This window comes from Enhydra lutris, unplaced genomic scaffold (genome assembly GCF_002288905.1).
Source record: "Enhydra lutris kenyoni isolate GAN:26980312 unplaced genomic scaffold, ASM228890v2 scaffoldscaffold6, whole genome shotgun sequence".
Taxonomy (NCBI): Eukaryota; Metazoa; Chordata; class Mammalia; order Carnivora; family Mustelidae; genus Enhydra; species Enhydra lutris.
In genome coordinates, this window is record NW_019154090.1 from 10,223,828 (window position 1) to 10,295,916 (window position 72,089).

Consider the following 72,089-nt stretch of genomic DNA (forward strand, 5'->3'; position numbering starts at 1 on the left):
AAGTGTTAGTCTCTTCTCACCCCCTTAGTGACTGTCACCAGGCTGAACACACAGCCTGCTTTCTGCTTGTGGCTGACACTCTGCTTCTGGACAGCCTCGAAACTTCTTTTTGGGTAAACAGTGGTGGCTTCCCCCATTCATGCCTAGATCAGTCCATGAGCTGCCACATTCAAAGAGGGGGCCTGGGTCCCTGGGCCCGTGGACTCAGAAATGCTCCAGGCTTGAATCATCCTCAACTTGTGAAGGAATGACTCAAGTATGAAGCCAAGAAACCATTTCTCAAGATGACTCAACACATTTTGAGGTCTTGAGGTCTTCCCTATGTCAAATGCATATTGGCCCATCCATCCCTTCCTTCATTCATTTGCTAAATATATATGTCCTTGATCGTTACACTACATCTGCCATGATCTTTGGGCTGGGGATACAGAAAACAGACCCTTCCCCTTCCCGGAGGAGGTTATAGTCTAGGAGAAACTGTAACGGACACGTCTTCTAGTTTTCTAGTTTTCCAACTCTTGTGGAACCTCTTTCTCAAGTTCAGGGGAATTTTGGCCTTTCCTTGGCTAAAGCCGGCCACTTATTCTCCCAGCATCCCTTGCACCCAGGGCATAGTCATGTGACACAGGCTCCACCAATCAGACAGCAATTCAGACAGGAGCACCAGAAGATACAGACAGACACCCAGAGAATCTCTTTCCAGGGAGGTTGTCTGCCTTTCAGGGCAGCAGGGGCTGTGGTATTCAGTGAAATTCTCACTTTATTCCTGGCTGCATAGCCTCCAAGCTGATTCTGGTCTTCCTGGAGATTCTGGGAACTATCTTATCTCCCTTAATAAATTTTCTTTCTATTTAAATGTCTAGAGTGGGTTCTGTCATTTGCAACAAAGAACTCGGGCTGATAAGGGGGGGAAGACGGTAAAACAATTAACTATGCAAAAACAGGGGCTGCATGGAGGAGATACCAGGATATCTGGGGTCTGTGCTCTCAGCCATGAAAAGAACTGTCCCCTAGGAAGGTGACGTGCAGGGTAAATAAGGTAAACCCTTAGGTCTAAGCATGCTTCAGAATAGACAGTATCCCCCTCTTATCCACGGGGGACACATTCCAGGACTCCTGGTAGATGCCTGAAACCGCAGATAATACCACACCCTCTATGCACTATGACATTCATATGATGATATGACCTATAATAAAGTTTAATTGATAAGTTAGCTACAGGAAAAGATTAACAACAACTGATAGTAAAATAGGACAATTATAACAATAGGCCGTAACGAAGTAATGTGAACATGGTCTCTCTCCCTCCAAACATCTCACTGTACTGTCCTCACGCTTCTTGTGATGAGCTGAGGCCATAAATGCCTCTGTGATGAGATGAACGAGCATGACCTAGGCACCGTGACATACTGTCAGGCGCTGTTTACCTCCTGACACTCCGTCACGAGGAGGACTATCTGCTTCCAGACCGAGGTTAACCCCAGATAACTGAGAGGAGGGGAAGTACTAGAGGAGAAGAAAACAATCCACCTATAAGGCTTGATAGGAGGGCGGTCATGAGCACAGTTCTTGGGGTTATGGTCATGGATCAGACTTGGGCTCTGCTACTATCGAGCTGTGTGATGTCAGCTCCATGACTCAGCCTCGCTGAGCCTTCGTTTTCTTTCTTTGAAATGGGGACAATACTACCCAACTCAGATGAGGTTTGTGATACTAGAATAATCTTTGTAAATACTCATTAAGCATGGTGAAGACTTATTAAATGGTAGTTGCGATCAGTATTGTCCTCAACCCGGCCAGCAGTGCTGGGGGAAAGTGAGGCCAGGAATCTCAGAGGAGAGAGCATTTAGGCTGCACATTAAAGAATCAGAACCATCCAACCACACACCATGCAAGAAAGCATGTGTTGCCCTGAATTATCTCAGAAAGGATTTGGGATATTGATGAAACAGGATTAAACCCGACATCAAAAATACAATATGAATCCTGAAAGCAAGATGCTGAATGAAAGAAGCCAGACAAAAGAATCTATTCTGTATGATTCCATTTGTGTAAAATTCTAAACAGACAACACCGAGCTATAGGGACAGAGAGAGGATTAGTTGCGGCCAGGGCAGGAAGTGAGGGGACTGACTACAAAGGGGCATGACTGACAGAGAAATTTCTGGAGCAAAAGAAAATTTCTCTATCTTTATTATGGTGGTGGTTACACAGATGTGTGCTTTTGTCAAAACCCAAAATGTGCAGGCAAAATCAGTGTATTGCGTTGTCCATAAATTATACCTCAGTGAAGTTTATCTTAAAGACAAGTAATCCAAGGTATTTGGATCACAGGAACTCTGATAAAATCCAGAATCTTCCTGCTTCTGTGTCTTGACAACCCCTCCCAACATCCCGTAGTTACTTCTCCACTCCTGCCCTTCTCTCTCTGCAAATTGATGGCTCCAAGCTACACGGTTCCCGGAGCATCATTACGGCTTGTTAACTTACAGTCACTCAGACAAATTTCTTTCCCTCCCATCCAATTTTGAATTAAGTCAGGAAAAGAAAGATTGGCCAAACATTACCAAACAGAGCTGGAATTTATGACAGCAGCTAATTTTTCCAGAAGCCTCTGCTAACTTCTCCCCTCTGAGATGACTCAACAGAAGCTCTCGCTCTCCATCTGGCCACCCCCACAGCTTTCCCTGGCTGCTCCAATCGTGGTTCTACTCTGTAAATGCTTTGTAGAGCACCTACTGTGTGCTAGATGCTGGAGTCTGGGGATACAGTGGTGAGTGCCTTCAAAGAGTTTAGGGTCTGGTGAGAACCCAAACAAGTTAAAACATTACAAGGCAGGATGGAGGTGCTGTGACAGAGGATAGCACAAAGCACTGGAGGAACAAGGAGATGGGGACAGGGAGAAGAGGAATCAAGAAAAGCCTCTGGAGGAAGTGACCCTGGGGATGAGTTTAGAAGGAAATATAGGAGTTCAATAGATCTTACTTTCTTAGTACATATTGATAACCATTCCTGTTGACCACAACCAGGCATATTTTATTTCATTTCAATGATCACAACCACTCTCCATCCTCCAGATAAACAAACTAGGACTCAGAGGCAAAATGACTTACTCAAGGTCACCCAGATAAAGAATAATAGTAATTATACCTCATAGTCCATACCACCTTCTCTTTGCCAGATCAGAGTTATTTCACTGATTGGTTACTTCACTGAATTCTTCGACGATCCTACATAGTAGATATTACTATTAGGAGTTGAAGGAACTGAGGCTCAGAGAGGTTAAGTGACTTACCCTAGATCACACAGCTAAGACACAATGGACCTGGGATACAAACCCTAATAGTCCAGCTCCAAATCACAAGTTCTCAAGCATGACACCATGCTGCCAGACTCACTCCAGGGTCTGTGCTCTCAGCCATGGAAAGCACAGTGTCTTAGGAGGGTGATGGGCACGGTAAACAAGGCAGACTCCATGAAACTCTCAGCACGTGTCTGGCTCGCTACAAGCATCCAATGTTGGCCACTCTTATTAAGGCATGACACTCAAGCATTAAAAGTGACCTGTCCTTCCCACATGCTTGCCAGGCACCAGATAGAGCACTGGGGCTGCAAGGGTCCCACAGCCCATGGAGCTTGCTTCTCATTGAGTGTCCACAGTCCTATTTAAAAATGCTTACATCCGGGGGCGCCTGGGTGGCTCAGTGGGTTAAGCCTCTGCCTTCGGCTCAGGTCATGATCCCAGGGTCCTGGGATCGAGCCCCACATCGGGCTCTCTGCTCAGCAGGGAACCTGCTTCCTCCTCTCTCTCTCTGCCTGTCTCGCTGCCTACCTGTGATCTCTATCTGTCAAATAAATAAATAAAAATCTTTAATAAAAAATAAATAAATAAATAAAAATGCTTACATCCGGGGGCACCTGGGTGGCTCAGTGGGTTAAGCCTCTGCCTTCGGCACAGGTCATGATCCCAGGGTCCTGGGATCGAGCCCCATGTCGGGCTCTCTGTTCAGCAGGGAGCTGCTTCCTCCTCTCTCTCTGCCTGTCTCTCTGCCTACTTGTGATCTCTCTCTGTCAAATAAATAAATAAAATCTTAAAAAAAAAATAAAAAATAAAAATGCTTACATCCTAATGGTGAGCCAATACACCTACCAGGAGATACATCATATTAATGGTATGGTCTCAGGTTATGTTTAAAAAAACAACAACGTAGCAGAGAGGGAAAAAAAAAAGGCAGGGGAAATGAAATGCTCCATGACAGTTACCTTTGTTTTTTTCCCCTTTAATTCTTTTCTATATTTTATGTTCTAAGGGGAAAATGATGGTGGTATGGAGCAAGGACAATAGTACATTTCCGTCTACCTGACCCTCTTGGTCCCACAGCCCTACTACCTTGGAGGGGCAGAGGGGTCCAGATTCCCCAGCAGAACTCCCTCTCCGGCATCATGCAGTGTGAGCCCACATATCCGCCTCGCTTTCCATCCCCGCATCCCCCTTCCCTCGAGTTTTCTCCCCATCCTGACATTCAATTTCATCCAGAAAAATAATGAGACAAGGGTTCTAAATTGGAACGAATAAATGACATTGCTATTCATTATTTAATCTGCTCTCAGTCTTGAATGAACACTTGCAGGGGTAATTACTGCACGACTCCCAAATCCATTTCTAGGAAGCAGTCGCTGGCGGCATATGCAGAAGGTAACGACACAATTCAAGATTTATGAAGCAACATTTCCTGAGGGTATCAGGCCAAGAAGTCACCTGAGAAAACCTCACTCAGTGACAATGAAACCTTTCACTTGTTTTTGGTGCACACATACACACACACACACACACACACACACACACACACACACACACACACACATACTTGGCCCTCCATTGGCCCAACCCTAGGGTAAGAGGAGGCCAGAGTGGGGAGCAGCCTTCCAACAAGGACCCCTAAAACTAGAGAGAGAGAGAGGGGAGAGCCCAAGGCAGACACATCTTTACAGACTTACAAGCTACCCCTGCTCTGAAGGAGTTCAACTACTCAAGCAAACATTTTCTGATTATCCACAGGGCAGGCGCAGAGCATGTTTTAAAAACATGACACAAAAGTGCTAAGCATAAAAGAAAAACTGCATAAATTGATCAAACTTAAGAGCTTCTGCTCATCAAAAGACTCCATTAAGAGAATAAAATGGCAAGCCACAAACTGAGAGATAATATGCAAAATACACGTATCTGACAAAGACTTGTATCCAGAATATATAATGAATGCTTGCAACTAAATAATAAGAAAGCCAGTAGTAAAATGAACAGAAGATTCGAACAGATAATTCAAAAAGGAGGCACAGATACAGCCAGTGAATACATGAAAAGAGGCTCAACACTGCTAGTCAGCAGGGAAACACAAAGTAAAACCACAATGAGATATAACTGTGTATCTACTGAAATAGTGCAAGTTAAAAAAAATAAAATAATCTGATGATACCAGGTGTTTGGTGAAGAAGTGAGCAACTGGGACTCCCACACACCGCTGGCAAAAATGTAAAGTGGAAAACAGCTTAGCAGTTTATTATAAAGGTAAATATATCCCTATTTATGTGACAAGGCAGTTCCACTCTTAAATACTAAGCAAGAGAATGAAAATTAAAAGACTTGTACATGAATGTCCATAGTAGCTTTACTCGTAATAGCCAGTAACTGGAAACAACCTTGTCAATCAACAAATAAATGGAGAAATAATTGGAGGTACAGTCATACAATGGAACACTATATGGCAAATAAATAAATAAAAGAATAAGGAAAAAAGTACTGATATGAGAAACAACACGGATTGCACTGCAAAACAAAATGCCGAGCTAAAGGAGCCAGATATACGGAATACTACTGGGTCATCAAAAATGAGATCTTGCCATTTGCCATGATGTGGATGGAACTAGAGTGTATTATGCTAAGCAAAATGAGCCAATCAGAGAAAGACAATGATCATATGCTCTCACTCCTATGTGGAATTTAAGAAACAAAACAGAGGATCATAGGCAAAAAGAGGAAAAAAATAAAACAAGATGAAATCAGAGAGGAAGACAAACCATAAGAGACTCTTAATCACAGGAAACAAACTGAGGGCTGCTGGAGGGGAGGTGGTTGGGGGGATGGGGTAACTGGGGGATGGACACTAAGGAGAGCACATGATGTAATGAGCACTCGGTTGTCACAGCCGGCACGACAAATCGACCAGGAACGTGAGGGTAAGAAGATGCTGAAAAGAAATTAAGAGACAAAGAGATGGGGACAGGAGGAGCACCAAGGAGGATGTCCAATAGTGCCAATTTTATTCAAGGCTGCGAGTACTTGGCCCTCCATTGGCCCAACCCTAGGGTAAGAGGAGGCCAGAGTGGGGAGCAGCCTTCCAACAAGGACCCCTAAAACTAGAGAGAGAGAGAGGGGAGAGCCCAAGGCAGACACATCTTTACAGACTTACAAGCTACCCCTGCTCTGAAGGAGTTCAACTACTCAAGCAAACATTTTCTGATTATCCACAGGGCAGGCGCAGAGCATGTTTTAAAAACATGACACAAAAGTGCTAAGCATAAAAGAAAAACTGCATAAATTGATCAAACTTAAGAGCTTCTGCTCATCAAAAGACTCCATTAAGAGAATAAAATGGCAAGCCACAAACTGAGAGATAATATGCAAAATACACGTATCTGACAAAGACTTGTATCCAGAATATATAATGAATGCTTGCAACTAAATAATAAGAAAGCCAGTAGTAAAATGAACAGAAGATTCGAACAGATAATTCAAAAAGGAGGCACAGATACAGCCAGTGAATACATGAAAAGAGGCTCAACACTGCTAGTCAGCAGGGAAACACAAAGTAAAACCACAATGAGATATAACTGTGTATCTACTGAAATAGTGCAAGTTAAAAAAAATAAAATAATCTGATGATACCAGGTGTTTGGTGAAGAAGTGAGCAACTGGGACTCCCACACACCGCTGGCAAAAATGTAAAGTGGAAAACAGCTTAGCAGTTTATTATAAAGGTAAATATATCCCTATTTATGTGACAAGGCAGTTCCACTCTTAAATACTAAGCAAGAGAATGAAAATTAAAAGACTTGTACATGAATGTCCATAGTAGCTTTACTCGTAATAGCCAGTAACTGGAAACAACCTTGTCAATCAACAAATAAATGGAGAAATAATTGGAGGTACAGTCATACAATGGAACACTATATGGCAAATAAATAAATAAAAGAATAAGGAAAAAAGTACTGATATGAGAAACAACACGGATTGCACTGCAAAACAAAATGCCGAGCTAAAGGAGCCAGATATACGGAATACTACTGGGTCATCAAAAATGAGATCTTGCCATTTGCCATGATGTGGATGGAACTAGAGTGTATTATGCTAAGCAAAATGAGCCAATCAGAGAAAGACAATGATCATATGCTCTCACTCCTATGTGGAATTTAAGAAACAAAACAGAGGATCATAGGCAAAAAGAGGAAAAAAATAAAACAAGATGAAATCAGAGAGGAAGACAAACCATAAGAGACTCTTAATCACAGGAAACAAACTGAGGGCTGCTGGAGGGGAGGTGGTTGGGGGGATGGGGTAACTGGGGGATGGACACTAAGGAGAGCACATGATGTAATGAGCACTCGGTTGTCACAGCCGGCACGACAAATCGACCAGGAACGTGAGGGTAAGAAGATGCTGAAAAGAAATTAAGAGACAAAGAGATGGGGACAGGAGGAGCACCAAGGAGGATGTCCAATAGTGCCAATTTTATTCAAGGCTGCGAGGCATTTTATAGCTAACAGAAACAATCATAAGAAAAGTGTCTATTTTTAGTTGATTACTAAAGAGTTTGCAACAAGCACAGAAAATCCTTCAAGCTTTCCTATTATCTATTTCCTAGACATCAATAGCAGACCTTCTAGCGCCAGATGTACTGACTTCAAGGCCACTCAAGACATAGTTTATGCAAGCACAGCTCAGTCTTACAGTGCTGTAGTCTATAGCCCGTGCAAGGACAGCAAGGACCAACCAAGAATTTCTGACCCCGGCCAAATCATCTCTGACTAGCCAACATGTGGGATGTCACATAGGCGAGCGCACAACACATAGCACAGACCCTTTCTCAGTGCTACTCGACTTTATCGACCTAAGCCTTTTGTTCGGCTATTCAGCCTTTAAAGGAGGCACAAGTCAGGGCCTGGTTTGGTTCTCATCTCAAGCCTTAACCATGGCCTCCCACACTCGGTGTTATATAAGACTCATGAATCACTGACCTCTATCTCTGAAACCAATAATACATTGTATGTTAATCAATTCAATTTAAATAAAAATAAAGTAAATAAATAAAAACACATTAAGCTAAAAAAAATAAAATAAAATCTCAAAAAAAAAAAAAAAAAAGAAGCCAGATATAAATGAGCCTAAACACTGTGATTCCATTTACATGGACTTTGAGAAGAGGCAAAACCAGCATATGATAGAAAATGAATCAGGAATCACCTGGAGTGGGATATGGGTTCAGGGCTGCCTACAAAGGAATACCAGAGAACCTTCTGAAGTGATGGAAATGCTCTCTATCTCGACTGAGGTGACAATTACAAGAGTGTTTATGTTTGTATAAATTCATCAAAATGTATGCTTAAAACGTGTGCTTTTCATGGATCAAGCATCATATCTAATTCAGTGAATTAAATTTTAAAAAGAAGGGCCATTCCCTCCAGATCTAAAATTTCATAAATTCTAAGACTCATCTATCAGACTCCTGTGAAAAAATTAATGAAGCAGCCTGCACACACAGACCAATACTTCCCAAGAGCACCAAGCCCTAATCTGTATCTCACTACTCTGTGAGCATGTATTAAATGCTTCCTGTGTGCACTGCACATCAGGAAGTGATGCAGCAAAAGTTAAGAGCACTGCTTTGGGGAAAAATGGTTCTAAGTCCAAATCCTACTTATGGCGATGCTGGTGGCCCAAGAACATAGAGCCTACTGGAGTCTACTTGCAGGTATGTGAAGTTTATAACTCCTACAGCCACATGACTTCCTGAAACAAAGACCACATTTCCCAGTTTCCTGGCAGCTCAGGTGGCCTTGAGTCACCTCATTAGCCAGAATTTAGTGAGAAGTATACAGCTGTGAAGTCTCTTCCAGGATCTCTTCTTAAAAGATGGTATGCATGCCCCCTTGGCTCTCTTCTTCCTTCCTTACTCTCTGTTCCTGGAATCTGTATGCCGCCATATTGGGTCATGAGGCCACAGACAGTGAACAACAGAATAGGGGCATCGAATCACCACCACCACACAGCCATCATGCCTCCCAGGCTTGACCACACACACTTGGGTTATTATATGGGAGAAAGAGCGTCCTTTTCATTTGTTTTGAATTTCTGTCAACTTCAAACTGGACCAACCTTAACAGAGTCTGTCCCAACAAAGTTGTACACTTGAAATGTGGGTTTACAAAGTTACAAGAGGACTGAACAAACTGTTTAAGGAACTGAAAGGAGCTCGACATGAGGGGGTGGGTGGAGAACATGGAGCAGAAAGGCAGCTGGGCAGTGGGCAGAGAGGAGACCACCCAGGACTCTGCAGGCTGAGTTAAGGGTTTGGGTCTTTGTCCAAAAAGCAATGGGAAGAAACTGAGGGAGTTAAGCCCTGCAGTGGCAGACTAGCCGAGTATTTTAGACCACTCTCCCATCTGCTCAAGGAACAGCAACTGTAGGAACCCACCATAAATGCAGAGAGGGCCACCCCCAGCCGACCCTCACCTTTCATGCGTTCTTATGGCTGATGAAAGACCTTTTTACCATTTCTTAGGGATACAGGCATCTCAAAGCCAAGTGCCTCCAGAGGCCCCAGTGGAGGAAGCAGGCAGAACGTGGGAGAAAAAGGGATTGGGGCATGAGCAGCTGGAGAGCATGTACCCCACCCTGGCTGCGGCCACCCACAGCCCCTGCCCATCCATCAATTGCTGTTGGGCGAAAACAGCCCTGGAGTTCCCAGGGCTTCTAATTTTTCAGCAGAAGCTCAGAAGATCGATTTTTGTACAAGAACCAAATTTTATTTTGTGCAAGACCCTTCCTATAAAGATCAAAACAAACTTGTCCTTAGGCAGAAGCTGTACCACGAGTTGCCAGCATCAAAACTTAAAATGCAAATTCTACAACTCGCTGCATGAAGGGACACAATGCAGGTGACTCTTTGAGGCTAGTAGCTCCAGGGTTCTAATCAGTCTTGTTGGATGATCTCTTACCCCTTTTAAACTTCATTTTTTTCTCCTCTATTGGAGGAACAAGAGAAGTTTAAAACAAATGCAAGGGAGAGGTTGGCATTTCGCTCTGAAAAACACTAGGGATCCTGAGAAACCCCCAAGGATGAGCTACCTGCTCCATTCAAAGCTTGGTCTCCTGCGCAGAGAGATCTCACCCTGCTTCACCCACGCTGTCTCATCCTGAGATTTCATCTTTACTGACCTTGGTCATTAGTAGCCTGGCTTCTCCCCCTGTCCCCTGTACCACTCCCTGAAGCCTGAAGATGGGAGCCTGTTCTACTCTGTAGGTAACTTCATAATCGCTGACAATGGCCTCTGGAGCTTACCGGTTCCACTCTCTGAAAACCCTGGCCTTCCTCACTTACTATGACAAAACTTTGAAACATAGGACTCTGGGAAGACTTTAATCCAGTTGAGCAGACAGAGGAAGTGGTATACACGTGCCCATGAGCATAGATGGTGAACTACAGCCCACAGACCAAATTCGGCCCTCCATCTGATTTTGTGAATAAAGTTTTATTGGAACATGCCTGTTTGTTTCTATGCCATCTGTAGCTGTTCTCCTGCTAGGACTGCAGAGCTGAGTAGTTAGTTATAACAGAAACTGTATGTCCCACAGAATCTAAACTATTTATTAGCTGGCCCTTTGTAGAGCAAGTTTGCCCAGTTTAGGGAAAAGAACTAATGAATATTAAGGGTTACTGTGTATTGGATTACCATGTTAGCAGCAGCACAATCAGATCATTTTACCCTCAAATATTTCTTCAGAGGAAAGACTTATTATCCCCATTTTAGAAAAAAGGAGGCTCATCAAGGCTATCCAGCTTATTCAGGGACCCCAAGGGGATCCCTCCCCCTGTGTAGGGTTCAAATTAAGCCCAGTGTCTCCCCCATATGTGTGGTTCTTAATGGAGATGGAACTGCCCCCCAGAGGCATTTCAGAAATTTACTGGGGCATTTTCGGGGCCCTACTGGCATTTAGAGGGCGAGGGCCAGGGAGGCTGGCTGCCCTGCCAACAGGACAGTTGTGATGGAGAAAGAACTGCCCCACGGACTGCTAGCAACACTGCCTGGGGCATCTGAGTCACCATATAACACTCTCGTATTGGTCTGTGTCTGTGGCTATCACGTTCACACAGTGAGTTTTGAATAGCCTTATTTTTCTAAAAAATACAAAGTGCCAAAGAGTTCAGCTGAATATTTTATTTATTAGGTTAAAAAAATATATGACTACTTCATATGCTTAAGTCATACCAGAGCGATCACTTAAATATTTAATGTCATAAAAATTACTTTTCTCTTATTTATTGCCTTATGTTTTGGTATTATGTTATTTTTTAAAAATATGTGGATATGTAAGTTATATTATCTATGAGTATCAGCTTAAGATGGCAAAGGGGATGTTACAAAATAGTTGTTATCAAAAGAGCATGTTAAGTCTGACAGCTGAAAATATGCCCACATGATGCTCAGATAATTAAGATATCATTATGCCTCATCATGCTATGTCGTGCTCTGCCATGTTCCATCATGCCTTGTCATGACCCATCATGACCTATCATGTTCCACCATGTCCCATCATGCCTTGTCATGCTCCACCATGGCCCATCATGTCCCATCATGCCCTGCCATGCTCCATCATGCCCTAGCATGCTCCATTATGTCCCACCATGCTTTGTCATATTCCATCATGCCCCATCACACTTCATCTTGCTCCATCATGCCCCATCATGTCCCATCATGCCCCATCATGCCCCATCATGCTTCACCTTGCTCCATCATGCCCCACCATGCTCCATTATGTCCCATCATACTTCATCTTGCCCCACCATGCTCCCTCAATGAATAGCTCCTTCCCCTAGCAGTTACAGGGCTGGGAGCAAGTTGTAGACTTCCCTACTCTTGCTCTTTCTTCCTCATCTATAAAAACAGAGCTTTTATCATCTCCTTCATCAAAGTTTGTGAGTGCCTCTAACAGTGGTGAGTGGAGCATTTTGGAGGGATCCCCCAGTAACAGACAGTAGGAAGGGGCCACATTTGGCCATGAACACAAGCAACACAGGGCTGCATTCCCAGGTGAAGGAGGATGGCATGTGGGGCTCATTTCAACCCATCTTCCAAGAATTATTTGTTGAGCAACCATAGATCCCACTGGTGAACTGGCAGGGACATTATAGAGCTGACATTCCAGTGGGTGACAAGATGATAAACAAATCAGCAAGTTCAATTCAAAATGTGGCAATTTTATGAATGAGGCAAATCCACAAAATAACACCACAGGTTATATACCGCAGAGGGGAATATTGTTGTTGGAAAGGTTGAAAGATCTTTCCAAGGAGTGACATTTAAGGTCAAGAGTAAATAAGATGTGAGCTTCCCAGACTCAAATAACAAGTGCAAAGGTCCTGAGGTGGGAAGGTGCTTATGTTGTTGGGGGCTGGGGTTGTTTGGTATTGGAGCAAGTGGAGTACAGATGGCACACAGCCTTGAAGTTCCCAGCAAGGACATGAGGTTTAGCCTAAGAGCAATGGGAGACAGTAAAGACAGGAGGAGAGAAAAGAACCTGGGGGTTCAGAGGACAGGCTGAATGAGCCAGGATGTATCCTGAGGAAATGCGGTGGGGAATGAGATGAAGTCAGTCCAGGTCATGGCTATTTTATGCCCGTGGAACCAGACACAAGTGCATTTGAGCAGCATAGGGAATGTGGTATCCCGATATTACCAAGGCAGGAGGAATCGGGGCAGGGAGAGAGACCGCAGTCAGAGAGGCTGGGGCGAGGCTTTGACTGGATCAACCATGAATCGATGGAGGCCTGGGTGAGGGGCCTGGCGCGCAGGACGGAGGACAAGCGAGGCGCAAAGCCTGACTGAGCGCATGAAGGGATTGGGAGGAAGGAAGGCTGCCGCAGATTCCACGGCAGAAGGGAAGGTTCCGGATGCCCACGGTTGGGAGGTGAGGGACAGCCTCAAACACATCTGGAAGCAGGAAATCTCGCGGCTCCTTCTGCTCACCAAACACAGACAGCAGTGTGCTCAGGAAACAGAACAAGCGGGCATGAAAGATTTGAATGAAAGCACCTGTTAGTGATGGGGGACGCCTCTTGGAAAGGTTGACTAGTTTGCTGTGAGATGTTAGAAAACTACTCAGGCAGTTCCTTTCTTCAGGTCAAACGTCTGACCAAGGGCAGCGCTGCTAGAGGGCTTCTCTGGCCACGCCCTTCCACCCTGACAATGACCGAGGGGTCTGGTGGCTGTTCCCGCCTCCTACTCCTCCTCTTCCCATCCCTTCCCGGCCGCCGTCTTATCTCTCTCAGCTGCTGGCTCGCTGCTGGTTTAGACCCCCACCCTCCTGCAGTTACCCCGCCCCTCTACGGATGAGCACCTTCGCCAAGCGGACTCCACACCTCCCTTCCCCGACCTCCCCGCCCTGCCTCCCGAGCTCGCTCCCAACGGAGCGTTCTCACCTGCCTCTCATGGAGGCAGCCTTTGCTGAGGTCACCAGTGGCCTCCAGGGGCTGTGGCTGACCGTGGCCCGTCCAGCAGTTATCCTCGCTTCAAATCCCACCCAGCCACACACTGGTGCACTCGGGCACTGTGTCTTCCCTGAAACTCTGCTGCACTTGGCTTCAAGACACCGCCTCCCCCTCCCCCACACCACTCCTTGCCCTCCCTCTGCCTCCCTGGCCACCCCTGCTCTGTCTCCTTTGCCGGCTCCTTTTCGCTGCAACATCAAAACATCAGAGGGTTCCAGGGCTAAGTGCAGACCTCTTCCTAGGGACTCTCCACCAGCACACTCCCATAAAATTGCATCTGGTGCCCCCCAAAATGCCTACTCCTAGGCCAGGCCTCTGCCCTGAATTCCAGACTCACACATCTAACCACCCACTCGACATCTCCAGTTGGAGGTCGAAAGGATCTCAAATGTAGCCTATCTACAACCAAACCCTTCCCTACCTCCTCCCAGTTCCCGATCCTGGTAAGTCTTTCGTCTCAGGAAACAGCAGCTGCAGGTGCTCAGGTCAAAACACTGGAAGTCTTCCCCGGTCATCCCTGCCGTCTGTCTGCCATCCCGCATCCAGTCCTGTCACCTCTACCTTCAGTGTGCAGCCCGTACAGGCAGACGATAACCCCACAAGGTTTCCAGTAGTGAGATCCCCTTTGCAGGCCCATCCACACGACAGAAGTAAAAGCAGGACACAGAAGATGGGTCCGGCTAGCACTGCCCTCTGCTTCCTTGCTGGGTGACTCAGACCCACGCCCCTCGCGACTCTGAGCCTCAGTGTGCTGATCTGTAGAACGAGATGCTAACACTGGGCCTGGCTTGCTCAGCGAGGGGACTGTGACAGTCCAGGGAGGAGAGGCAAGCACACTACCAAGAGGTAGAATATGACCGTTCCGATTACAGCCGCCTCTGCTTCTGGAACCCACCAGAGCCCAATGCTGCTGCACGTGGTGGTGTAGACTTGCTGTTGGGAATATTCCCCAACACGAGCTCCACACCTCCCGCAAAGTTTTACTACACTGGCCACACCCACCCCTGCCTCTCTCTGGAGAGCTCTCCAACCATCCCCTTACCCGCACCCCCCCCCCAAACCCCACATGAAACCTCCGTGAAATTCCATCTTCGGAATTGCAAACAGGTCATGCTCAAAACTACCAGAGGTTTGGCAAAGCCGGACTATTTGCCATTTCTTCTTTTTTAAAGGTTCCTCCGGAGATGATTAACAATAGCTGAAAGGAGAGGAGAGGACAGAAATGAGAGCCCCAAAGCTTTTCCAGATTTTCTCAACGAGCTGGCTGTGACTTTGAACAAGGGCTCAGACCTGGACGGCCAGCAAAGTCTGATGAGTAACGCTGCTCACGTGAGTCCTCTTTTATCTGCTAAGATCCTGCTTGTGCCCCGAAAGCAGGGCTTGATGCACAGTAAGTGCACTAATGTTCCCCACAGGGCAGGCCCGGGCATGATTCAGTGAGTGGCTAAGCCGTCCCACCCATTTGCTACTTGGGCACAGATGGCCCCGGAGAACCCTGGTCTCAGCCACTCTGACGATGAAGCTGACAAGAGTTACCTGAACACCTCCTAGGTGTCAGGCACCATGCCAAGTGCTTACCACGCATTACCACACATGGTTCCCATGACTTGACCCCAGACCATTTGCTCCCAAAAGTCATGTTGCTTTCAAGCCACCTGCCAGGGAGTTTCAGACTCAAGTGCTCCCTGGGACGGGCAGGTGAAGTAACTGCAGGCCAGGTGAGGACTGTGGTGGCTGGGACACACGTCTGTCTGCGGGGACAGCAGCTGCTTGGAGATACACGTGGCATGGACAAATCCTAAATGCATCGTGCAGATGACAGAAGCCAGCCTCAAGGGGCTGTATAACGTAGAACTCAATTTATAGGACATCTTGCAAAGGCAAAACTATAGGGACAGAAAACAGATCAGGGGTTGCAAGGAGCTGTGAGCAGGGAGGCCTTGACCATGAAGAGGTGGCTGGAGGGAGTTTGGGAGAGGGATGGAGATGCTCCATGTCTTGACTTGTGCTGGCGGCTACAGAAATGGACGTTTGTCAAAGCTCCCGGAACGGTATGGTAGAAACAGGCGGATTTTACTGTATGTAAATTATATCTTAAGCAAAACAGGGGGAAAAAAAAAACAACTGGAATTGAGTGGTGGGCTGCCAGCATGTGATCTCTGCCCTGCATGACAGAGGAAAAGCTAGAACAGATGACCGGTGGTGGTGACATGGGACAGTCCATGGGTGGGGCTGGTTAAAAAAAAAAAAAAAGTGATGAGGGGTAGGAATGGACTAGCTGGTGCATACACGTGGGACAGTGGATTCTTGAATCCAAAATGCCAGAGACACGGTTATTAGAGAATCTAAGAGTATCAGAACCCCGTTGTCTCAGACACAAATCAGTAAAGACCCAGAGGACTCTTCAAACATCTAGAAGAAACTAAGCACTGATCTACCCAGGAACCAAAGGACAAGACCTTGGAAAAAGACCAAACCCCTCACAAGAGGTCACAGAGTGAGTCAGGAATGGAACCCAAAACAGGATCCCATCCTCCCGGTTCCTCCCAGATTGTCACAGTGGGCCACCCTCCTTCGTGCAGGAACCCCCAATCAAAGTAGGTAGGATAACTGAGCCGTAGCAGAAAGGGAGCCTGGAAGAGAAGATTCAGACGATCAGCGATCCTCACGGCCAGGAGGGAGATCTTTGCTCTCTCCTCAGTTGTTCAGAAGCTGTGTGTTTTGTCCCACTGGACACGCAGCAGGAGCTGATCAGGACAACAGAACCACTAGACATTCTCTTCTTGCCACAGTAACATTATGCAGACTTGAGTAGAGGTTTCGAAAGTTCTTCATGGGATTAGGATGATGGATGGCCTTAGACTCCACTACCTAGAGCTTGGTGGCTGGGTTTCCTCCTTCCGGATCAGAGCAGAGGGTGAGGGGTGGGGAGGGTGTCTCACTCCCTCTCCTCCTTACTGAAGCTGTTTCTGCCTCTGCAATCACTGAGCCCCTGGCACTGCACATGCGCACACACACACACACACACACACACACAGGGAGGGAGGAGGCAAGAAGCAGAAAGAACAATGAGGAAGGCTGCCCAGCCCACAGCGGCTCTGTCCAATGCTTCCCTCATTTGTTGGGGGGGGGTGTGTGAAAGAGTATTTGGTTTTTAAACCACTGTCCCTCCTGACCATATGAGAATATTCCTTTTTTTTTTTTTTTTTTTTTTGCCTGCCAGTGACCTGAGTAATCCTGGGATAAGCCAGGCTCTCTTTGGGCATCTTCCTCTGTCCTTCTAGCTCCGTCCCTACCCATCATTCAAGTGCCATCCAAGAGCCTCCACCTCCAGGAAGTCCTTCTTGACTGGGTCACTATAGATCTCATCTTTCCTTCAAAAAGCATTTTAAAAATAATTTAAGAAATTTAAAAAATCATTTTATAGTGCCAGAACATGTTGCTTTGTTAACAGCAACAAATAAGACACCCCCTGCCCACAAGGTGCTTTCTGGGGACTGTAGACCACACGAAGTAGCCCCCCGACCCACACTGTCTTCTTGTGAACAACTTCACAGAGCCCATGTGGGTGAGCAGGAGAGTAAGAAGAACCAGCTCTGTTTCCACCCACCTGTGTGACTTCAAGCAAGTCACTTAGCCTCTCTGACCCTCTCTTCCTTCCCTGAAAATGGGAGTAATCTAAGTACCGCTTAGATGAATGCAGGTCAGCACCTAAATTATTGCCTGATGCACTGTAAGCACTCAGTAAGTATTCTGTTGTCCTGGCGTGTGCTAGATAAGCTATTAATACTTCTCCTGTTCATTTCAACTTCATATTAAGTGATGCCCTTCATTTCTCTTGTCAGCTCCCTGTCAGCAGTAACTTTTCTCTGTCCCCCACGATCTCTGCTGGCAGAAACCAGCCACTTGGAACTCCCCACTACGTGCTGATGGTCATGAACTTGTCCTGATTAGAGATTAAGGGCTGTAAACATTTTCCTTACAATAGCAACTAAACTTATTATTTGGCTGTTTATTGGCGGGCATCATCAAGGCAGTCTTAGGTACTGGGCCTGGGCTCCCAAGTCCACGGCCACAGGGACCCCTGTTCCCTTCCCTGCCCACAGCCTTCACTGCCTGGCCGCTCACCCTCTGGACTTGAACGCCTCGCTTCCCCAGCCCCTTAAGAGGTGAAGACCATTGGCCTGGAGTCAGGCGGCCCCGGTCAGAATCCACCTCCAGTTCTCCAGGAGCTGTGAACAATACGGTGATCTCCAAGCAGAAGGGCTATCCAAGTGCCCTCCCAAGTGCCCTCGGCCAAGGCTGTTGAAGATCCAAGGTCTTAACACACCAGGGGGGCTGGCTCACAGAAGACGCAGTGACCACTCCCTGCTGCGGTCACTGCCATCGCCCTGATTCCATGGTATCAGCAGTCTCAGGACTGTATCTCAGGGAGAATGGAGCCTGCATGGTGATATGGGCCCCAGGTGAGTCATGATTGTGTGTGTGTGTGTGTGTGTGTGTGTGTGTGTGTGTGCACACTTGGTAAGTGCTGACCGAGAAGGCCACGGTTGCAAATGCCAACACCTGCAAGGGACGGAAGCAGCGGGAGTCCATTAGCAAAGCCACCCCTGGGGCCTCTGTTCACATTACGTCATGTGACTGCTCAGCTCACAGCTACTTCTGATTAGACTAAAGGTGGGCACCTGACTTATAGCCAACACCCCCATTGGCTGGCCACAAGCCAATCAGATTGGGTCTGTTGTTCAAATGTGGGAGAAGGGGAACAGAGATGCTGGAGATCAGAGCCCAGGTGGACACTGGGTTGGGGTGACCAGACTTGGTCTTGAACTTTCCCCAGTCTGGGAAGCTGAGCCAGAGAAAAGAGCAGACCCATGGTTAGAAGCAGAGACAGGTGACCACATGGCTTCCAGACACAAATAAGGACCTCCAACCCTAGGATGGGAACCTCTGATCCCTAGCGCTATTCTTCTGTCCCATTCGATCAAACAACCCCTCCACTGGCCTTCAAAATGCCCTTCAGGCCTGTGAAGACAGGAGTTAAATAAATCCCTTAAATGGAAAATTATGCAGTGGTTAAAAGAAATAACGACAACCAACAGGTGTGGACATAGAAAGATGACAAAGGGGGCGCCTGGGTGGCTCAGGGGGTTAAAGCCTCTGCCTTCAGCTCGGGTCATGATCCCAGGGTCCTGGGATCGAGCCCCGCGTCGGGCTCTCTGCTCAGCGGGGAGCCTGCTTCCTTCTCTCTCTGCCTGCCTCTCTGCCTACTTGTGATCTGTCAATAAATAAATAAAATCTTAAAAAAAAAAGAAAGATGACAAAGTCATAGTGAAAATAAAAAGCACGTTAGTGATCCATATACGTAGCATGATCGTACCTTCGTCTTTGAAGATATATACAAACAATGAACTACATACAGCAAGATGAATAAATCTTAAAACCGAACGTCGAATGACAAAGAAACGGAATGAGATTTATAACAGAAAGCCATTCCTGTGAATTAAAAGCACCTTCGCACCAGAACTACAGGAAGAATTACATAATATGCATATACCTCCGAGCCCATAAATCACACCCACGACGCCCACGGCAGGGGCGGGGTGGCAGTGAGCAGGGAGTGCGCCTGGATCAAGAGTGAAGTAGGAAACGTAAATTCAAGAAGGTAAAAATGAAGGGCTTTCCGTGCAAATGATGACAGCGTGTGTCTGCCAGAATTTTGAGAAAGCCCCCGTGACCCCAATCCCCCTCGCCGGAGTGCAGGTGGGACCCGTGACTTGCCTCCAGCCAACAGCAGAAGACAAAGGTAAAGACAGAGAGTCCCCCGAGCCAGACTGTGTTACACGGCCAACGTGCCCGGTAGCCAGTCCCCTGACTGTGATGTTGTAGGAGGTCCCATCTTAGCAGACCAGAGGGAGAGATTCTCTGGCCGGCTCTGAAGACATGAACTGCCAAGTTGTGACAGCTGCGTCATGCGTCACGAGAGGCCCACGTGCCAAGGAGCAGCACGCAGAGGCCTCTAGGATTTGCAAGGGGCCTCTTCACAGGACGGAAGTGGTACCTCAGTCTTACAATGGCAAGGAACTGAATTCCGCCAACAGCCGCTGGCATCTGGAAGACAGCCCACGTTCCAGAAAGCCATGCAGCTGGGCTGACACTGATCACGGCCCCGTGAGTCCCCAGGCAGAGGACCCCGTAAGCCGCGCCAAACTCCTGACCCTGTACAGACTGGGAAGTCAAGAATTGAGCTAAATTCTTGGTGATTTATTATTCACCAATACATAACTCGTAGAGCGTGACATGAAATGAGGCATAAGATCACCTCAACTGCCTGCCCCCAGGGTAAGAGAGTAATTAAATGTACATGTTAGTATACATCAGTAATTGAGTTATTCTGACTTCAAACTCCTTCCTCTTCCACGGGGCCATTTTCTACCCTCTGATCCCCACAGCCATCCCTCCCTAGACTCCCTGGAGCATCTCGGTGCTCCTTGTGGAATGAACAGCCAAAGCTGGGTTTGGAATTCCAAGAAAGGCTTGTCTAATGCAGAGTATAGGAGGAACTTCTGAACTTATCTACCACAGTCTTGATCCGGGGGACAGTCTTTCCTGACCATTGTCCCACCTGCAGTTTGGAAGGATTATATCTGAGTCACACCTCCTTATCCCAGACCTAGATGATTTTTGCATGATTTTTGTGAGTCCCGTTTTTCTGGGGACCTCGGGATATTATTTAAAATAAGTAGCATTTATTGAATACTTACTATGTGCCAGGAACCATGCCAGACCCTTCACCTATACTAAGTCATTTGGTCCTTACAGTAACAGCACCGTGGGAGGTAACACTTTGTCTTTGTTTCCTAGATGAAGAGATGGAGGTTCAGAGAGTTATGGCATGTCCGCGGTCACACAGCCCAGAAGTGATGGAGCCCAGGATCTGAACCCACATTTCCCCTGACTCCAAAACTCACATCCTCGCCACTCTATGTGGAAACCAATCTTTGTTCATAAATCAGTATAAATTCATTTCATTCTGTTTTTCAAATAGCCTTTTCTCCGGTTGTTCAAAGTTCTTTGAATTCTATTTCTGTCTTCCAGGAGAGGAGCACTGCCTCTTCTGTATCATCTCCCTATTTCAAAAGCACATTCTCAAACCCATCACCTAGGTTGTCAACGAAGACATCAAGCAGAATGGCTCCCAGAAGTTTCTGGAGAGTCACGTACTATCTGGTGGAGATTCTTGGATCATCTGTTCATGCACTTATCCATCACTTTGTCATGTTTGTTGACCACTTGCTACACCTATGCTAGCAGGTGTCAGGAGTGGCTACTCAGCTCCAAGAGTCTCCCGGTCTGGCTGAGCAATGCAGTCCCGTTAGACCACACTTGCCTATGAAGTTGATAAAAGCATCAAGGAAAATGCCTGCGGTAACATGATCTACAATTCTAAGCTCTCTAAATATCGTACCAATAAACTAAAACTTGCCTGTTGGATGGAGTGTTGGACAGACATTGTTAAACATTTTTGCTGATATTTAATATGGGGAAAAATAACAATGTTAAGGCACCAGTATTATCCATACAGTGTGTTTACAGACAACCTCTATCTTAAGATTTAATTAATACTGAACAATGGTCAAAAGTCAAATGCTCAGGCAAAGATGTTACAGGCAGACCATGAAAAGAAAAGAAAATACACAAAGTAAATCAATGCCTCTTACAAACATTAAATATGTAAAACCCACACACAAAAACTGTGTGGCCAACGAAACTTTGGTGAGATCTTCAGAAGTGGAGGGGGCTGGGCTGAGAATTCCTTTATCAATCAGTTCAACAGAGTGTGGACCAAAGACAACTTCTTTTTCAGGCCAATTTCCCCAAAGCAAATACTCTTCCATGTTCCACAGACCTTCCGTTTGCATTCATTGCTTTCAAAATTAGTTATTGACTCTCTGAAATTATCATGGCTGGTCCATGGACCACACTTTGAGTAGCAACATTCTTTATAAGGCACAGTCGTTGACCTTAATATTGTAACAGTGATAATGAGGTCTTCCCTGATCACTCCTTTAAAGCCACAATCTTCCCAACTCCTTACTCCTTACACAAGGAATTGTGTTGTTTTCCCATTGCTACTTCTTACATCAAATGTTTCCTTTGCATCCAAGATGCCATTTGCTGTGAGACACACCATTATTTTAGGTACCACTAAAAACGAAAAAAAAAAGTAGCCAATTAAATGACATGATGCTTTGGGGCACCTGGGTGGCTCAGTGGGTTAAGCCTCTGCCTTCAGCTCAGGTCATGATCTCAGGGTCCTGCGAACGAGCCCCACATCAGGCTCTCTGCTTGGCAGGGAGCCTGCTTCCCCCCCACCCCCCACCTGCCTCTCTGCCTACTTGTGATCTCTCTCTCTGTGTCAAATAAATAAAATCTTAAAAAAAAATGGCATGATGCTTTAACAACAGACCTGATTCTTTTACATAAACCCCAATGATAACAACTTCTTAATGTTTTAAAATGTCTTTCCTTCTTCCAAGGAGATGTGATCATTTCTTCTGCCTTCACTAGCATTGATGGGCACATGGTAGGAGATCCTCCTGGACTTATTTCAATAACCAAAAGAAATATAATAACATTTTCTTTGAATATTTTCCTTGCTTAGGATATGAAACATGTGGGTGCTGCTTTACAATAAAAAAAATGTAACTACCATTATCTCTCCAATGACGTCAGTTCAGTCACATCAAACAAATATGCTGCTGCTCTATTCTCATTCCCTTTTGCCTCCATAATAGCAATGCTGAATCCAACAGAGTGTAATGTTACAATATTTTAAATGGAAATTAAACTCAACACATGTAGTTATAGCAATGCACATAACTTGGCAGGAGGGACAGCCATAGAACAGCTATAATGATGTTTATGCATAAGCATACAATGGCAACCAAATATGACAATTGTCTCCCTGACAGCAAGCACAGGATAGCAGTCCCATTGACTGCAAAATAAAATGTATCTCAGTGTCAAAGGCGTTAACATGGGGAGGGGTCTTGCATTTGAGAATTTAAGAAATGAGGCATTTACTTTAATTGTTCTTCATTCCCCAGTGCAGTTAGAATGAAACCTCTTTTAGGGCAGGAATTACTCTCTCTCCTGTTCTCTGCCACTTTTCCAAAGCTTAAAACAGTGCCTAGGACAGATCGGTCAATCAGTCAATCAATCAATGAATATTTGCTAAATGAATGATTCAGTTCTGCCCCAGACTTGGCCCCATACACAGCTTGTTCACTGTAGACAGTCCTAAACCCAAGTTTTGGTCCTTACTGCATGAATCTTATTTACAATAATTTGGCACAAAGACTTCATTTTGGATGTCACATGTAAAACTATGCCAAAATAAAAACTTTAACATACATCTAAAACATGAAGTACTTTTTTAAAGGACTCATTTGGACCCAAAAGACAATTTCATCAACATTTGTTGAAGGCAGTGGCTATTGCATTCAGGACACTATGCTGGGTTCTCAGGGTACAAAAAAGCACAAGGTGAGTGGGAGAGTTAAAGAGTGTTTGTGCAAAGACAAGGTCACATACTTGTCCTGTTTGTTAAGTATTGACCCAAGTCAGGATCGAACACACCTGTTGTTCCTTTTCTCTCTAGTCCCACACCCTGCAGGCACCTGGTGGCAATCATGGGAGGGTGGAGTTGGGGTGGTGTGCAATACCGACCAGACTTGGCTGTAATTTCTAGAACCTTCCTCTTCTTAAAAACAAGGTCAAGTCTCTCCTACTTGAATAGAATCACAGCCCCTTCCATTTCCATCCCACATTTCCCCTTACCATTTGCACTTTATAATTACAAAGATAATACAGGCTTGAGTCTCTAATTAATTATTTAAAAATAAAAAATTAGGGGTGCCTGGGTGGCTCAGTTGTTAAGTGTCTGCCTTCAGCTCAGGTCATGATCTCAGGGTCCTGGGATGGAGCCCCGCATTGGGCTCCATGCTCAGCGGAAAGCCTGCTTCTCCCTCTCCCACTCCCCTTGCTTGTGTTCCCTCTCTCACTGTGTCTTTCTGTGTCAAATAAATAAATAAATATTTTTAAAAATTAAGAATTAAAAAGTGAAACATGTTCATTGAATTAAAATTTTTAAATCAAACGTAGACAAATTTAAAGTGAAAGTTTCCCATCCGCCTCTGGTCACGGTTTGTTATATGCCCTACCAGACTTCTTCCTACATTATCACCCAGTTGTATACACATCAATTCTCCTTTCGTAGAAGTGGAATCATTCCATATATACTACTCTAGAGTTAGCTTTCTTCCCTTATTGCGGATACTGCATCCATATCCTTACCCATATCTATATTTATACTATATCTAGCCACATCTGCAGCCATAGTCAAAGCTACCTCATTTTTTTACAAGTCGAGTAGTGTTCTGTTGTCTGAATCGACTCCAAGTTCATTCAAACACATCTTTTTGATGGGTCATTTCCACACTAGACAATTAACACACACACACACACACACACACACACACACAATTTTCCCTCTTATGAACATTTCTGTATTTCTGAGTATGTCTGGTGAAAAATTCTAGTAGAATTTCTGTAAAATCTATAAAGCAAAATGATGTGTGCATTTTAAGTTGATAGTACTGATAAACTGCCCTCCAGAAAATCTACACCCATACACCTTCATTCTTTCTTATGCGTTCAAATGTTAAGTGAGCACCTGCTATGTACTAGTCTCTTTTCTGGGTGCTGAGAATATGATGGGAACAAAACAGAGTCCCTACCCTCAGGGAGCTTACAGTCTGAAGAAGAAAGCTAGAAAAGGAACAGATACAGAAGCTGCAGAGTGTCTCAGGGTAACAAGAGCTACAGGAAAAAGCTAGTAGGGACAGGGACGGAATGAGGCAGGATGAGTGGGGACTATTTTAGATAAAGTAGGCAGGAAACTCCTTTGAGAGGTGAAGGAACTGAAGTGATAGATATGAAAAGGAAAAACATTCCAGACAAGAGGGAATAGCACTCCCAACCAAAAAATATAAAGCTCTGTGCTTACCCAAATCCTTACCAATATGGCTATTACTACCCCCCACCCCAGTCTCTTTCCCAATTGTTGGCAATCTGAGGTGAAAGAGACGTATATTATTTGAAGTAAAACATTTTCCCCCATGTTTAGTGATCATTTATAATTAAGTGAATTGCTTGTTGTATGACCTTTGCTCATTTTTCTGCAGTGGTGTTTGACTTGTCCTTATAAATTTCTAAGAGTGTTTCATTTTAAGGATATGGAGACTTTGTCAGTTAGGGCGCAAATATTTCCCAGATTTGAAATTTTCTTCTAACTTGATTCTCCTGTCTTTCCCATAAAGAAGCTTAAAAGTCGATCTTTTATGAGCTGGGATTTTTGTGGCTTTTAAAATGGGCTTTCCCAGCCCAAAATTGCATGAATACTTTCCAATTTTTTTTTAGTACTTCTGTGTTTTAATGTTTAAGACTGGGACTTTTGTGGAGGGTGGGAGGTAAGGGGATCTATAGTATGAGAAGGAGAATCTCACTTTTTCCCCCAGTTGAGATCCCAAGTATTCTAGCACCATTTACTGAACAGCTGCTTGGTGGTTCAGCCTGTGAACTCCAGAGCTGGGCAGTCTCAGCTAGAAAGAGTCTCCACCCCTCCCCGGCTTTGGGACTTCAGAGGTGTGTCACCTAAGCTCTGTGTCTCAGAGTTCTCCCCCTGGAAATTGGGAATAATACCAGCACCTGCTTCTTAGGGTTGCCCTGAGGATTTAGAGAGGACAGTGAAGCACACAGAGCACAGGGCACAATGAATGGGAGCCACAGGTTCTCCACGAACTGTGGGTGTCACAGTCAGTGTGCTCTAAATTCCCTCCAACCTATAGGAGCTCTCGCTTGGGTCCCTTCCTCTGCCAGAGCGAGGTTGCTTACACTCTCATTGCCTTGTGGGTTGCTTTTGTAGGTTTTGGTTTGGTTTTGTCTTGTTTTTGATATTTGAAATTACGTCTTCCTTTCCTGTTTTCAAACTTTCTTAGCTATGTCACATTTTCACTTGTTATTGTCTATAATGTTATCAGGGTTTTGTTAGAGGAAATTGTCATATTTGTTCTACTGATTCTCCTCACCGGGAGCAGAGCGTGCCTCTCCATTTGCTCTTCCCTTCTGTGTCCCCAGGAAAATGATGGAGATTTCTGCATAAGACCCTTCGGTCGCCCGTTTGACTTGTTCCCAGGTCTTTCAGAGGTCCAGATCCTGCTCTACATGAGATCTTTTCCACTGGAGTTTGTAACTGGAATGTTGTTGGCACATTGGAAAGGTCCTGATGTAAGTTATGTCTCCCCACCATTCTCAGGGCCTGTGTTGTTTCTATTTATCTGACTCTTTTTTTTCCCCTTGTTCACTCCTTATGATTCTACAACAACCTAGAGCATGCAAAAGAATTCCAAATACACTCTCTCCTCAATTCTCACAATACTCCCAAGTGGCCAGCAGTGCAGAGTACTGGGTTTTGTCTTCATTGTGCAAATGTGGAAGGTGAGGGCTCAGAGAAAGTTAATAACCTCCCCCAAGGTCATCATCCTGGCGGTGGCGGAGTCAGAACTTGAACTCAAGACCCTCTGGCTCCAAAGCCTGTGCTCTTTGCACTGCCCAAATTCACTAGGACTTTGTCATTCTGCTGTTACCCAGCAGTCCCCTGGCCCCCAAGCTGCCCCTCTGTCCCTCAGACATGCCACACTGGCTCCCCCTCCAGGGCATCTGCCTCATCGGTATGTGAAGCCCCTGAGGGAGAGAACTGGTCTATTTCAACCCCCTGCGTGGTGCCTGGGCAGCTCCCAGTCAGGGCCACCTTCAAGGGCGTGCAACCTGTACAGTCAGAAGTCCCACGTGCTTGGCTCAACTTGCTGTCCCCTTCTTCATAATCTTACTCACTTTATCAATGACCTTATGATTTGTAAGTGGAGTCTGATGGGACGATGGAGCATGTGAGTGAGCAGAGGAGATACACGCACTCTGTGTGTCCCCCCCTTCCTTGTGCAGAGGATTCAAAATGCCCCTTGAACATAGGACTGCAGTGGACCCAGGATGCATGCTGGTTTGGTGAGGCCCAAAGTGAGTACAGGGTACAGGTTACATCTATGGCTGAGTAGGTAGTAAGGCCGAGAAGAGGGATGCTCTGCTCCCACTGTGACTTGCTTCACGGAACTCACGCCGTATTGTAAGCTTGAAATATGCTAAGAGAGTAGATCATATGGTTTCCACCAAAAAAGAAAAATAAATCATGATGTGAAGTGACAGATGTGCTCGTTAACTCAACTGTGGTGATCGTTTCACAATGTGGACGTTTGTGAAGTCATCACATGGCGCACTGTAAAGACACAGAGCTTCATCTACCAATTACTCCTCAGCGAGGCTGGGGAGAAAACCTGCTTCCCACCCAGAAAGGAGGCAATGGCACTCTTGGAAGCATGAACAACCCAGGAGCCCTCTCCTACCCTGTCTCCTGGTGTCTGAGAAGCCTCATGTTAGCCGACTGTTTACAACGCCACAGGGGGAAAGGGAAAGATAAACCACCCACGGTTCTTTCTCCGCTCTGTCCTTCCTTACTCATCCGTGAAATGGAGGCACAGAGTCTTGGCAGAATGTACACGCATCAGAAAGTGAAATGAAAGCAGGTGAGTTAGATTCGTGCAGGTCCCCACTCTGCTGGTTCGAACAGAACATCTATCCAGGTGTAAGTGACAAAATACAGATTGTGTCATGTCGGTAATTGCATGAATGAGTTAAAGGCTTATCACCGCATTCCAAACAGGCATTGCACAATACGAGATGAACAACAAAATTCATGCTAATTATTAAAATTTAATTTTGCTTTACTTAGAACAACATCAAGTAGCAAGGATGAAACTCTATGAGAAAGAGAGAGAAACCACGGAAGAAAGGAATAAGCTTTATGTTCCACACTGGATCCTGCAAACTATGTAGGCAGCCCTGTCCTGGCACCTGCTCTCACAAGAGCTTCTTCCACCCCTGGCCCTTCTCCTTGCAAATCCCGGCAGGTTAACAGGAGCAATTTACAGTCTTGGGGATTTAGACGGGAGGATCACCTTCCAGCAGGATTCTACGAGCACTGGCCCTAAATTCTCTGTGGCACCAGGCACTTTACTACTGCCTGTTGCCAGACAGACACGCGCTTCTGCAAACTGCTGCACATCTGCTCCTCGGAGGTAGGGACTGCTCCTGGGCATTTTCCAAAAGTGATGCCTAAAAGCTACAGAGTGATATCTGCTAAGTTCATGGAGGAGCCGGGGGAGGAGCGTGAGAAGCACCCACAGGTTTCGTGCTTCCAGACCTTCTGCATCTCAAACTACAGTCCTGTTATCAACTGACTTTCAAGCTGGGAAGTGCTCCAGCGGGTTATTTATGACTTATCTTTACTAAAAAGACAACCGCAAAGAAAATAGCCTATATCTAGCCTCTTTGCTTGGTGTGTTTCCCTCCAGACTCAGGGGCCCCCGTAGTCCCTTCCACCCCTGTTCCTTTAAGATGTCCATGCTGGCTGACCCCAGAGCTTCATGCTGACTTCAAGGCAACTGGGATGCCAGCGGTAGTGGAAGGAGTCTGGCTGATTAGAAAGACCTGGAACTAAACAGCACAGCTATGGGGGATGAGATCAGGGAGGCCAACACCTTCACTTGCAAGGACAGAAAGAGTACAGAAGCCTGTGGCTGGGCGTCTAGCTACCCTCCCACCTGTCTTCTTGCACACCCGTGGGGATGACCACCCACAGGCAGGCAGATACCCACACATGCGTGCACATGCACCAGATTTCCCACTGGTCAAAGCTGTCTTGTGCTCAGACTCCTGGTTGCCTGGCCCTCTACACACACGTTTTGTTTCTCAGAGTCACCCTGTGTGGGGAGGGCCTATCCTCCCCATCTCACAGAAGACCAGGCCGAGGCACAAGGAGCTCAGGAAACTGCTCATGGGGGCGGGCCCTCTAATTCCAAGGTCCACACCCACCTCGGGACAGTTCCACGTGAAGAACTACACGGGGGATACCCGTGAGCCAGGCACTCGGCCTCGTCAGCCGCCTGTCCTCCCAGCCTCCTGGATGATTACATGTTTTCCACAGTGTCCTTTGTGTTCTCAGGCTTCACCCCGTGACATTTACCAGGTACAGACTGAAGAATTTCTCTCTCTATTGCTAGGATTTCCCTTCCCTTCTGCCCTATAGAACTATATTGGAAATAAATTTCCTACACCAAGTTTCCAGACCCAGAAATACAGGGGCATCACCCCAGTAAGGTTCTCTGCAGCCCCAGACCCGCTGAATGGGGACCTCTGGGCATGAGCCCAGGAATCTGCATTTTAAAGCACATCTGTGTCACTGTCACAGACCGGCGTGTTTGGGAACCCGGAATTCTTTACCTTTATGGTGCCTAAGAATCAGCTGAGATCTTCTTAGAATGCAGGTTCTGATTTGGCAGGTCTGGAGCCAGGCCTGAGAGTCTGCATTTCTTATGAGCCCCCAGGTGATGCTGATACGGCGTCCATGCCTGTGGACCACCCACTGAGTACTGAGGGTTTCGGTCAGGAGTTCACAGCCATGTACAAACATCAGAGTCACACACGGAGCTTTTCGAGCTAAGGTGCCCAGGCCCCACCCACAGGAATCATGTAATTGCTTAAAATCACATCAACATCCCTCAGCTCAGCTGTTTACTAGAGCCCCCTGGCACTGGCTAGCAAAACCCTACTGTTCAGTTTTCAGGAATTTTGTGACCCAGTTGGTAAACAGATCCACTGCTGGCTATTAAATTATATAAACTTAAAATTAAACTATATTGAAAACAAAGGCACTACTCAAAACACAGCCCTTCATAATTACTTGACATTTAACTATTGTACTTCTATGCTCTTGAGGTCATTGACGCCTTTCGTACCTGTGTGGTGGAAATACCAGGTAATGATATGCTAATGCGTATTTCTTCTCCATGGTCAATGCCATTGGCCACCATCAAATTGTTTATACCTCAGAAGTTTGCAAACATTCCAAATCACGGTTTACTTTCCCAGAAAGCGGGTGGTAAAACATCTGTCAGGACACCTGCAGCCCTCACATAGCTGCAAGGACCACAATCCCCTTGGGAAGCTTGATAAAAATGCAGACAGCTAGTGATGTGACATATCTGGATCCGACTCTCTGGGTGTGGGGCTGGGGGATCTGGGAATGTTTTAGAACAAGTGACCCAGGTGATTTCTGATCTCCAGGTTGCCTTAGATCAGTTAAACCTTCCTAGTTAGCAAGACTCTGCCGTCTCCTTGCTAAGAAACCATTTCCGATGGATTCTGAAAAGGCTTTTGATCTAGGATCCTGTGAGCTGCTGTCCCATCCAACTTCTGGGCAGAGCACTTCTCCTCAAGACCCCAACAGAAAGAAGCTCAACAGGGCTTGTCCCCTAAGTGTCCTGGCTTCTGATCCCACACCCAAAATCATCTCCCTCTGATTTTTCCTGGTAGAGATGGTGGGTTGCCCAGAATTTTCCATGCTCAACTGTCTCATCAGGCTTAGGTCCAGGTTCAAGCCCTTTTGCTAATGGATGAAGAGAATCAAAGCACAAGAAACTAAATGACTAGATCATGAAGAAAGTTCTGCTGGATTTCTAGTCTAAAAGCTTTATTGAGATTTGCCAAGTTTCGCCCATCTCTGCAGTCATGGAACTGGGCAAATGCGGTCCTTGTGGGGACTGACCCTACAGCCCTGTGTTCTAATCCACAGTTATTAAGCTCAATATTTGCCTCACATTTGGTAAGAACCCACATGCTTCTCCTTCCTTGTTCCTCCAGCAACTCAACAAGTTCATAGTCCTGTCACCAGGGTCCAAATGAGGAAATGGTTTAAGAAACATGTCCAGGTTGATGACATTTCTGATGTCTTAACCCCTAACCATGTGTATTTGTTTCTGCTGCTTCGTAAAAAATTATCACAAACTTAGCAGCTTAAAAAACACAAATATTATGTCATAGTCTCCACGCACATGTCAGGAGTCCAGAAAAGGTTTCCTGGGTCCTCTGCTCCGGGTCTCACCATGCTGAAATCTAGGTATTGGCCAGAGATACAATCCCCATCTGAGTTTCTGCCAAAGCCAAGTACCAAGTAAATTATTTACTTAATTTTTCTTTAAACTCACCTTATTGAAACTCAGTCTTGTCCTAAGCCATAATGTCTATGAAAGCCCCAGTCTGGGTGGTCAAGTTCTCCTTTTTTTATTCTAACAATATGTTAAAATAAACATACTGTTATTGACAAATGTTTTAAGGTTTCCATCGAAAGTCAACTTGTGCACCAAAGGTACCCACATCACACATTAGAACTTCTCGCTGTGCCCCATCTGGGCTTCCTGACACCACAACCAGCACTAACAGGTCCCGGGCACCTGACAAATGATTTCTCTGGCCAACCAGCCTCCTAGAAGCTACAAAGTGCAGGCTACCAGACCCGGGCAAGAGCAGACCTGTAGATAGGTGCATACTGTTTCAGACAAATGCCTCCACACACATATTATCAGCACCAGAAATGAATTTCCACAGCACATCCTAATGTTTGCTGATGCTTTGAGAGCCTCAGAAAGTATCTTCCAGTCCAACATGTCATTTAATCTTCACAAACTCTGAGGTAATTACCACCATCCCCACTTTGCAGGTGAGGGAACTGAGGCTGGGGGAAGAGGCAGGGCAGATTGCAGTGCAAACACAGGTCCTCTGATGCATTCAGCAATGTTTTCCGTGGCATCATTGCTCCCTCCCAAACAAGCTGCTAGCTTCCTCCCAGTGGTCATTTTCCTTTCTTTCTTGTAGCTGAGAACATGGCTGCTAGGACAGAGACTGCACTCCCCAGATGCTCCTGCAGCCAGGAGAAGCCACGTGACCAAGGACTGGCCAGTTGGGATGTGAATAGAAGCAATGTGTGCAATGTCTTGCAAAAGTCCTTCAAGACTCTTGCTCTGTCTCCTTCCTGTTGGCTGGAATGTAGCCATGATGGCAGGAGCTTCAACAGCCCTTTTGAACAATGAGGTGACCTTGGAAAATGGACACCATGCACAGTGAAGCAACAAACTTTTAGGACTCACAGTCCCTGAGGACTTTCTGGACCAGAACCAAACAGCTTCCCTCTGGACTGTTACACAGAAGAGAAATAAACCTTTACCTTGTTTAGGAGACTCTTATTTAGGTCTGTGTTTCTTATAGCCAAACCTTTCCATAACTAATACAAGGTCATAGGATGGGAAAAACCAAGGCTTCATTGTCCCCAATTCACAGATCAAGCCCTTGTTTTCTTAGAAACAGAACACCTGGCTGTGGGACTGTAGCAACAGAAGACATGGCTGAGTCATGGCCCACAGGTGGTACTTTGCAAATGCTTATCCACTTAGGTGGAGCCTGGACCAGAGTCCCCATACCGGCCACCTACAAGCAATCTGGTGCTGCAGATTCACTCCTTCTGACAGCTCCTCTTAATAATGCTTCCTATAAGCCAGCTCCTCAGGAGAAATTAAAAAAAAAAAAAAAATCAAAGCAGTCCCACCGAGCATGCCAGGCACTGACAAGTATCAAATCAAAGCCAGCTGGGCTGACAAAACCCTGACACCTTCCTCCCTGAGTTCTTCGAGAATTTGAGAAATGGCAAATGATGGTAATGAGGGAAATCAAAACTTCATTAGGGAGTGGAGGGAAAATGAGCCCAAGCTAAATAATACCCACCCAGAGATGCTGGGGAGAGGAGGAGTAGGTTTTGGCAGGAATATATTGGACAAGCACAGAAGGTATTGTTGGACAGAGCAAGAAAAGAGCTGTCATTTCTTGAAGCATATCCAACATTGACCTAACTCCATCAGGTCTATAGCACTGCTCTAGCCCCAGGAATTGGGCCATGATATTTTCTCACTTTTTGAATTATGATTTCACACATCAGTAACAACTGGAGGTGGAATTCTTCCTAAGAGCAGCTGCCTCCAGCCCTAACTCCCCATTGGATTCTCCCCAAGTGGCTTCCAATGGCGCTGCCAATATGCAAATTCTGGAGTATTGTTTTTTACTGCCCGTTCTCCATTAGCTCCAACAAGAGAGACAAGATACTGCTGGCCTGGCAGAAGGAAAAACAATTAATTGGATGTCAGTATCCAGAATTGAGAAATAATGGCAACTATTATACTATTTATTTATTGCCTATGATGTGTCAGGCATTGTGCTAAATGATTTATAGCTTTAGTGAAAACAGCTAATATTTATAGAGCATTTACTATATGCCAGGCACTATGTTAAATATTGTCACATACAGTAGCTCACTTCGTCCTCTCAAAAACTCCAAGTAGATACTGTTTTTAACTTTATGCTACTGATAAATTTTCTGAGACATTGAAGTGGGGGTATTTCTCGAAGTCATGGAACTAAGAAGTTGAAAGCTAGGACTGACCCAATACAGAGCACATTCTGGCACCTGAAGGGTGAAAGACATGCTTAAGCACGGAATAAACAGGAGACTGAGAGACTAAGATATTTGCACACACCCATCACCATCAATCCCCTTACTCGGCTTCATGTTTCTCCACGGTACCTATCACTACATCATGAATTGTTCTTTGTCACATCCTGCGTTCACAAGTCAGTTACATGAAGGCAAAGATTTCTTTACAGTTTCTTCATTGCTATATCCCCCACTCCTAGAACAGTGCTGAACATACAGTAAATGCTCAGATAATGTTGGACAAAGGAGGGGAGAAGGGGGGGAAGGATGGGGGGAGGGAAGAAGAGGTTGAGGACTGTTCAACAGCACGGAGCACTGTTTGGAGAAAAAGCAGCTGCGAGCACAGTAGCATGGGGGAAAGAAGGGACAGGCAAGGAGGCTACAGAATGATTCCGGGCTCAGGCTGGGGAAGGGTTATGGGGAAAAACTGAAACTGTGATTGGTAACAAAAACTCACAAAACCACACTGCAGATGATAAAAAGAAATTAACAGTTGGCCTTAGTCTGGGACTTAGTCTGGAGATAAGAGGGAGTGATGGGAACAGCAGCAAACTGGAAAAACCATGTTCTTTTCAAGGGAGTCATGGGATGAAGGGGTGGCCACGTTTAACACCAACCAATTTTTGCCACATAGGTATGCAGCCTCCAAACCAGATTTTTGTGAAATAGTCCAACTTTTCAAGTTGGCATCTAATTCTAAGTTGTTGTCATTGACATTATAATCAAATGCCACAGAAATGGGAGTATAGCTTGGTTGGACTAACGCTCCTACACAGAATTATAAAATATGAACAACATATGTTGAAAAACAACTCCTTGAATATTCTGGAGAGCAACCAGAAATAGATGGAAAGTAGCAGAGACTTCACCCTTAAAAGATGGGAATTGGATGTGGGGAATTTGCACATTTGTGACTTTTTGCCTGAGGGCATTCACCAATCTTCAGGCAGCTCAGAGGGACAAAAAGCTGCCAGTTTACTGGCTAGAGGTATCAAAGGACAAAGTTCAGGGCTGGAAAAGCAGTTATAAATTTATGGAGTAAATCCTGGAAAAGAAAGAGCTGCATCTAGAATGAGTCCCAACATCTGCATATAAAATGTACCCAAGTCCATAGCCAACTATAAAACTCTACGTTCAAGAGGAGGAGAACCTAGGGACTACAGCAAAAAAGCAGCAGACAGAAATACAAAGACTGGGTGGCTCAGTCAGTTAAGCCTCTGCCTTTGGCTCAGGTCATAATCTCAGGGTCCTGGAATCAAACCCTGCATCAGGCTCCCTGCTCAGTGGGGAGCCTGCTTCTCTCTCTTCCTCCACTACTCCTGGTGCTTGTGCTCGATCTTTCTCTGTCAAATGAATAAATAAAATCTTAAAAAAAAAAAAAAAAGAAAGAAAGACATACAAATAACTAAGCAGAGTTTTCAGCTCCTGCTGACCATGAGGGAGGCATGATTTGGGGTTTGGGTCCATCCAGATTAACTGCCTACTCTTCTGTGTTCACTCTTCAGTGAAACACAACAAAATCCAAAATTTCTATAACATCGTACATGATGTCCAATAGTCAATCATAAGTCACTAGACAGACAAAGAGGCAGGAAAATGTGACCCATCATCAAGAAAAGAAACAGTTAACAGAAAACGGTCTTGGATGTTGAAATAATTTCAGATGAGAAATTTAAGACCGCTATTATAAATGCAATCAAGGATTTAAAGAAAATATGTACTTCAGGAATGAACAGCTGGAGAATCTCAGTAGAGGTACAGAAACCAAAGCAAAGCAAAGCAAAGCAAAATAATATTACATATAGATTGTAGAGCTGCGAAAAAAACAATACCTGAAATGAAAATGTCACTAGACGAATGTAACACCAGATTGGAGGCAGAAGAGTCACTGAACTGAAAACTCAATCAACAGAAATCATCCAATCTGAAGAACAGACAGAAAAAAGACTGAAGAAAAGTGAACAGAACCTCAAAGATCTATGGGACAATAGCAGGTGGCCTAACAGACATGTCATTTGAAACCTAGAAGGAGAGGAGAGGGACTATGGGTATGAAAAAAAATCTTGAAGAAAAATGCCCCAAACATCCCAAATTTGCTGAAAGACACTAATGTACAAGTATAAGAACCTCACAATACCCCAAGTGAGATAAATACAATGAAAACTACATAGGTATATTACAATCATATTCTGAAATGTCACCATAAAATCTTGGAAGCCGTCAAAGAAAAAAAAAATACTACATACAGAAAGATAGTCATATGAATGACAGCTGACTTTCCATTGGAAACAATGAGGGCCATAAGAGAATAGAGTAACATCTTTATGATGCTGGAAGAAAAAAGATCCATTAACCCATAATTCTTTATCAAATAAAATTATCCTTCAAAAAGGGAAGCAAAATATAGACATTCAAATAGATGAAGACTGAGAGAATTCACATCAATAAACTTGTACTTTAAGAACCGCTATAGGAGAGGTGCCTGGGTGGCTCAATGGGTTAAAGCCTCTGCCTTCGGCTCAGGTCATGATCTCAGGGTCCTGGGATCGAGCCCTACATCCTTCCTTCTCTCTCTCTCTCTCTCTCTCTCTCTCTCTCTCTGCCTCTCTGCCTACTTGTGATCTCTGTCTGTCAAATAAATAAATAAAATCTTTAAAAAAAAAAAGAAAAGAACTGCTATAGGAAGTTTCATAATAAAGGGAAATGACACTAATTGGTAGTAATTCAAACCTACAGGAAGGAACGGAGATCACTAAAAATTGTCTAATACATGTCCTAAACTGTCCTGCTGGCATCATTTTATGAAAGATGTGAAAGACTAGCCAGATGAGAGAGGACTGTGCAAACTTGTTCATCAAACAAGTGACAGAGGGCTAGCCATCTCTAATTCTGCCTTCCAGCTGTGAAAGCCAGGGCTTGTCGAGAAGAGCGGGGAGAACTCCATGAGGGGCTTTCTCTCTCCCTTCACTTTCTGACCCTGCAGACCAACAGCGGTTGTGTGATCTGGACCATGCTAAAGACCCACGTGGCGTCTCCACAGCTCCTGAGCAGCAGGGCTGAGGCTGGTTCAGGAAATTTTACGGCCTCCTACTGCCTCTGTGCCAGCAAGTGGGTAGAAAGTCTCCCAGGATCAAGGCAATGCATTGTGAATAGGGATCCTGTAACAGGGAAAAACAGCAGGTCTGACTCCATGTTACTCCTATTTCCCTTGCTACCGTGACCTATGGTTAGAAACTTCTGCTTAGCCTTGCATGCAGGCACATTAATCATTGAAAGAATTTTGCCTACAGCTAAGATTTACACAAACTAAATTTCTGGTTTTTGTAAATTTCTCAAATCTCAAATTTCTCAAAATCTACCTCACCTGAGGAGATAAAGAAGTAACCAGAGCACTCATCACTGTAACTCCTTTAAGACTGAGAAATGATCATAACTCAGAGGGGACCGAAGCCACACCCCATAGGGTTCATGAGGTTGAAACTAGCAGAAAGTTTAAAGCTTGTTTCTCAGAGAACTGCTCCCCCTAATCGGTTATCTTGTCTTTTTAGACCCTACTAACAAATCCACTGGCTATCTCTGCAGAAGACTGGACTCAAAGTCACTGATATGGTTCCAGGCTATGAACAAACAGGGCCCTGCATTCCTTGCCCAAGATAACAAGCCCAAGACCTATGCAGTTAATACGAGCTCTGGGAGCACGCACACACACCCATCTCCTTGTCCTAAGATAACCTGCTGACGTCAGGGGCTAGATTTTACCTCATTCTGATGTTAAGTCTCCACCCCAAAGTGAACATGGGATGGATGTTACATATATGCTTACTCAATGTGCATAAGCCATCTTTCCTCATGAACAGTCATAAATTCCTCTGCCACTTTCACTAATCTGTATGTAATCTCAACCCCTATGATTATAAAGAACCCCTCCTTTAGGGAGGCATTTGAAGCTTGCCCAGTCATCTCCTGGTCTGTCTGCCTCTGGAAGAAACTCTTTCCTTTGCTGCACACCTGATGTCTCGGTGATTGGCTTTGCTGAATGAACTTGGGTTCAGTTACAACTGAATAAAAGGCAAACTGTTTGATCTAAGGGAAAAGCCCCAAAGAGCTCAGGAAATGTGAGTTCTAGTTTGGAATCTTCTTGACTCTCTGAAATGGTTCTTCAGCTTTTCCCTAGGCTCAAAAGTAAGTTAAAAGGGAGACAATGATGAGGGAAATGGAGCTCAGCCTCTCCCACTTGCAGTGCTCTTATAAGGGTTCAACTTGTAAATGCTCACTGGAAATGCTTGAAGCTCTTAAAAAAAAAAAAAAGAATTTGGGGCATCTGGGTGGCTCAGCAGGTTAAACATCTGCCTTCTGCTCAGATCATGATCCTGGGGTCCAGGATCCAGCCCCGTGTCAGGCTCCTACTCACGGGGAGCCTCTTCTCCCTCTCCTCACACCCTTGCTTGCTTATGCCTTCTCTTGCTATCTCTTGCTCTCAAATAAATAAATAAAATCTTTTTTTCAAAAAAAGAAATCCCTTAAAAAATTAAAATTAAAAAAGAAAGAATTGTTATGAAGAAATATGAAGAAAGGCCCTTCCCTTTCACACACTTCACTCTTTTCACAGTGTAAAAATCCACAGGGAGGCTGGGGTTAAAACCTTTGCTATTGCCGAGGATGTGGAGAAATCAGATCCCTCAAGCTCTGCTGGTGGGAATGTACAATGGGATGGCTGCTGGGGCCAACAGTATGGCACTCCCTCAAACACAAACACAGACTTAGCAGGTGATCCAGCAATTCCACTTCTGGATAGAAACCCAAAAGATCTGAAAGCAGGGACTCAAACACATGTTTGCACACCCGTGTTTACGGCAGTATTCACAATCGCCAAAAGGTAGAAACGACCAAGAGCCCATCACCAATGAATGGATAAACAAACCAAGAGTGGTCCATATGTCCAATGGGCTACTATGCAGCCTTCAAAAGGAAGGAAAGTCTGACACAGGCTACCACCTGGATGAACCCTGAAGACAGGCTAAGTAAAATAAACCACATAAGTGAAATAATGAACAAACAGGATAGGAGTCCACGTCTACAAAGTATGTAGTCCAATTTATAGAGACAGAAAATAGACTTCAGGTTCCCAGAGGCTGGGAGAGGGGATAAACAGAAATCTTTTGTTTTATGGAGACCAAGTTTTGGTTTCAGAGGACGTGATTCTGGAGACAAATGGTGATGGTTGCCTAACAGTGGATAACCTAACAGTTGTGTAACACTAATGTAAAATGGTTTAAATGGTTTAAATTTTACGTTATGCATATTTTACAATTTGAAAACCTTTTAAAAAACACACGAGCCCCCAAAACATAATGATTCTTTTAAAGATTTAACTTACCCGTTTTAGAGAGTGGGGAGAGAGCGAGCAAGCAGAGGGAGGCATAGATAGAGGGAAAGAATCCCAAGCAGATCCCGCACAGGGCTCGACCCCATAATCCTGACATCTCGACCTGAGCCAAAACCAAGAGTCAGACACTTAACCAACAGAGCCACCCAGGCACCCCAACACAGTGAGTTTTTTTAAAGCGAAACTTCCATAGGGTGTGGCCTCCAGTGTCCCAGACCTCAAGGATAGCTAGCTAGCTATCATTCAGAAGGCTTTCGGCACAGGGACGGTGACTGGCCAGGGTCTAGAGAGAAGCAGATGTGGAGACAACCACATGTAGCCGTTTGCTCAGTGTGGGGCTGCTCCGCACTGGTGTTCTCCCAGGCAGGATCTCACTGTAGTAGTTTCCCAACGTGCCCCTTCCTTCCCTCGCCGTCTCCCCGGGACCAGGCACATGTAATCATACTATTTGTTCACACAGCCACTGACGTGGTGAACTCCTTGATTCCTCATGACCCATGAGGTAGGAACCACCACTGCCTTCATTGTACAGGTGAGGAAACTGAGGCACCGAAATGTTCAGTCACCAACAGGGGACAGAGACAGGATGCAAAAGTAGGCCAGCAGGCTCTAGAACCATATTCTTGGTCATAATTACAGACACCGTTCTAACACAAGATGTGCCTGTCGCTCAGGCATAAAGGGCCTTCCTAATACAGATGAATAGTTTATTGCTGATTTGTTTGGGGTTTTGTGAAGTCAGGCCTCCTCGGAGAAGCCACCCAGCTCAAGGATGCTGACGCCAACGGCAGCTCCCTTGGAGTGAGTACTTCCGGTGTCCCAGGCGCCATCGCCTTGAACCCTCCCAGTTGTGCGGGGTGGGCAGATACTGTCTCCATCTCACGGAGTAAGACAATGGGGCTGAGTCTTTGGCTCACTTGCCTGAGTCTACACTTGAGCTGGGATTAAAAGAGTCTCTACTCCTCAACCCAGCAATTCTCGGGGGGGGGGTGCTATTCTCATCCCCAGGGGACACTTGGCACTATCTAAAGACCTCTTCGCTTATCTGGACTCAGGGGTGGGTTACTGGCATCGGGGAGGGGGAAGAGGTCCCCAAAGCCACCACACACCCCACTGTGGGCAGGACAGCCACCTCCCTGAAGAACTCTCCAGCTCGGAATGTCAACAGTGCTGAGGTTGAAAGCCCCGTTTCAACCCTAAGCTATGAATAAAAGCAGTGCCGGGATCTCAGTTTGAGGTTTCTAAATATTTTCCCCAAAGTCTTAAAATAACACGCCATGGCACGTCAACTGTGGCTATCTCTGGATGGGGAGTTGTATTTTCTTCTTTTGGCAAAACTGCGTTTTTCTAAATTGTCTTTGATGAATATGCATTAGTCTTGTAAAGAAGTTTCAGCTTTTTAGAGAAGCCCACGAGCTGTAAGTCGGAGAACCCTTCTGGGTTGCCATTTCGTTATCTGATGCTGAGTCCCAGGAAGATGGGTCAGGGTCAAGGTCTGGCTCTGCCAGCTGGTGGGCCTCATCCTGGGACTTTCACCTCTTGGAACCTGCTTCCTCATCGGGGACGTGGAGACCATACCTTCTGCGTCTGTGCCTCGGTGACCTGGGTGCCTGAGCAGGGGCCAGGCGCCGCGGAGCCAAGCATCTCACACGCGCCAGCTCTGTTCACCACCCAAAAGCCCAAGCGGTTGTACACTGAACCAGAGGAAGGAGAGTAGCTTGCCCAAGCTCACGCACATGGTAGATGGTAGAACTGAGGCTAGAACCAAGGAGGTCTGCTTCCCGAAGGCTGTTCATTCTGCATGACCCACTGCTCCGCTCACACCAGCCGGCAAGCTAAGGACTTGGCAACGGTGCTTCGGCTCTCGTGCTCCTGGGGGCACTTTGCACACACTGCCCTTGAAAGACAACTGAAGGACGCCGCAGACAGCCAGCATCCTTGAGCTCCTTGAGCAGAAAGGGCTGTGTGGTATCCATCTCACTCTCACCCTCCAGCCCCAAGGGGATCTGGGATGAACCAGCAGAGTGAGGAACTCCTGAAGGCTGCCCTCCTTTACCCTCACCTGCAGGGCCTTCAAGGCCAGGTTGGGCGGGCCCAGCCTTCCGTAGAAACAAGGCAGAGGGAGGTTCTGCCGACTGGAAAGGAGAGAAGGCAGCAGTGAGGCTCCAAGGCAGGGTGGAAGGGTTCTGTCTTCTTTCCACCTCTGTCTTGTGAAGACATTACCCGCCCTCATCAGGCTGTGGGCCCAACTCAGGGAGCCTGAAGCCCCGTCAGCTCCTGGCCCTTGGCCGTGACCCCATGGAAGCTAGACTGCCAGAGACAACAGGGCTTTCAGTATAAGTGTGTTTCATGCAATGTTTAGGACATCCTTATACTTAAGAAATCATTTGCTGTTTGTATGAAGTTCAAATTTAACTGGGCATCCCTCATCTTACAATGATGTCCTCCACCCTAAATGGAGGACAAGGGCTGAGAGCCACAGTGCTGGCCCTTATCATGACACTTCTATTCAGAGCGGGTCACTGTGACCCTTTCGTATTGGCGCTGAACCCTTCCTTACTGATTCAGCCTTTGCATCCTTTTAAAGGCACATTTTTTTGCCTCCTTTCCCTGCATAATATCCTCCCTTGGCTCTCCCATTAGCCAAGGCTAAAGGCTCAGCTCTTCAGCTAAGTCTGTTCTATGCCCTGCTGTGCCCCCAGGGCCTAGACACAGAGCTGTGCACAGAACGGTGGCCTGGCAGAATGGGCAGGGGTGCGGTCTCCAGGAGGATGGCCCCAGCTACCTCCAGCCTCATTGCCCATTCCTCCCTCCTCCCCTGGGACCCCCGCAGGGCACCATGCCAAGCTTCTTTCACTCCCCACCATCACTTGCTTCTGAGCCCGACCCCCAGCCCTCCCAGCTCCTCCCCATTCTTGAATCTCAGCTTTCCTCTGACTTCCACCCCGAGTTCTGCAGTAGAAGGAGCGCCACCCACCCAGAGCATGCACACGGCACGCTGGCAATGCTCGAAGCACCCTCGGAATGTGAACCCTCCTGACGTCAGGGTGACAAGGGTAGTTGCTAGTGCCAATCGCTTTTGACACTCAGTCAGGATGAGGCCAGAGTCCCAGCCCATACTTGCACTAGCTTCCCTCTTCACTGCCTGTGTCGGGAACATTCCCACCCCGCACCAGGTTGTGTGTGCCTCCTTGCTTGTCTGAGCCCTCCACTGCCCGTGTGCTCTCCGAGGGGAGGGACCGGGGCTTATTCTCTGCAGAACCCCCCAGCACCTGTCACAGACCATGTCTGATAATAAGATTATCGATCCACATGTATTAAGTGCTTCCTATGTTCCAGGCACTTTCTGAACATTTTATGTGTTTCACTCAATTCCCACGACAATCCTGTGAGTTGTAAGTAGAACTGTTATGCCCACTTTATAGATGGAGGAACTGAGGCACAGAGAGGTTAGAGTAGTAGCTCAAGTCTCACAGCCGGTGGCAGAGCTGGCAGCCAAACGTGGTGGTGCGGCTGAGTGAACAGAGGAGCTTTTCTGGTGACTTAACAAAGTCCTGAGAACGAAATGGTAAAATAGTAGGGGAGGGAGTGATTGCAGAAACAGGCACGAAAGGGCCCCACATGAGATCCCAGATCGGCTCTGGACAGGACATAATCCCCATCTCTAAAGGCTGGGTCAGCCGCATTAATTCCCTTAAAGTATTCTGAAACCCTGAATACTTACCTAGTCCTTGATCCTGCTTCATACTAATAACAGACCATAGTAACAGTAGCTGATACTACAGAGAACGGGCCGTCTGCCTGCTCCACGCATCCTCGGCCACCAAATTTCTGGCTCTTTCCCTCATTTTATCAAGGAGGTTCAGAATAGTGAAGGGGCTCTGCCAAGGCCGTGTGACTCCTTGGTAACAGAGCTGGGATCTGAGAGCCAGTCTGTGCTTCTAACCACCATGCCCGCCCTGCCCCAATTTCACTGCCCCTTGAAACGAGGGCTTCCATCCACCAACAAGCACCATTGCAAACTGCAGCAATGAAATTCAGTACAAGGCATGCCTCGGGGAGGGAAAGTCCCCCCAGCCCTCCACCTTTCTGTTTGTGCTGCAGAGCATACATCCCTAGGGAGAGGCAATGACACAGCTCACAGCTTCCCTCTCTGTCCCCAGAATCAGCCCCGGGTCATGGGGAAGCTGCAGTTTTTACCAGAAGGATCTCTAACAAAACTGATTTACCTCAATTACCCAGATAAGCCAACTGAAACAGAAGCTCATTCATTGCTTTTCTTTCTGCAGAAAGAAATGCTAAGTATTAGCATTATGGCCAGTGAACACCTCCACTGGGTGCTGGGCACAGGAAGGTTATCAGGATCAAATCATAGCTTGGACTGGTGCAGGGAGAAAGTCAAGAAGACAGGAAAATAGACGCCCGGGCAATGCTGCACCAATGGCATCCATGCGGGGGTGGGGGGCCCACAGAAGTGCTCCATCCCAGCTGGGGAGAACAGAAAATAAAACGTGAGATGAGGTCTGGAGGATGAGTAGGAATCAGCCAGGAGAAGTGGTGTGGGGAGGAAGGGGAGGGATCAGAGGGAGAGCATGTGCAAAGGCCAGGGGGTCAGCATGAGGGAAGCCTGTTCTGACGGCTAAATCCTCTCAGCCCCAGGGAGCATGGACTGTGCGATGGGAACTTGGGAAAGCCTGGGCAGGCAGGGTGCAACCTTGAGGCTGAAGACAAGGGAAAGCCATGAAAGGCAGCTAGAGCCACATTTACTGCTCCTCATTGGTCCAGTGCTCCTTTCCTGGCTGCCCGCAGCTAGGTGGGGCCTTGTGAGTGCTTCTAGGTGTGGCCAATGGGCTGTGAGTGGAGCAGAAGTGAGATGTGTCCCTTCCAGGCCAAAGCATCTAAAATCCAGTGCATGGGACCTGCAGGCCTCCCTCCAGCCCCCTGCCATGGAGACCCTGGAGCTACACGCGCTAAGAGACAGAGCAGCTGGGGGGTCCAAGTTTGTTTACAGAAGCATGGGAGAGCAAGTCCAGCCGGACTACACCACAACATCGCATACTTGGTGACTCACGGTCGGGGACATTGTTGGTTAGACAGGCTTAATAGGTATCAAACAATAGCTGGATGAGAGATATTTAGGGCGGAGTAAGCACTTGCCAGTGAGGTCATGCCCACCAGGATCTGACTCCGGCCTCTGTTCCACAAGCTGAAATCTCCGTCTTGTACGCTGTGGTCACATGGTGACTGAGTAAGGGGTGGCATCAAGGGGACACCGGGGTGCCCCAAGGAAGCCTCAGGACTTTGCTACTGGTGGCCTAACGCACCCCAACAATCGGGCTTTACAAATGCGATCGATGGAGAGCGTACATGGCTAGCTCAGCCCAGGAGGACGGGTCCCACTGTTGACTCAAGAAAAAAGGCCAGCTGTCTCTGCCAGCGAGCTGTCATGTCCACCTGGGATAGGTTTGGAGCCTGAGAGACAGAGGAGCTGGAACTCAGGTTTTTGTATCTGTTCAGGCTGCGACCCCAGCCCCTCTCCTGCAGGTCACAGGCATTCCGGGTCCTTGTTAAAGACGGCACAGCCCCAGTGCCCGTGTCTGCAGCTGATCTGACACCAGCTGCTCCACTTTTCCCATATCCTTCCCTGAGCTCGATGTGCAGCCCCACAGCCATCTGCGAAGGGAGCTTTGCAGGCAGGCTTAATCATCACCAATGTCTTCAAGGGGCTGCTCCAGCCTCCCGTAAACCCAGCCCCAGCCCCGTGCCCTTGGTCCTCAGTCACTCTCCTTTCTGAGTCAACAAATGAACTCTGAACCCAGCAGATAACACACTAGTTTCCTCAGTTTCTCATGATTCGGTCTCATCGCACGGGCACTAATCTTAAATTCATAGATCGTGAGGATGATTTCGGAGGCAGTGGGCCCAGAGCATTCATTCTCCAGATGGGAAGACTGAGGCCCAGAGAGGAGGTGGAGTCATGCTATGACTTCAAGTCAAAGCCAGAACCAAAGCCCAGGTCCCCATGGTATAGAAAAATCTCTTAAACATAAAGTGAACACACAGTTTATGTACATGCAAGTATTAAGTGGAAGGTTGTTCCCTCTTGGTTTTGAGATGACATCACTAAGTGCTTGCAGTCACCGGTATGTAAGGTAGAAACCGTACTGGAATCGGGTTGAATATTTAAAGATCTGATGGCCTCCCCTACCTTAGAAATCCAGAGACATGCCCAGCTGGGTCCTGTAGGTGAAGAACTTTCTCTGGATTCCCCATCTCCTGGCCCTGCTGTCCTCCATGCGGCTGGTAGACGGGGTCTTCCTGAAAAGGGGCAGGACAGGCCTCAGCATCTTCGGGTTTACATCCAACCACTTCTACAAACCAGGGAGAGGAAAGAGCCCACTGAAGGCCTAGGGCTCACCCACCCCCATCAGCTAACCGTGGCCCTTCCCCAACCCAACCACCTGAAAAGCGCCAACCACCAGGTGCAGCGGTGGGAAGTGGGGCCGGGGCTCACAGAGCATCAGATGTCCACCGCAGTGAGGGCATTACAGTCCCTGTGTTTTGCCTGGAGACCCAAAACCGGTGACCGCCACAGATGAATACACAGGTGAACGAACAAATGGTGTTTCAGAAACATTTACAGACCTGCCGACCCTTTAGTGTGTGCCCTCATGCTGCAAAGCCCCAGGGACCCCCCGATCTCACCGGACATTCTCCCACTCCCACCCCAAGTGCCCTGCAAGATGCTGGACAAGCCCACGAGGTACAAAAGGCAGGAAGTTACTTATTTCAATCATTCTAATGAATCAAGAAAGCCCCTGCCCAGTGCTGGCCCTAAGCTTCTCCCCCGAGCATTCCCCACCATGACAGGATCCATCACTTCAGCAGCACGAGCACTACTGAAGAGTAAAGGACATAGGTTTCCAAATGCAACAGACACAGGTTCAAACCCCAGCTCTGCCCCTTAGTAACCAAGGGTCCTCCTGCACTCGTACCCTCAGTGTCCTTATCCATAAGGTAGGTATAATCACAGAACCTACCCAGGGTGTAAGATGAGGGTCAGGTGACTGTACGGAAGTCCCCGGCATAGTGTTTAGGACACTTCATGGTGGGGGGGGGAGCACTATTAGCTCTTCTGGGTCCCCATGGGCCACTCTTAACACAATGACATCCAACATACTTATCAGCACTTGCCCTACAGGAAGCAGGCCCCCTCTGGGGTCTACCCTGATAATAAGGAGTTGGGAAGAGGTCCAGAGCAGAAGGGCAAATCCATGGGGCTCCCACCGTTTCCAAAGGACTTCTGCAAACATGAACTCATTTAATCCTCCCAGTGATCCTGACCTACACTATTGCTCCTTTTCTACAGACCAGGAAACCCCAAGGCTCAAAGTCCAAGCCATTTATTTGTCCAATTTATACAGCGAGGTGAACCCCAAATCAGTAGTCAACCCATAGTCTTTCCCATACAGGGCGGGAACCCAAGAACCTGCTCCCACTCGTGGAACCACACTCCCCCCATCCCCGAGAGAAACCCTCCAAATGCCGCAGAGAGAGGCTCACGTGCGGCTGGGTGCTAAGCTCCTCACAGCCCTTTTCCCCCATTAGGAAAGTCTGCCGCTTCCTGCTGTGACCCGGGACGAGCAACTAAGCCACTCTGAGCGACCCGCCTCCTCTGCAGAGTTGGGTAACACGGGTGTCCTCCTCATAGGCTGCTGTGCTCTGTGGCAGGGCTGGAGGCCGCCTACCGCACCCCGCCTTCTCCGACCCGGGCCCACTCCTGTCTCAACGCAGATGCCCCGGATCTAGCCCTCTCCCTCCTTCAGAGGTGGCACATGACCCAGGTCCATCCAATCACGGTGCCCCAACCACCCACCTCAGTGATTGGGGCATGGGTGAGCACATGACCCAAAGGGGACCAATCCCGTCCCTGCAGGAACTTCATGAAAAGATCTCCCTTTGGGCGGGAGCAGCGGCGGCTGGCCCGCTGCTGGAGGCCACGCCCCCCGCTGGCTGCTGGGGGAGGAGTCAGAGCCACTGGTCCGGGCCGGAAGGGAGGTTCCACCAGAGGAGATTGAGATTCCCTTTCCAGAAGAAGCGGGAATATGGGCTGGGTTGGCCAAAACCACGGGTGGTCATCACAGGCGGCAGCAGCAGCAGGTTGTAGGAACTGAGCTGACATGTTGCCAAAGAGACCACCGGTGTCCCGGGGATCCCAAAGTACTCGGGCTAACTCCCAGCTTCTGGAAGGAGGATCCAGGTCACAAAGCGATGTAAGGGCCCCAAGCAGTGCATGGAGTGTTTGAATTCACTGCCCAGCTTGGATGCGGGGCTCAAATGTTTCGAGTTTTATTTGCAACTCGCCACTCTCTTGCTGACACTGTAATTAGTTTGTCAGGATACTTCTTTAGCGCCAGGCTTTGCTTCCGCCCGGCAGCCTCCTCGGGGCTTGGTAATAAACAGAAAGTTGGATGTAGATGCGCCCGGAGCAGCAGAACTGCGGCGGTGGGATTGCGGCAGCAGCTGTGTCTCTCTCTGCAGGTGCCCCTCCGTCATGTGTCCCCTGCTGCCCTTCGGCAGCACTGGCTACAAATGCCCTCATACAGCCATCTGCCTTTCACCAGCACCACACCTGCCAGGCCAACTCGGCACCTGGGCCTGTCCTTCCTCCCTCCTCAGTCTTCCTCCCAGCTCCGCACTCAGCTCCCCCATCCTTTTCTCTCACCATCCTCCCTACTACTGTTACTGTTAGTAAGTCTTAATATCTAGTAGTAGAAGCTCTCCAACTTTGCGATCTTCCTTGAGATTGGGTTGGTTGTTCCTGGATATTTACATTTTCATATAAATTGAAGAAGCAGCTTCTCAGTTTACGCCCTCACACACCCCTGTTGAGAATGTGAGGGACCGTACTGTACCTGTAGGTTAATTTGAGGATAATTCAATTCACCAATATACCATATATTTCCATTTATTTATGTCTTTTAATATTTTATAGTTCCCTGTATAGATTCTTACACATCTTTCATTAGATTAATTTCTAGGTATTTGATTTTTGATACTGTTACAGTGTTGTTTTAAAACTTCATTCAATGATTGTTTCTTGCTGCTATATAGAAAATCAATTGATTTTTGTATGTTGACTTTGTATCTAGGAACTTTAATAAAATTCATTCATTTATCAGTAATTTATCTGCAGATTCTTCGGATGTTTCAATTACTCAAATAAGACATCTATTTATGGTTTTATTTCTTCCTCTAATTCTGATACATTTTCTTTCTTTCTCTTGCTTTATTTTACTGACTAGGACTTTAATACAACTGTGTATCAGCCTTGATACAAAGATCCTTTCAACTTTTCACCAAGTTTTTTTATAGATACATCCAATCAGATTAAAGAGGTTCCCTTCTATGGGGCACCTGGGTGACTCAGTTGGTTGGGCAGCTGCCTTTGGCTCAGGTCATGATCTCAAGGGTCCTGGGATAGAGCCCTGCATCAGGCTCCCTGCTCAGCAGAGAGCCTGCTTCTCCCTCTCCCTCTGCCTCCTTCTCTGCTTGTGCTCTCTATCTCTCTGTCGAATAAATAAATAAAGTCTTAATAAAAAATAAAGAGGTTCCCTTCTATTCTTAGTTTGGTAAGAATTTTTAATGAACGGATGCTGGAATTTATCAAAGGCGTTTTCTGCTTATATTGAAATAGCATAATGATGTTTATGTCTTTATCCCGTTAATATGAGAAATTGCATTAGTTGATTTCAAATGTTAAACCAACCATGTATTTCTCAAATAAATCTGCTTGGTCATGACACATTACTTTTTAATCTATCATTAAATTTGATGTGCTGATATGTTTAAAATGTTTGCCCCTATGTTCAAAAAGGAGATCAGCCTATAATTTTTCTTTCTTGTAATATTATCAGATTTTATCAAAGTTATAGCCTCATAAAATGAGTAAGGAAGGACTTCTTGTATTCTCCCGAAGAATTTTTGATATTTGTGTTCTTTAGGTGTTTCAAATATCTTAGCCAGTGAAGCCATCTGGACCTGAAGTTTTCTTTGTGAAATGGTTTTATTTATTTATTTTTAAAGATTTTATTTATTTATTTGACAGACAGAGATCACAAGCAGGCAGAGAGAGGGCGGGCAGGGGAGGGGGGGGCGGAGCAGGCTCCCTGCTGAGCAGAGAGCCTGATGAGGGGCTCAATTCCAGGGCCCTGGGATCATGACCTGAGCTGAAGGTGGAGGCTTTAACCCACTGAGCCATCCAGGCCCCTCTGTGAAATGGTTTTAAATGATAAATTCAATTTTCTTCTTAGGTAAAAGACTCTTGAACCAGGAAGGACCCGGCTAAGTTGGGGCCAGATGGTCAGCTGCCTGAAATGCAGCTCCTGTATCACAAACGTGTTCCTTTGGATTTGGTTCATCATTCCGCAGTGATTCCCGTCTCAAATATAAACACTCTTTGAGGAATTGAGCCTCTTCCCTAGCCTCCCTGATGCCTGCCCCCCAAGACCGAACAGAGACCAGTGTGAACATCAGAACAGAGAGGTGAGAACGTGAGAACTTTCCATTGGGTGTCTGATACTCAAGAGAGTGGAAAGAATTTTGTAGAAAGATTCAGAGGCATTTTTCCTAAGCATCACTAACCAATTTCTCTGGGCCCTGAACCTTGATAAAGGATGACCTAAAACTCACCAACAAGGGGGCGAACTCTGTCCTTTTCAAAAGCTTCCTAAGTTCCTCAAGTGAAGGCCACCGATTAGATCAGGATAAATTGCCTGGGGGGGGAGAAAAAAAAAAAGAGGAAGGTCTGCACATGTAGCAGCTGTGAGGTGACAAGGAAAGCTAATGGTCTGGCTGGTTACACTGGCCTGAGATGAATGACTTTTATTAGCCTCATGCCACTGAGACAGAATCACCCACCCAGCTCCCAGCCCGAGTTTAATTTCACATCATGCAGCTTTCATAAATGAGCGATTGGGAACAATATTTATCAGGGCAATCTTTTTGTACACATAGCCACCAAACCCAGGCAACATTTTTCTTCTTTAATTTCCATCCTGTGCTTCCTGCAGAAACAAGTCTGCATGAAGGAGCCAAGACAGGAAACATGCATGTTTCTTCCAGAAACACCCTGTTGGAAGAGATGGAAACTCAGCAGAGGGGCCGAAGAGGTAAGGGGGTTGCCCCAGGGCCCAGGGTCAATGGGAAGGTGCATTTTGTTTGGAACAAGTGATGTGGTTGTTTTTTTTTTGTTTTTCTTTTAATGTTTGAACTACAGAAAAAATCAGGGAATTAACATAAAAATCCAGCTGTGTGGCTTCTCTTGAAAAATCACCTCTGATCACACTGGTGGGCAAGAGGGTGACAATCGGGTGGCAGGGAAATAGGCGTGGCACACACTCTCCAGTTTGCCTTCCTGTGTACTTCACTCATGTCTGGTCATGTCTATCGAGGGATCAGCTCATTTGCACCAGATGGTTCTGGTCTTCAAACTGCAAATCCCACATCCTCAGAACCGTCCCAGTCCCGGACCACCCAAGACAGTTGGCCATCTAAGATACCTACTTGGCCTTGATCAACAGAGCAGATGAAATTCACATGGTGCATGTTACATGCTAAGCAGAGTTCTGGGCATTTTAACCAGATTAACTCACTTAATCCTTAGGCCAGTATTCTATCCATCCCCATTTTACAGGTGAGAAACCAAGGCACCGACAACAGGAGTCATACACAGCCTGGGGGACTCCACTATGAGTTGGGACTTCATTGTTTTTCCCTGGACGGGGTCTCTAAGCCAGGTGAGCCAAGACTCCGTATCTTAGGCTCTTGGGAGAGAAGTAAGCATATGACCTGTTTCTTATCCACTTGTCACTTTGGCTTTCTTTGTAGCAGATGCTATTCTTTGCATACTCAACAGCTAGTCCCCACCCCTCAATTTTTTGTAGGGCGCAACATGTTCAGGGTAGGTGGTACTTTTGCCAGCCCCAAAGAGTGAATGGGGATGGTCCCCAGCATGGTTATTTTACTCTCCTTTCCTTGGTTTAGGACATGGTATGCAGCCCAGTTCTGAGCAAAGAAATGCAAGAAGAGATATGGGCAGGTTTTTATTCCTCAGGTTTTTATTCCCTGATAAAAGTAGTGACAAGAAGGAGGCCTTCACCAACTTCCTGCTTTGATAAGATTGTATGAAGATGTGATGCTTGGAGTTATGGAAGCCATTTTGTGACCTAGGGATAAGCCTAAGGATGGAAAGTCAATGGATTCAGGATGGTAGAGCAGGAATGTAGAAAGAGCTTCAGTCCCTGATGACAGAATTAAGCCACCAAACCACCTGTGGACTAACCTTCCCCCAGTTTCCTTTAGGTATTACTTAGGACACTGTAAGTTTATTATACTGTTACTTGCAACCAAACATATCCTAACTGATATACTATGGAAACCTCAAGGACCCCTTTACTGTTCCCATAAAGTCTAGCGCAGCCTACTCCCTATTTTCCTTCTTTCTGGGCTTCACCCCTATTTCATAGGGACTTCCAAGGTTAGGGGGGCAGCTCCTAAGTATGAGGCATCCCCAGACCTAGTCTGACCATGACTCCCCATTGAAGAAAAAAGAGAGAGAGAGAAATGAATTGGTTGATAAGCCAAAAGCTCACCATGCAGAAGAGAGACGATTCAAGAGAAGGGACGGTTCCCCCCACTTCACTTGGTAAGTGATGTGTTGACTGCCTACAAGGGCCAAGAACTGCCCCATTTCCAGCCCCTTCATGCCCCCTGAAAGCACCTCTCCTTCATTACTGTGCCTTCAGGTCCTGGCTTTGACACTGACTCCCTGTGTGGCTTTAACAAGGCCCCTCACCTTTCTGGGTCTCAGTTTCCCCATCCTTAGGGTAAAGATGAGGACAGTTCCAACCTCATAGTGCCTTTGTGATGACTGTAATAAGATGATGATTGTAATGTTTCCAACAGAGTTCCAGGCACATAGAAACACTCTGCAGATGCTTGTGGTTACCTTTGTCATCAGGGTGGGAAGTGGGGCAGGAGAGGACCCATGTACCCATTGCCCTGTTTGCCGGTAAGGGACCTAAAACTCTGAGAGGGGCAACCTGCTTTTCCTAAGTCACCCAAATAATAAGCAAATAATTAAATCTGATTTTTCAATGCAGATTTGTCCAAATTCAAACCTCTTCCCCAGAGTGGGGTATGATTTTTAAGTAGGCGCTAAGGACAAGGGAAAACTGAGAATGTTCATTCATATTTGGGACCCTAATGATAAAGAAAAGTAAGGCAGGCCACATGGTCTTACTGAGGCTTTTGATTAAGGACAATCACCCTTGGTGAGAGAATTCAACCGCTTCCAGCATATCGAGAAGGTTAGCCCCTAATGGCAAAGAAATGAAATATCCACCAGCTACTGCCAGATGGTCTCCGAAGCCACCAAACCACAGGACTTGATTATGGGACAAGAATAAGGTCTCAGGCCCCAGACTGGAGAACAACATTCAATTGATTCTCCAATGACTTCAAATTAACTGTGAGCCAAACCAGGCAGTTAGTTGTATAATCATAGATCTCTTTGTGGTCTTAATTAAATTTCCTCTAGTCGAAATACACTTTGAGATTTTCAGAAGGAAGACATAATACTCAGGAAATGCATCTAGATCTCAACTCTGTGTATTGTGTAATTAGAGTTCAGGTCAGCTCTCCCCAGCTCCCGCAGCACGGATAAGCACTCTTCTGTTGGAGGGTAATTATTGATCATTATTATTAGCAACATCCTCATAACATCTACATTCCCACTGCCCTGTGGATTCCCACCCGTCCCCTACAAGGCAGCAAGCTACAGCCCCTGGGCCCAATGTAGCCGCCGCTTGTTTTCGTAAATAAAGTTTGGGAACACGGCCACCTCGTTCATTTACATATTTCTTCTGGCTGCTTTCAGGTGACAACATTAGAGGGAGACCTTACGTGGCCGGCGAAGTCTGAAATGTCTGTTCTCTGGTGCTTCACAGAAAACGTTGGCTGACCTTAGCACAGCGTGAAGGACACCTGCTGAAGGACGTTGTTGGCCACGCCCAGGGGGTCACCCAGAAGGCCATAGGAAGCTGCTGAAGGATCTGGAGGTGGAGGTCCAGTGGCCTCTGCTGTCAGCCAGCAGCCCCACCCCATCCCCTCCTCATCCCTTCTAGCTGGACAAGGCTGTTTAGTGCGAACACCTGTGAGTCTACCCACGGGCTGTCTTTGGCCTTGCCAGCCCATCCTGCTGGGGAGCAGGACCGTTCAAGTGCCATGGGGGCGGTCCCCTTCCCAACAGGTGGAAGCCCTCAGCCAGCGACAGCCAGGGAGGGCGCGTGTCCATACCCCAGCTCCCCTTCCCGCACTGCTCCCAGGGCTCACAGCAGGACTGAGCTTTTGTTGCCCACACAGGAACAGTAACTGCCCCACGATAGACCCTGTCTTGTCTTCTGTCCCTTCCCCACTTCCCATGGTGTCAACTGGGGTGGCCTTGCACTCATAGCCTTGCCACAAGGTCTGCTTCTGGGGGAAACCAAGCCAGACAGCCGGATCCTCACTGAAGAAAGATCACCCGGGTTGCACCTCAGAGAGAGCATGCCGTGGGTCCCAGGGAATCTGGTGACTGTGGTCACAACTGGCACCTTCCGCATGGCCCCCAGGCATCTGGGGCTCTGCCTTCTCACTCACCTCAATGCACCCCCCACAGCCAATCAACACCAAAGCCAGAGCAGCGTCTCTTCTGAATGTTTCACAAATCTGTCTACTTCTGCACCCTTCCACTGCAGCGGCCCTGGGCCCAGTCCCTGTCCTCTCTCACTCGAACCACCAACTGTACGCTAACCTCCTCTCTGAGCTGCCTGACTCTGCCCTTGTCTTCAGGACAGCAGCCAGACTGGTCCTGTTCCTCCCCGCTCACTTCCTGCCATGGCCCCCACCTCGCTCAGAATAAAACCCAATGCCTCCCTATGCTCTAGAGACATAGATGATCTGCCTGCCCATCACTACTCTGACTCTACCCCCTGTCACTCACTCCACTCCTTGCTGGTTCCCAAACACACCAGCAATACCCCAGGATCTTTGCACATGCTTCCTCTCCCTGGAACACTCTTCCTCCAGACGTAGGTTGCTTGTCACCTCAACTCGTTCAGTTCTGCTCAAAGATCCCCTTTTCAGCAAGACTGTCTCTGGCCATCCTATTTTAACTGCATGTCCCCTCCTGACGTGCAACACTCCCTCCCTCCCTCAGTTTCTCTCCACAGCACTGACCACCCTCTGGCCTGAGGATGGCTTTTACCTGCTTCCTTTGCTTAGCGTTCATTCCAGCCCTGCACCAGAATAAGAGCTCCATGGGAGCAAGCAATTTCATTTGTTTTGTTCACTGCAACATCCACGAAGCCCAGCACTGTCGTGAAGTATCTCGAGGAAAAGAGACCCATTTTGTTCAAATGACAGCAAACCACATTTGAACTTGAGCAAATGTAATTCTCTGCTCCAGCTCAATATTTCCAATGAAGATTTTTGAGAAACAAAATCAGATTTTCAGTGACAGGAGTGCACTGGAACACGTACCACAGCTGGGCAGAGTGAACGTGTTACATGGAAGTTGCCATTTCTGGGCCACCCTCGAGAGCCAAGCTGGGGACTCACAGTCTGTATGAACCCAAGAACGGAAGTAGACCTTTTAGCACAAGGCAGGACAGAAAGGGCTTTATTTTTTTTTTTTTTTTAAGATTTTATTTATTTGACAGAGATCACAAGTAGTCAGAGAGGCAGGCAGAGAGAGAGAGGAGGAAGCAGGCTCCCTGCCAAGCAGGGAGCCCGACGTGGGGCTCAATCCCAGGACCCCAAGATCATGACCCAAGCCAAAGTCAGAGGCTTTAACCCACTGAGCCACCCAGGCACCCCTGGACAGAGAGGGCTTTAAACAAGATCCAAAAGGAGCGCCTGGGTGGCTCAGTGGGTTAAGCCTCTGCCTTCAGCTCAGGTCATGATCCCAGGGTCCTGGGATTGAGCCCCACGTCGAGCTCTCTGCTCGGCGGGGAGCCTGCTTCCTCCTCTCTCTCTGTCTGCCTCTCTACATACTTGTGATCTCTGTCAAATAAATAAATAATTTTTAAAAAATAAATAAACAAGGTCCGAAAACCGTGTGTTCCCAGGGACTCATTGAATAGGAAGAAATAATGACCCAGCTCTCAGGAATGTCCACTTTTTGAACTAGAAGAGATTTTAGACACCACCTAGAGCACCTAGTATTCTGTAAACCTGGGCCAGGAGATGGTTTTAAGAGTTCAAGAGTCCAGCAGTAAGTGACATTGTATCCACCTATTAACAAAAGTATTTCCTTTAATATGTTTAATTATTTACAAATTGCATATGGATGCCCCTCTTAAATTAAATTATGCAAATTAAAACACATGCAAAAAACTAAAATCAATGTTCTCAGGTTTTCTCCCCACACCCTGCTCCCCCCACCCCGCACACCCCAGCCATGTGACCCACCTTGCTGAGGAACCTGGGGCCAGCAAAGGACAAGCTCACCCCTGCAAAGCAATTATACAGGGGATGAGTGTCCAGCCAAGGAAAGAGGGTGTTTTCTTGTGCAGGAAAATAGGTCAGGGCAGTTGGGGACATCCTTGAGAAACCGAGAAGCTGAGCCCCAAGTAGACTGACAAGGAGGCAGGAAGTCCCCAGGAACAGTGTCCTGTGGGCTCCCAGCTCTCACTCCTGCCCCTTCTGGGGAGGAGGAGGGGATGAGAGCAGAGAGCCAGGAAGTCCGAGATGCCTGCTCAGCGCCCCTTGTCCTGGACCAGCATTCTGGCCCAGCCTGGGTAACTCCCTCCCATCTTCAAGTCGCCCTGAGGGTTTTTCCTAATTTCCCATCCTGTGTTCAAGGAAGCCTGCACATCCCAGAAAAGCTTCCCATTGCCCCTGTCTGGTGAGGAGCCGGCTTCACGTTAACTTGAAGGCTGCCCTTTGGTGCGTGTATGGAATGTGGAGATACAGCCTGAAGGTTGGGGTTAGGGTTTAGGGGCCTCAGCAGTAGGTCTATGGGGCCCGGAAGGCTTAAAGGGGACCTGCCACTTACAGAAAGAGGCACAGGAAAGCTGGATAAGTATCTGTGAGACGAGCAAATGCAAGAATGGATGAATGAATGAATATTAGCGCCACTGTTTTTGGAACAAAAATAATCATAACAGCAGGAGCTCGGTTTTATTATTTCAAATTCTGACAACAACCACACAGCAGAGATCGTTTTTTCTGACATGACACTAGTATTCTGTAAACCTGGGCCAGGAGATGGTTTTAAGAGTTCAAGAGTCCCGCAGTAAGTGACATTGTATCCACCTATTAAGAAAAGTATTTCCTTTAATGCTCAGAGAGATGCCTCCCCCTACCCCCGCAGCTGGTAAGCGGCAGAGCTGGGACCCAGCCCCCCGCCGCCTGACTCGGGACAACCCGCCCATCCTCTCTGCCACTGGCTTCAATCTGGGGACCGGAAGGGGATCCGGTGACCCGGTCAGCTCAGTCACCTGAGCCCCGAATGCCATCTCCCATATCGCAGTCACCCGTTGACCCAGAACCTGCCCACGTATCTCCAGGGATGGGGCTACCACTCTCACCTTTAGAGAACTGGAAAATTCTTGATTTGGAGCTTTAATTGGTCTCCTGTGACCTTGCCTATGGGTTCTACTCTCAGGAGCTTTAGAAAACAGGTCTATTCTTTTCAGATATATGGCTGTGTGCGTATTTTGATAGGAGACTGATAGATAATATGATGTTATTCTATCTTGATAGGATATTTACATATAATTAAGATTAATGAAATGCTTACTATGTGCCAGACACTTAACAGATATCCCACTTAACTGCTCCTAACACCATTATGAACTTGAGATCGTCAGATGCCCTTCTTCAGGTCAGAACTCCAAGTTCAGAGGGCCTGTATTGCCTGCCCAGAGCCCCACAGATAAAACACAGAGCAGCCTTCACGCCCACGCCCAAGGTGACCTTGGCGCCCTGCCCTCAGCCACCATATATCCTTCCACCTTCCCAGGCCTAGAGGCTGGTTCTTTGCCTCCAAGGAAATTCCACTTGTGTTATTCAAATAATCATTTTCTCCTTAAAATAAATTTAGGAAGCATCAAATTCACCCATAGTACCATCACATACAGATAATGATTATTAATACTTTCATATACAATATATACACATTCATATATATGTATATACATACATCATATATATACATTTTTCATATATATATATATATATATACCCACACACATATATATAATCTGTCTGTAGGCAGATGGTTTTGTTTTTCACAAAACCGAAATCATACTACGCTTGTTACTTTGTCACCTTATTTTCTACCCAACAATATATCTGGAACATCTTTCCATAGCAACAGAAAGTTGTGCTTTCTGTTCAATTTTATAACTGCTTAGAATTTTGCCACGTGTAGATACCAAAGTATATTTAACTAGCTACCTCTTGTCGGACATCAAATTTTCTCCAAATATAAACCCGCCAGCACACCTCAGGGCACTACTTCTTTGTGTACATTTCTCACTGCCTCGAAGGTTACTGCCCAGAAGGAAAATTGTTGGGGTTGAAGGTCATGCCCCGCCCTAAGGCCTCAGGGGACCCCTGCTGCTCCTACCCGCAGCTGGGAGAGGGCCTGTTTCCTCACCCCCAACCCACATGGAGTGCTACCTTTTTTAAAATCTTGGCCGATTTATTAGCCAGGGGAAAAAAAAACAATAAAACTGCATCTGGTTTTAATGTGCTTATGTTTCATTACCAGTGAGATTGGATTTCTTCCAATATCAGACAGTGGCGGTGTGTCCTCCGCATCCGTAATGTCAGGACAGTGTCGCGGAGGGCACAAAAGGCCCCAGGTGGGCTTCCAGCGGGCATAGGCTTTGGAAGCATTGGCCGAGGGGGTCTCTGCTGGAAGGGTCCACTGGTCCCAGCAGGCACGCTGCCCCGCCGCCAGGGCCCTACACGGTCTCAGAGGTCCATGGACACCGGATGAAGACTCCTCTAGCCCAGACGCCCCAGGGTGGCATTCAGCCCTCAGCTTTGTCCACTCTGCCTCCACCAAGGCTCAACTCTGTGGCCATCAAGCCAGTACTCGGTGCCAAGCCGGCTCCTGCCCCAGCTCCTCACCTCCTCCCTGCACTGGCCCAGAACAGCCAAGAAACTCTCCTGCGCCCCCAGGGAAGGCTGCTGGTGCTCAGCTGTCCCCGGGCCTGGGGAGTCTGGGGGGCTGGCGGGCTGTGTATAAAAACACTGGTATGGTTTTTCGCTTCCCTCCCTGACAGTTGTCTCAAAGCCAAGAGGTGGGGAAGATTCAGCTGTGCCATCTATTTGCTCACAAGGCTGCTGAACCTGAGCCATTTTACAAACTCCAGAAATACTTCTCACTTCTGTGCTCTGCACCGTGAGGGCAGTGACAGTCACAGACCAGCCCCGTGGAGTGATGCTGTGAGAGCCACGGGTCAGGGCACTAGGCACGGAGAGGTCTGGCCGTGTCCATCTGCCCGGCATCTCTCCGCCTTCCATGGAAACAGCTGCTCTCACCCCTCCCTGCCTCACCCCTCATCCTCTACTTCCCATGCCCACACCTCTGGTCTGGGGCATAGGCTGAGCTCTGGACCAGGTTCAAGTCCCATGCTGCCAGGGACCAAAGATGTGACTGACCTTCTCAGAGCTCAGTTTGTTCGTCAGTAAAATGGAGTAATGATACCTGCCTCGCCAGGTTGTTCTGGAGATTTGATGAGGACACATCGGTTTACACCATTTTGGAAATGACTATGGAGAGGCCATTAGGTTTGTAGGGCCCAGCTACTGCTGGGATGACTGGGCGCGCTCCAGTGTAATCACCCCCCAAATGCAAGCCAACGGGGGGGAAGCTTACCAAGAGATTCTAGCTATTTGATCTCCCTGCCGTGCCCAGGCCCTTCTGTGGCCTCGGATATGGGCTCTGACACCAGGTACGTGATCACTGATACTTGTTGGCTTGAACAGAAATAACGTACGTATGAAGCTTCGAGTTTCTTTTAGCTTGCAGCAGCTCAGCAGTCCCTAGTTGGCGGCCGCATCTTGTCTTCCGTCCGTCCATTCCGCAACCATCGGGGAGCCCCAGGTGCCCAGTCCCACGCTGAGGAAATCCCGAGAGGAGCAAGGAAGGACGCCATTGCAAGGTGACCGTCATGCAGAAGGCGGCAAACAGGGACACCCTCACCTACTACCACTACTAGACAGACAGACATCGGCCACACCATCTGTGACAAGGGAACTCTGCCCCACCACCCAAGCAGCAACGGGCCCAGAATGCTCAGGACTTGGGCAATGCCTACCGGCTTCCTGAGTCTGTCCCCGGGTCCCCATGTCACACTCCGTGTGGGAGAGGTGCTTCTACAGAGGGGCCATCCAGCTGAGAAGGAAGGGGGGCCAGGAGGCAAGCCCGGAGCATTCTTACCACTGAGCTCTGCTGCCTGGCCCTGGGGGAAAGGGAGAAAGAGAAGAAGGAAAACAAAGGAGGAGAGGGAGGACCCAAAGGCCTAAATAAAGAATGGCACATTCTCTCCCACACACCCATTTTGAACAACCCCGTCTCCCTTACAGTAAAGTTAACTCAGTCTAGCCAAACTTGGGGGCCTTCAAATCACCTAGAGGCTTGTTAAACCCTTGGCTCCTAAGCCCCACCTCTAGGGTCCCCGTCAGCTCGGGCTGCCACACAAAGTGCCCCAGAGTCGATAGTTTAACCATGGACACTGACCTGTCACAGTTCTGGAAGCCGGAAGCCTGAGATCTGCTGTCGGCAGGGCTGGGTGCTCCTCCCCTCACAGAGAGCCCCCCGCTCGCTGCTCACACGCTGGAGAAAGAGCCCCGGCATCTCTTCTTACAAGGGCGCTAATCTCATCACGAAGGCCCCACCTCGTGACCTCCGCTGAACCTAATGACCTCCCATAGGCCTCAGCTCTGAATATCAGCACCACAGGGGCGAGGGCTTCGACATAGGAATCTGGGGGGAACACGGTTCTGTTCATTCTGCCCTCGGCCCCCGGAATTCGTGTCCTTCTCACATGTAAGATGCCTGCGTTCCCTCCCACCAGCCCCAAGAGCCGTAACTGTTCCAGCATCAACTCTAAAACCTGAAGTCCGACGTCCCCTCTAAATAGTGTCTAAATCAGGTCTGAGCGAGACTCAAGGAACGTCCAATGCATCCTGAGGCACAGACACAGAGCTTGTGGTGGCAGACAAGTTCCAAACACTGAATCACAACGCTGGAACCGGAGTAGGATGGACATTCGCACCCCAAAGGCAAGAAAGGGAAAGAAGGGTGACAAATTAAAAACTTAGCAGGCACCTGGGTGGCTCAGTGGGTTAAAGCCTCTGCCTTCGGCTCAGGTCATGGTCCCAGGATCCTGGGATCGAGCTCCGCATCGGGTTCTCTGCTCAGGGGGGAGCCTGCTTCCTCCTCTCTCTCTGCCTGCCTCTCTGCCTACTTGTGACCTCTCTCTCTGTGTCAAATAAATAAATAAAATCTTAAAAAGAATAAAAATAAAAACTTGGCAAGGCAAATCCCATGACATTTTAAGGCTCAAGAATCATCCTAAATCTGGGGGTCTGAGCCGCAGCCTGGAAATCTGCCATCTTCATCTATGGTCTCAGGGTCCTCGCACCTCGAGGAGCAGCGTGGCTCCCATGTGAACCTATCACAGTGGTAGAGTCTCTGGCCCCACTTTGAACCTACCGAGTAAGAATCTGTGTTTAAACAAGACCTACCGTGTTTCATGCACCCACTACCGTTTGAGAAGCCCTGCTCCCGGCGATTCTCACTTACGGAATCCAAATGCCACTTGGAGCAAAATAAACAATGGCTAACAGCAGACCAGGCGGCGTATGAAGGGCTTGGTGCCCAGTCATTCATTTATGAGTCAGGATAATTACATGAGGTAGGGACTATTATTTTAAGATTTATTTATTTTAGAGGCAGAGAGAGAGAACACATGGGGGAAGGGGCAGAAAGGGAGAGAGAGTGTCTCAAGCAGGCTCCAATCAGCACGCAGGGCTGGACACAGGGCTCCATCCCACAGCAGCGAGGTCACGACCTGAGCCAAAACCAAGAGTCAGACACTCAACAGACTGCACCCCTGCCCCAGGCGCCCCAGGTAGGGACTATTACTATCCCCATTTTATAGATGAGAACAGTGAGGCCCAGAAAGACTGAGGTCTCGAAGCTGGCGTGTACTGGCGCTGGGATGCAAGCCCCACACTCGGCTGGTACATTCACTTGGGACTAGACGAGCCGTGTGTCATCGTGGCTGCCCTCCTGGGCTCAGACACCTCAACCCAGGCATTCAGCACCTCTGCAGAAGCACCAAAGACCTGCCTGGCTCCCGCCCATCCAGAGGCTAAATAACACATGCAAAGTACATCAATTGTCCAGGGAGAAAAATGGCTGTCCAAACTTGGGTCTAATTAGTACCTTTTTAAACTCAACCAATTTAGCAAAGAAATCAGTGCATGCAAGAAGACAGGCCGGGAGATCACGTGAACCCCGCACTTAACTTAATTCTCCATCTCCAATCTGCTCTGAGAATTACATTCCAGGAGGTTCTGGGCCAAGAATGGAGGGCAAAGCAGGTAAAGACCATTTGTACCGGCCTCCATCCATCCGTGAGGACTCATTTGGACACTTTTATGTGGTGTACCCTCTGGACCGAAACGGTTTTATAAAACCAAGCGATGTTCTCTGAACGGGAAATGTCAAAACAACAAAAACCCATAAAACAGGGCCGGCTTGCTTCTGCGTGCCTTATTTCTGCCTGTGAGCACTCTTCTCTTCGTAATGTTGTTTGTGTTCAGAGATCACTTTCTCCCGCTGCTGAGGCAGCTGAGCCCTTGGGTTGTCCCACTTCCGCAAAGACAAAGAGCCATGAGACCATCAAAAGTCACGAATGTCCTTCAACCAAGGAGAGCCCCAAAATAGATTAATATGACCATCATCTTAAGAAGTGGCTCTCCCCCAGGCTTCTGGGAAGCGGTTCTGAGAATGGAAAGACGCTGGCCGGTCGCCCCTAAGTCAGAAGGCTTTGGCGATGCGTGTTGTAAGACGAAACGAGGCCGGCAGGCAGTCTGGGCGGTGGGAAATTCACGTTTGTGTCCTACCAAAGAGAAGGAACAATGCCCCAACAGAGACGGGCTATTAACGGCCTGAAGACTTTCGGACATGGGGAGATTTTTTTCCCCCCAGTTCCATGAAACCAGAAACCCAAGGGCCATAAACGAAGCTCTCACACATGCAGCTAGAAGCAGAGTGGACTGAGACTGAACGCCAGGAAAAGGAGTCCCTTTTGATGCAAAAGGATTATTGTTTGTACACCTCAGCGTCGAACAGGCCCTGCTCTCCAAGGGGCAGAGAGCAACCAGTTGGGCCGCAGAGCCGCCCTGGGCCCTCCAGTCAAGGCTGAAATCCACTTGTCTGTGGAGTAGACGCAAACATTCTGGCAAAAGCTGAGCCTGACCATCCAGAACTGTGGCCGGGAGACTGCCCTTGGGGACAGGCCTCGGAAAGTCTGACCAAACGCAAACACAATTTTCAGTAAAAGAGAAAGAGCAATATTTACAACAGGGGCAAAAAGTTGGGGCGCCTGGGTGGCTCAGTCATTAACTGTCTGCCTTCGGCTCGAGTCATGATCCCAGCATCCTGGGATCGAGCCCCGTATCAGGCTCGCTGCTCGGCAGGAAGCATGCTTCTCCCTCCCCACTCCCCTTGCTTGTGTTCCCTCTCTTGCTGTGTCTCTCTCTGTCAAATAAGTAAATAAACTCTAGGAAAAAAAAAAAAAAGGTTACTTGGTCCGCAGGAGATTGGAGAGATAAATATGGATCTATCCAGAACCATATGACAATCAGATTGTTAAAGAGTGTCTAACAGGGCGCCTGGGTGGCTCAGTGGGTTAAGCCTCTGCCTTCGGCTCAGGTCATGATCTCAGGGTCCTGGGATCAAGTCCCGCATCGAGCTCTTTGCTCAGCGGGGAGCCTGCTTCCCCCCCCCCGCCCCGCCTGCCTCTCTGCCTACGTGTGACCTCTGTCTGTCAAATTAATTAATTAATTAATTAATAAGAGTGTCTAACAAATTGGGGAAATGCTTATGATATTAAGTGGGGAAAAGAAAAAGAAAAAAAAAAAAAATAAGCAGGCCCCAGATCATAAAACCGATTTTTCTGTGCATATGCAGATACATGTTTTAAGACATAAATAAATAAATAAATAAATAAATAATAAATAACAGAAAACAAACAAAAACCCTGGAAGAATAACTGCCAATGTTAAAAGCACTGACCTTTGAACGGTGAAAATACAGTGGGTTTTTTTTTTTCTCTCTCCTATCTGTCTGCAATTCCTAATTTTCCATAAAGAGCATGTATTACTCTTAGATTTCTAAAGTAAAGACTGTGCATTGAAAATACATTTTTCATATTGTTTCCTCGTAACAGCTACTATGTGTTGAAACATTAAGATGTGCCTTGCGTGCATTGTTTTGTTTTAGAGATTGAAAAAAATTACAAGAGGCAAGGAGTAGACCCAGAAAGTGAAGCCCCAGGTAGGCTTGTCAGATAAACCACAGGACGTCCAGGTAAAATGAGACTTTCAGACACACAACGAATAATACTGTATGTGACCTAATTATGCTAAAAAAAAATTATTCGTTGTGTATCTGAAAGTCTAATTAATGGAGCATCTTGGTTTGTTTCTTTGTGTTTCTTGGTTTCTTTATTCCTAGGGATAAGACCTCCCTTAGTAAAGTGCCGTGGGAGAGGCCTGGAAACCCACGCAGCAATCCTGGGATTCTAGAACAAGTCAGATGCGGGCCCCCACATTCTTCGAGCAACGTCAGCCCCAGGCAGGCCCAGAGAAAATCACCATGTGTCTCAGGTCCTCTTTGGTTACACTCTACCATGGAAGAGAGCGAGGCTTCCTGGACAGATACAGGCCACCTGCCTGAAGCAGAGAGCCCCATAAAAGTGAAGGAGGCCTGGGATTCCCAGACCCCATGAAGCCATAGTGCTGAGCCCTTCGAAGCCACACTTTGGGGTGTGCCTGCGCCAGGAGATAACAGGTTTCTGAGCTCCCTCTGTGCCAAGTTACTCGGCTGGCTTTGCTGTCAGTCATCAGGGTGAGAAGTGATTCACAGCCCCCAACCCCACACCCCACCCTTACACCATCTGCTTTCATGGGACTCGTTGTGACAACCACATGGTCTTCAAACCCAAACTTAGACCAGCAGTTGGCATCCTGGTTGCCATTAGGATTTTGTCTGGGGAGTTTCAAGAAATGCTAACATTTGGTCCACTCCCAGAAATGCTGATTCATTCATCCAAGGTGGACCCAAGTGCACCAGCCCTAATAATTGCCCACGGCCTAAGATCATCCCTATTATTCTGCTTAGCCAACTCCAACTATGAACACATTCACAGCCACACCATAATCCTCGCACGAGGCCTACAAATACTCCTACCACTAATAGCTGCATGATGATTGCTCGCTAGCCTAACTAACCTAGCCCTACCACCCACTATCAACTTAGTAGGAGAACTATTTGTAGTAATAGCCTCATTTTCATGGTCCAACATTACCATTATCCTAATAGGGATCAACATCACCATTACTGCCCTATACTCCCTATACATACTAATTACCACACAACGCGGAAAATTCACACATCACATCAAAAATATTAAACCATCATTCACACAAGAAAATTCCCTAATGGTCCTTCACCTATTACCCCTGCTACTTCTCTCACTCAACCCTAAAATCATCCTAGGCCCCATCTACTGTAAATATAGTTTAACAAAAACATTAGATTGTGAATCTAACAATAAAAGCTTAAACCTTTTTATTTACCGAAAAAGTATTACGCAGGAACTGCTAACTCATGCTCCCATGTATAAAAACATGGCTTTTTCAACTTTTAAAGGATAGTAGTTATCCATTGGTCTTAGGAACCAAAAAATTGGTGCAACTCCAAATAAAAGTAATTAACCTGTTCACTTCTTCAATCCTCGTAACACTATTCATATTAACCCTCCCTATCATAATAACCAACACCACCCGATACACCAATAAACTTTACCCCCAATACGTAAAAACTACTACCTCGTACACTTTTATAATCAGCCTAATTCCCACAATAATATTTCTTCATTTAGGACAAGATACAATAATTTCAAACTGACAGAATCGACTCCTGGGCGTGGGAGGGCTGTGTGTCCTCCGAGCCCAGGACTCTGGAGGAGAAGATGCGATCTGTGGAGGAGGACTGCGGGTTCCTCCCCGGGGAGAGGTCGTTCCTTGCCCGGACAGGCTGGCGGTGGACGCTCTGAGCGTGGGCAGACAGGCCTGGGAGCCCAGCCCGGGAGAACACAGTGGGGCAGCGACCCAGCCTGAGCCACTCCTCCTCGTAATCGTCCTGCACTTTGTCAGACTGAAGTTTTGACATTTTGCGGTGGAAAAAAAAATCATGGTTAAGAACCAAGAGGCAGAGTAATTTATCCGAGTCGCCTGGGGCTAGCTCTGGCTGGCCCCTACCAGACCAGGTGCTCCGTTCCCCACCAGCAACCCGGGGAGAGATTCTTCTGCCCTCTTCGTTCCTCAGAATATTCTGAAGACGGATGAGAGAACATTGATAGCCGCCGTACTCGTGGGTCCTCCCCTCCCCCGTGCCCTCTCCTTCCTTTTCCCTCTTCCAGACGTCAAGCAGGTACTGATTTGGATAATGGGAGCACACAGACACAGATCCCTGCTGCCGGGAGCCCAAGCTTTGCTAGCTGCTTAACTTCACACATCCTGACAGCCCGCCTGGAGGTGGGGCTCTTATGGTCATCCTGAGGCTTCGAGAGGACAAAGGCCCACGGAGGTCACACTGTCCATGAGAGGCAGATCTCGATGGAACCCGCATCTCTCTGACTCCCCAGTCCAAGTTCTCGGTCTGGCCAGAGGCCATCACCACACAACAACCCTCCAGGGAAAATCTACCTTAAAAAGGAAGACACCCCCCCGCCATAAATTAAATTATGGTCAGCCTAAATGGCTCGGAAGAACAGAAAGAGTGTGAGCATTAGACTTGGACCAACCTGTATCGGAGTCCCCATTTCCCCGCTGACCAGCTGTGTGACTGTAGGCAGAGTGCTTAACCTCTCTGAATCTCAATGCCTATCAAAAGAACAAGGATAGTCTGTCTGGCTTTGAAGAGTACAAAAATAAAGGCCCACAGCCAGGAATTTAAAAACAAAAACAAAAACAGAGAAAGCTTTGGTCAGCCCTGAAGTCCAGCCTTGTTTGATTGCTTAGTAGCTGTTGGACCTTGGATAACATACATAAGCATTCAGGGCCTCTGTTGCCTCATCTGTAAAATGGGCACAAGGGGTAGGCGTGAGAATCAAATGTGACCATTCCCATCGAGTCCTGCTACTATGCTGATTCTGAGTACCAGTTCTTAGCATGCTCTGGGGAGTCTGCAAAAGCCTCCAGGACACCAGGCCGGGATGCCTCTGCATGAGGGTAAAAGCATGGGCCTGTAGCCATGCCCAAGTTTGAACCCTGGCTCTGCGGCCTCTGGCCCATGACCTTGGGCAAATGATTAGCCTTCCTGTACTTGAGACATTAGTATCCACCTCACAGGGTTGTGGTCAGAATTAAATGAGTGAAGATTTATTCCCAGGTATCTTCCGGTTCTCGGTGCTATACTATAGTAAATGGAATCGATTCTCTAATTTCCCTTTCTGTATTTTCATTGTTAGCATATAAGAAAGCAACTGATTTCTGTACATTGATTTTGTTCCTGCCACATTACTGAATTGTTATATGAGGTCTAGTAGTTTGGGGGTGGAGTCTTTTGGGTTTTCCACATAAAGTATCAAGTCACCTGCGAAGAGAGAGAGTCTGATTTCTTCTTTGCCAATTTGAATACCTTTTATTTCTCTTTGTTGTCTGATTGCTGTTGCTAGGACTTCTAGTACTATGTTGAACAACAGTGGCGAGAGTGGACATCCTTGTCGTGTTCCTGATCTCAGAGGGAACGCTGTCAGCTTTTCCCCATTGAGGATGATATTCGCTGTGGGTTTTCTATAGATAGATTTTATTAAATTGAGGAATGTTCCCTCTATCCCGCTGCTTTGAATCGTTTTAATAAGGAACAGATGCTAGATTTTGTTAAATGCTTTTTCTGCATTCATTGAGAGGACCATGTGGTTCTTCTCTCTTCTCTTACTGATTTGGGCTGCAACATTGATTGATTTGCGAATGTTGAAACACCCTTGCATCCCAGGGATAAGTCCCACCTGGTCATGGTGGATAACCTTTTTAATGTACTGTTGGATCCTATTAGCTAGGATCTGTTGAGAATCTTGGCATCTATATCCATCAGGGATATTGGTCTGAAATTCTCCTTTTTGGTGGGATCTTTGCCTGGTTTGGGGATCAGGGTAATGATGGCTTCATAGAGAGAGTCTGGAAGTTTCCCTTCTATTTCTATTTTTGAAACAGCTTCAGGAGAATAGGTATTATTTCTTCTTTGAATGTTTGGTAGAATTCCCCAGGGAATCCGTCAGGTCCTGGGCTCTTGTTTTTTGGGAGGTTTTTGATCACTGCTTCAGTCTCATTACTAGGTATTGGTCTACTCAGGTTGTCAATTTCTTCCTGATTCAGTCTTGGAATTTTATAGGTTTCCAGGAATGCATCCATTTCTTCTAGGTTGGTTAACTTATTGGCATATAACTGTTTATAATAATTTCTGATGATTGTTTCTATTTCCTTGGTGTTAGTTGTGATCGCTCCCCATTCATTCATAATTTTATTAATTTGGGTCCTCTCTCTTTTCTTTTGGATTAGTTTGGCCAATGGTTTATCGATCTTATTGATTCTTTCAAAAAACCAGCTTCTAGGGACACTTGGGTGGCTCAGTGGGTTAAAGCCTCGGCCTTCAGCTCAGGTCATGATCTCAGGGTCCTGGGATCCAGCTCCACGTCGGGCTCTCTGCTCGGCAGGGAGCCTGCTTCCCCCTCTCTCCCTGCCTGCCTCTCTGCCTACTTGTAATCTCTCTCTCTCTCTGTCAAATAAATGGATAAAATCTTTAAAAAAAAAAAAAAAGCTTCTAGTCTCATTCATGCATTCTACTGTTTCTCTAGTTTCTTTTTTTTTTTTTAAGATTTTATTTATTTATTTGACAGAGATCACATGTAGGCAGAGAGGCAGGCAGAGAGAGAGAGAGCAGGAAGCAGGCTCCGTGCAGAGCAGAGAGCCCGATGTGGGACTCGATCCCAGGACCCTGGGACCATGACCTGAGCCGAAGGCAGAGGTTTTAATCCACTGAGCCACCCAGGCGCCCTGTTTCTCTAGTTTCTGTCTCATTGATCTCTGCTCTAATCTTGATTATTTCCCTTCTTGTGTGTGGGGTTGGCTTAATTTGTTGTTGATTTTCCAGTTCTTTAAGGTGTAAAGAGAGTTGGTGTATTTGGGATTTTTCAATTTTTTTGAGTGAGGCTTGAATGGCTATGTATTTCCCCCTTAGGACCACCTTTGCCGTATCCCATAGGTTGGGACCAGTATGTCTTCATTCTCATTGGTTTCCATGAATTGTTTGTTTAAGTTCTTCTTTGATTTCCTGGTTGATCCAAACAGTCTTAAGCAGGGTGGTCTTTAGCTTTCAAGTGTTTGAATTCCTTCCAAACTTTTTCTTGTGGATGAGTTCCAGTTTCAAAGCACTGTGATCTGAGAATACGCAGGGAGTAATCTTAATCTTTTAGTATCAGTTGAGCCCTGATTCAACAAGACAGTAAACAAGTGTTGGAGAGGACGTGGAGAAAGGGGAACCCTCTTACACTGTTGGTGGGAATTCAAGTTGGTGCAGCCACCTTGGAAAACTGTGTGGAGATTCCTTAAGAAATTAAAAATAGAGCTACCTTATGACCCTGCAATTGCACGACTGGGTGTTTACCCCAAAGATACAGATGTAGTGAAAAGAAGGGCCACCGGAACCCCAATGTTCACAGCAATGATGGCCACAGTCGCCAAACCATGGAAAGAGCCAAGATGCCCTTCGACAGATGAATGGATAAAGAAGATATGGTCCATATATACAATGGAGTATTACTCAGCCATCAGAAAGGATGAATACCCAATTTTTGTATCAACATGGATGGGGCTGGAGGAGATTATGCTGAGTGAAATAAGTCAAGCAGAGAGAGTCCATTATCATATGGTTTCACTTACTTATGGAGCATAAGGAATAACACGGAGGACATTGGGAGATGGAAAGGAGAAGTGAGATGGGGGAAATTGGAGGGGGAGACAAACCATGAGAGACTGTGGACTCTGAGAAACACACTGAGGGTTTTGGAGGGGATGGGAGTGGGCAGTTGGGTGAGCCTGGTGGTGGATATTAAGGAGGGCACGGATTGCATGGAGCACTGGGTGTGGTGCATAAACAATGAATCTTGGAACACTGAAAAAAAAAAAATTACCTAAATAAATAAATAAATAAATGAGTGAAGATACATCAGTGCCTTGGAAGGGGGCTGGGCATATAAAACACTCAAGGGGGACTTCTTGTTATTATTTTTTTTTTTCCTCACTTCGGGTTTGGCGATCTCCAAAGAAGTTGCTCTCTTTGCCCTGGAAGGGTGTTCTATGGATTATTTTTATTATCCCCGCTCACCTGAAAACGCTGCTGTGTTACCCCACAACGTCCTCTGTCCGATATCTGTCTCACCTCGTGCCTTGGTGCCACCGCAAGCTGGAAGGAATTCAGCTGAAATTGGAACTTTCTGGGTTCCAGTGAGGGGCACCTTTCCTGCAGACGGAGTTCCTGGCTACATCATTGCTTCTAAGAGGTTTCTTCCAAGGGCTACATTTCTTCCCATAATGACTCCACCACGGGCCTTCTAGGCCTGCCTGATGTGTATAAATACACTTAATTTTTATGGAGGGGGTGCCCTCAGCATAAACCATCTCCTCTGTCCCACGGGGCTCGGGGAAGGGCTAGGACAGGAAAGGGAATGTGTGCAGACACGGCAAAGCCAGGACAGACTCTGGACCCTGTGTGGTTAGAACCTACACCACTCAGTACCTTCCAGCTAAACAGTGGCCTGCAGACCTCCCCCTCCCCTGCCCAGTGTATCTGCAGTAGGTATGACACGACCCAGGGTCTACTCAATGGGGATGTAAGCCAGCAACCCCCCTCCATCTCTCCGCCACCACCAAGGTCATCGGGACTGCCACCGAGGGCTCCTTGCTCCAGTTTCTGCTTCTGTTCTCGTCCCCCAAGTTCACACTGTGAGACCCATGGCCGCATGGGCAATATTTTACAGTGTGATCTCCACTTGTCCCAGCCCTGCTGCAAAGTCTCACGGCCTCTTACTGCTCTTACAATAAACCTCTTAGCCTTGCCCAGCCTCCAGAGCCTTTCTGGTCCGACCCTGCCTTTATATCTTAACAGAGATGTTGATCTCAATAATAAATGGTGCTGTTTTTTGGACGAAGTAGTCAATATAGCCATTGACTCTGGAGTGACAGATCTCAGTCAGTCAGTCAACAAACCTTTACTGAGGGCCAACGATGTGCCCGGCTTTGTACCACACCTGGGGGTCAGTGGTGAACAAGACCAAGTTGATGGCCAGGGCTGGTTTCCAGGGCTGCTGACTGCACACCAGTACAGGAGCCAAGATTTACAAGGGCCCTATGCTCTGTTGTGGCCATCTTGAAATCCTTAATTAATCTGTTCTTAGTCACAAGGGCCCCAGGTTTCATTTTCTACTGGGCCCCCCCAAAGGCCAGGCCCTTCCCTCAGAGAACTCACATTTTAGTGGAGTGACCGGTACTAAGCAGAACCTAATTTCAGGCCACGAGAAGTGCTCTGAAGAAAGCAACCCAGATGTGTGTTGGCAAGTGACTGGTGACCCTGGCTGGTGGCGGGCAGGGAAGCCATCCCTAACAAGGTGACAGTGGAACCCAGTCAACAGAGCAGCAGGGGGATGTGGGTGGGAAGAACCTTCCAGGCAGGACAAAGAAGAGCGGGTCCTGGGGCCCTGCATTAGGAGCATGTGTGCTGAGTTGGAGGGACAGGGGAAGGCCTGTGTGGCCTCAGCTTGGAGGGCTGGAAGGCGTGGTGGAATCAGACCAGGCCAGTCTAACCCCCTGGGCCCATCACTCCAACCAAAGTAAAGCAGGGGCTGCTGAAAACAGCTTGACCAAGGTCCAAAGGCCGATTCTGAACTACAGAACCTCACCCCCTGCACCATTCCACCTCTGCAATGAGGGGGTACAGAGTGACACCGCCATCTCTTCCAGTCATGGCCGAGCGTCAAACTGGGCCACCTCGGATACTTGGTCAGCCTAGGAGGGTCACCCTGTCCCCATGCCACAGATGCCATGCTGGGGGAGAAGCAGCCACCTGCTGCATCTTCCCTGCCAGTTGGGGGGCTCACGGCTCCCCTGCACAGTGGCTGGCCAAGGGATGGCCCCACCCATAGCCCTCGGTCTCCAAGGAGTTTGGCTGTTCCTGCTGAGCGTCCCTCCACTGACCTTTGTGGACCCCAAAAGGCCAATTTTGAGTTCCGGTTGCAGTGTTCCCCAAAGTCTTTCATTCAAGAACCTATATTTATAATATAGTACTGCCCCATCGTTCAGTTTTACATGAATTGGATTATGATTTTTACTTACATGCTTTTATTTTAAAAGGAAACAGTATATCGTTACCATATAATACTTGGGACAAATGGGAGGTAACCATGAAATAAACACTTGGCAATATTCCCATTATTAAATTCTAGCTAGATCCTGATATCGGCCTCCAGCCAGCTGTCTTTATTTAAAGGGGAGAATTGCATGGAGGGAATAGGAAGGGCGACCCTTTCGTGGGGTATACAGATATCAAATTGCCATGATGTACACTTCAAAAATCTTGCAATATTATATGTCAATTATAGCTCACTAAAGCTGAAAAAGATAAAATAAGAAGGAGATTCACAAGCATTAGAATGAGGTTAAAGGGATTAATGACACAGAAACAAGCAGACGTTCTCCTAAACACGCAGAAAGGCTGAAAGAGAATGGGAAAGGGAATATTTCTCTCTGTGACTTGATCTTGTTTAGCATGATCTAAAAACTATGTTCTGTACCGAGAAAAAAATCCCAACCCTATCAACTCAAGACTCTATTGAGGAGTCAGTGGGGAGCCCAGAGGGGTCTGCTGAGGGGTCAGTCTGGGAGGACCGGAGACTCGGGCTGGGCCACGCCACCA